General features: G+C 31.9%; 5 protein-coding genes, 1 long non-coding RNA gene, 2 other non-coding genes and 1 pseudogene across 13 annotated transcripts; 4 read left to right on the top strand and 5 right to left on the bottom strand.

The window, feature by feature from the left end:
- Positions 1–12019: 12019 nt before the first annotated feature.
- Positions 12020–12990, bottom strand: LOC129892990 (uncharacterized). Its single transcript, XM_055968487.1, has 2 exons — positions 12536–12990; positions 12020–12454 (listed from the first exon to the last, which is right to left on the bottom strand). The coding sequence occupies exons 1-2, from the start codon at positions 12767–12769 to the stop codon at positions 12020–12022; spliced, it is 669 nt and encodes a 222-aa protein (XP_055824462.1). The 5' UTR covers positions 12770–12990.
- A 12456-nt stretch (positions 12991–25446) lies between these two features.
- Positions 25447–27304, top strand: LOC129891527 (CBL-interacting serine/threonine-protein kinase 6-like). Its single transcript, XM_055966913.1, has one exon. It carries the CDS (start codon positions 25801–25803, stop codon positions 27070–27072), a length of 1272 nt encoding a protein of 423 aa, XP_055822888.1. The 5' UTR covers positions 25447–25800; the 3' UTR covers positions 27073–27304.
- Positions 27305–38895: 11591 nt separating this feature from the next.
- LOC129891526 (uncharacterized) lies at positions 38896–42657 on the top strand. Of its 2 annotated transcripts, none has more exons than XM_055966911.1 (5): positions 38896–39018; positions 39270–39382; positions 39620–39696; positions 39792–39882; positions 42378–42657. In XM_055966911.1, exons 2-5 carry the CDS (start codon positions 39363–39365, stop codon positions 42406–42408), a joined length of 219 nt encoding a protein of 72 aa, XP_055822886.1. In that variant the 5' UTR covers positions 38896–39018; positions 39270–39362; the 3' UTR covers positions 42409–42657. The 2 variants fall into 2 exon arrangements, with proteins under 2 accessions (XP_055822886.1, XP_055822887.1); XM_055966912.1 differs by having other exon boundaries at positions 38906–39014.
- Positions 42658–45170: 2513 nt separating this feature from the next.
- Positions 45171–45260, bottom strand: LOC129893637 (U6 spliceosomal RNA; annotated as a pseudogene).
- Positions 45261–46719: 1459 nt separating this feature from the next.
- Positions 46720–46791, top strand: TRNAG-UCC (transfer RNA glycine (anticodon UCC)). The gene has a single exon. It is a non-coding gene; the product is annotated as a tRNA-Gly (tRNA).
- Positions 46792–47987: 1196 nt separating this feature from the next.
- On the bottom strand, positions 47988–49487 carry LOC129891885 (norbelladine synthase-like). Its single transcript, XM_055967361.1, has 2 exons — positions 49316–49487; positions 47988–48265 (listed from the first exon to the last, which is right to left on the bottom strand). Exons 1-2 carry the CDS (start codon positions 49485–49487, stop codon positions 47988–47990), a joined length of 450 nt encoding a protein of 149 aa, XP_055823336.1.
- Positions 49488–51381: 1894 nt separating this feature from the next.
- Positions 51382–51484, bottom strand: LOC129893633 (U6 spliceosomal RNA). Its single transcript, XR_008767526.1, has one exon. It is a non-coding gene; the product is annotated as a U6 spliceosomal RNA (small nuclear RNA).
- Positions 51485–52014: 530 nt separating this feature from the next.
- Positions 52015–56000, bottom strand: LOC129891525 (uncharacterized). 5 transcript variants are annotated; one of them, XR_008767211.1, is made up of 5 exons: positions 55967–55996; positions 54833–54937; positions 54249–54738; positions 53383–53479; positions 52015–52335 (listed from the first exon to the last, which is right to left on the bottom strand). It is a non-coding gene; the product is annotated as an uncharacterized LOC129891525 (long non-coding RNA). The 5 variants fall into 5 exon arrangements; XR_008767210.1 differs by having other exon boundaries at positions 54249–54749; positions 55967–55993; XR_008767212.1 differs by having other exon boundaries at positions 54249–54330; positions 54804–56000.
- A 13365-nt stretch (positions 56001–69365) lies between these two features.
- Positions 69366–71711, top strand: LOC129893083 (uncharacterized). Its single transcript, XM_055968576.1, has 3 exons — positions 69366–69566; positions 70904–71041; positions 71391–71711. Exons 1-3 carry the CDS (start codon positions 69483–69485, stop codon positions 71517–71519), a joined length of 351 nt encoding a protein of 116 aa, XP_055824551.1. The 5' UTR covers positions 69366–69482; the 3' UTR covers positions 71520–71711.
- The last annotated feature ends 378 nt before the right edge of the window (positions 71712–72089 follow it).

Genomic DNA, 72089 nt, shown 5'->3' with positions numbered 1-72089 from the left:
ATGAAATGAAGAACATAAGAGAGATATGAGTAAGCAATATGCATAAGTGAATGCATGCATTAGACAACATCATATGAAACTTTAAAATATTTATTTTGTGGGGAAATGACCATAACCGACATTTAAGACCATGCGAGCTATTACATGGAATCCAACATAAGACCTACATTGGCACGGGGAGACTACTTGCCAGGTAGAACTCCATTCAATTTACATTTAATTATTTAACATTTGGTGGCTACAAAGGCCTAGCCGACAAGGGCTCCTATGGTGGCACATAGTTAATGCAACATGAGACTTTACTTAAGGACCCCTTAGGTCGAGTCCCCATCTACATGCTACATTCATTGCTAGGTCAAATCCCACGGAATAATGTTTAAATATCATAATAACATAAGCATCGTATAACTTTAGACATCAAATCATCATCGGTGGAATAGCTCATTACAACCTTTGGTTTATAATATCATCATGACTACCATGCCCTATTTACCGTTATACTAATGAACCTTGATTTATAAGAAAATTAGGTCTACAATCAGTGATGGCATTCCGGGTACTATGCTAATCGGACCTTCCATTTTGGAAAAATGTTCAATAGCATTGACGGACTATAGGGAGGTCTAACATGTCATATCATAACCTTAAACGTTTCATTTGATTCAATGTGAGAATTATCCTTTCACATTGAAACCTTACTTTGGCTAAGAAGCCCTTTCATCAATCAAACATTTAATCATTTCACAAGACTCCCTTAAACATAGGCATTTGCTTCATACACTTTAATTTGGAGTCAAACTTTCAATTCAAATTCATTTCAACATAAGAAGACTAGGTGGGTTCATTTCATATAACTTTCAAATACATTTAAGGAATACTTGTATGCATGAGAGTGATAAGAATGCATCAAATCAAACATCTTAAAAATAACCCACCATATGCACTTTAAAACTACTTCCAAGCCTTCATATAAATACCTTGATAAACCATCCATTTCATGTAAATAAGAATCAACATAAGTCAATATAGGTAATAAACTTCAAATATTCAAGAATTTATACATTTGGAATCGTAGTATGAAAATTCCTAAAATTTCTCCTCACTTGAAATTAAGAGTCAATACACATATATATATACCAATAGGAGTAAATTAACTTAAATATACCATAATCTATGCATTTGGAACCATTATGTAAAATAACATAAAATTTCATCATTTAAAATTGATATACAAAGTTGAGAAAACATTTGGGCCCCATGGGTGGAAGGACCCATGGATGAAAACCCACATACCTTAGGGAGGAACTTGAATAAGAATTGGAGAAGTCTTGGTATTAGGTCTTCAATGGAAAGGTTGAATCCTTGAGTTTGATAGAAAAGTTGGAGAGGATGATTTGAGAGAGAAGAGGATGAAGTTTAGGGCTCTTTGGAGAGGTGATCTAAAAAAAACCGAACCAAACCGACTTTATATATACATATTTTAAAAATTAAATTTGTATATATATGTGTGTGTATTTTAATTTTTTTATGAAAAAAACACAATTCATATTGAATTTTTATATTCTTGATCTTGGTCATGCTTTTGAATTATACTAGATTGGGTAAAATATTTTGATGGACTTCTAATGAAATGAGTCCATCTTGCATGGTTGGACCCAAAGTAAAAGTAAACAAAATGTGGACTTCATATCATCATTGCTAAGAATAATTATGCTCCTGAGTTTAGTTTTAGGAGTGACTATTCTTGGCAATACTATTTCAAATAAGTTTAAATTCAAATAGTGACTAGTGTCTACAAGGTAATTTAAAAACCGACAAAAACCGAAAAAACCGATAAAAACCGACAAAAACCGAATAGTAAAAACCGATATAGTTTGGTTTGGTTTGGTTTGACAATTTGAATAACCGACTCAATTGGTTTGGTTATTTTTTAAATAAAAACCGATCCAAACCGAACCGTGAGCACCCCTAGTTGTAGGGATCCCTTATGACCCTAAATCACATATAATACCCTTGAATTACTTAGGAATTGATACTAACTCATGAATGTACTTTAAAGTTGTCGAGTACGATCCTATACGTACATGAAAAAATGCTACGGGTGTTGGTGTAGAAATTTTTGGTGTGTTACAGTTAGCCAATTAATATTTTGTTGAACTAACTTTCGTTCAATTTTTATACGAAACCATAATGGGACCCTTCAAAAGTACCTAAGTGATCAGTATGTGCGGCGTCGATACAATTCACGGTGCATTCATAGCATTTATGGTTCCATATTCGGGATTAGGCAATTTTTTATTTTTTCGTGTGTTTATTAGCCCATGAATATTTTGGTGAATTGGCTTTCGATCGATTTTTCTTTAAAAAAATAATAGGACCCTCCATAGATACTCGAGGGATCAGTATGTGCTGTGACAGTGTAATCAATGATGCATTCATAAGATTTAGGATTCGCACAAGCAAAATTAAGTGATTTTTTTTATTTTTTTCGTGTGTAATTAGCCCATGAATGTTCTGCTGAACTAGATTCCGATCGATTTTTGTCTAAAACCATTAGGGGACCTTTCGTAGTTATCCGGGGGATCAGTACATATGGTGTCGACATGATCTATGGCGTCTTCATAATATTTAGGGGCCGTACAATTAAAATTAGACAATTTTTTTATTTTTCATGTGTGTTAGTCCATAAATATTTTGGTGAATTGGCGTTTGGTCAATTTTGCTTTGAATCTGATAAGAAAACTTCCGTAGGTACTCGAGGGATCAGTACGTGTGGTGTTGGCACAATCCACATCGCATTCATAGCATTTAGGCCACACAATGGAATTATACAATTTTGTCATCTTTGTGTATATGTTAGTCCATGAATATTTTGATAAATTGGATTTCTGTCGGCTTTTCTTTGAAACCATTATGAGACCCTCTGTAGCTACTCGAGGAATCATTATATGCGGCGTTGGTATGATCTACGATGCATTCATAGCATTTAGGGGCCCGTATAAGCGAAATTAGGAAATTTTCTTATTTTTTCGTTTGTTAGCCATGAATATTTTGTGAACTGGCTTTCGATCGATTTTTATCCATACCCATTATGGGACCCTCCGTATGAGCCCAAGGGATTCGTATGTGCAGCCTCGACACGATTTACAGTGCATTCACAATATTTATGGACCATATAAGTGGAATTAGGTAATTTTGTCATTTTTCAAAATATGTTAGCCAATGAATATTTTGGTGAACTGGATTTTGATTGATTTTTCTTCAAAACCATTATAAAACCCCCTATAGGTACCCAGAATATCAGTACATGTAGTGTAGATATGATCCACAATGCATTCATTACATTTAAAGGTCGCACAAGCGGAATTAGGCGATTTTTGATCTTTTTTTAATGTGTGGCTTTCGATCAATTTCTTTTTGAAACTATTATGTGATCCTCTGAATGTACCGGAGAGATTAGTACGTGTAGCATCGACATATTATATGGTGCATTTATAGCATTTATGGACCGCATAATCAAAATTAGGTAATTTTGTCAATTTTTTGGGTGTGTTAATTCATGAATAATTTGGTGAACAGGTACCCGAGGGATCACGAAGTGGAGTGTCGGCATGATACATGGTGCATTCATAGCATTTGGTTAATTGGTTTTTCATCAATATTCCTTCGAAACCATTATGGGACCCTTCTTAGTTACCTAAGGTATCAATAGTGTGGCATCGGCATTATCCACAATGCAATCATAGCATTTATTGGTCGTACAAGCAGTATTAAGCGATTTTTTCATTTTTTTCGTGTGTGTTAGCCCATAAATATTTTGGTGAATTGGCTCCCGATTATTTTTCATTCAATACCATTATGAGACCCTCCATAGGTAACCGGGGGATCAGTATATGCGGCGACGACATTATCTACGGCTCATTCATAACATTCCGAGAATTAGGCGATTTTCTAATTTTTTTTGTGTGTTAGCCCATGAATATTTTGGTGAACCATCTATGGGTCAATTTTTGTTTGAAACCATTATGGGACCCTCCAAAAGTACCCAGGGGATCAGTACGTGCAGCCTCGACATGATCTACAGTACATTCATAGCATTTAGGGGCCACACAAGTTTTAAGGTAATATAGATGTAGATACAAACTTATTATATACGACTATAGACATACTATGCATAAAGACAGTGTTTGTAATGAAGAAAAAAATCATGTCAAGAGAACTTATATGTAATCTAGTAAAACAATGTGCGGCAACAACACTATTTATAGCACCTTCATAACATTTCGAGGCAGCACAAGCAGAATCAGGCGATTTTTTTTATTTTTGTGTGTGTGTTAGCCAATGAATATTTTGTGAACTGACTTTCGATTGATTTTTGTCCAAAACCTCTATGGGACCCTCCGTAAGTATCCGGGAGATCAGTACTTGCGGCCTTAGCACGATCTACGGCGCATTAGCGGCATTTAGGAGCCGCACAAGTAGAAGTAGGTAATTTTGTTATTTTTCGATATATGTTAGCCTATTAATATTTTAGAGAACTGACTTTCGGTCGATTTTTCTTCAAAACCGTTATGAAACCCTATATAGGTATTCGAGAGATTAGTACATGTAGCGTAGGTATGATCTACGATGTATTCATAGCATTTAAGGATCGCACAAGCGGAATTAGGCAATTTTTAAATTTTTTTTAGCGTGTGTTAGCCCATGAATATTTTGATGAATTAGATTCCGATCTATTTTTTGATTGAAACCGTTATGGACCCTCCAAAAGTACCAGGGAGATCAGTATGTATGTCCTTGACATGATCCACGACGTATTTATAGCATTTTGGGGCCGCACAAAATTTTAAGGTAAAATAGATGTAGATCCATGGTCACTCTTTATGTATAATATGTGCATTGTCTTATATAATAAATTCGTATCTACATCTATTTTACCTTAAAAGCTTGTGCGGCCCCTATATGCTATGAATGCATCGTGGATCGTGTCAAGGCTACACGAACTGATCTTTGGGTACCTACGGAGGATTCCATAATGGTTTCGGACAAAAAACAATTGGGAGTCAGTTCACCAAAATTTTCATGGGCTAACACACACGAAAAAAAATGAGAAAATCATCTAATTCTGCTTGTGCAACCCCTAAATGCTATGAATACATCGTGGATCATGTTGACGCCGCATGTACTAATCCCCCGGGTACCTACGGAGAGTCCCATAACAGTTTTAAAGAAATATCAACTGAAAGCCCATTTACCAAAATATTCATGGGCTAACACCCACAAAAAAATGACAAAATCGCTTAATTTCGCTTGTGCAATCCCTAAATGCTATGAATGCAGTGTGGATCATACCGATACCACACGTACTGATTTCTTGTGTACCTACGGAGGGTTCCATAATGGTTTTGAATAAAAATCGATCAAAAGTCAGTTTACCAAATATTTATGTGCTAACACACACGAAAAATGACAAAATTACTTAATTATGCTTTTACGACCCCCTAAATGCTATAAATGCATCGTGGATCATGCTAATGCGGCAAGTATTGATCCCCTCATTACCTACAGAAGGTCCGATATCGGTTTCAAAGAAAAATTGATCGGAAGTTAGTTCACCAAAATATTAATGAGCTAACACACACGAAAAAATGATAAAATGACCTAATTCCGATTGTGGGGGCCCTAAATGCTATGAATGCATCATGAATCGTACCCACGCCGCATGTATTGATCCTACGGGTACCTATGGAGGGACCCATAATGGTTTTAGATAAAAATTGACCGGAAGCTAGTTCACCAAAATATTTGGCTTTCAGTCACTTCTTTGTGAAACTTTTACATGACCTTTCGTAATGATCTCGGGGAGTGGTACATATAGCCTCACCATGATCCGCACCACTCTTTTAGCATCTAGGGGACATTCAATAGAAATTAGTCGATTTTTTCAATTTTTCGTGTGTGTTAGTCAATGAATTGTTTTGGTGATCTTTCATTACAATCACCTTTTTTGCGAAACTTTTACAAGACCCTTCGTAATGACCTGAGAGAGCAATATGTATAGGCTCACTATGATCCGCGCCACTTTTTTAGCATTTAAGGGACACTCAACAGGAAATAGGTGATTTTCTCAGTTTTTAATGTATTTTAGTCAATGAAATTTTTTTGTGATTTGGCTTTCAGTGTTTTTTTTTTTATAGGAATAGACCTTACACGAGGCTCCCACCTCTCGTGCGCGGCCAAGGGTTTAGCCGCTCACCCCCAAGCTGTATTATACATAAAAACAGAAAAATACACGGAGGGGGACATAGACCTAACCTCCAATCCTATGGTGGTTCATAAGCCGACCATCCTACTAAGGGCAGCCAACTCATCCCCGATACAAGCACATGAAAAGAAAACCTAGAAACTATGCACCTAAAGGAAATGACTCCTCTCGATACAAAGAAACTAGGAAAACATAAATAAGGGAGACTCTCCCTTTACATAAAATAAAGGAAAAATCTAAATAAAAATGGGGATGAATCCTCATAAATGCTATATATACAACAAAATAAGCATAGACGATGAACATCAAATAACATGGCTAAGATATAACATGGAAAATCACAAACACTGCAATTGGGTGCTCAATCCAAGGATGCAACACTAAATAGTAGATCATGGAGGCTTTTTAATCCGTTTGGTCTTCCTCCGTCTGAAGCTGGGCAGACCGACTCTATCTAGCATGTAGTAACCTCGAGTACCACGAGGTAGCTGCTGGAGGGTGGTGTAGTGGCCTAGAGTGGTAAGAGTGTGACTGTGCTTGGAGAGAGCATCCGCAGTGAAGTTTGCCTCCCTGTATACATGCCTGCAAGAAAAGCAAACAAATAATTTGGAAATACCAACAAGGTCCTGAGTTACCTGGTGAAGGCTCCACGGAGGTTTAGTCTGATGATTGATCCATTTAGTGAGCAACTCCGAGTCAACTTCTAAGATAACGTGCTGAAAACCCTGTTGAATGCACCATTTAAGCCCATAAACTGCCGCCTCTAGTTCAGCTTGATTGTTGGTTCCCTCCCCTAATGGTATGGCGTAGGCGAAGATGAATTTACCCATGTGATCTCTTAAGATGCCACCCCCCCAATTGCCCCCGGATTACCCAATGCGCTGCCGTCAGTGTTCAGCTTGACGAAATCGAGTTGTGGCTTAATCCACGAGACTTGGGTGATCTTCATCTCATGAGTACACTTATCTATGTAGGAGATGGTGTGGATCCAGTTCGAGGGCCAATGGATATAGGGGTACGCGACTCTAAGAAGATTTGAGATGTCCTTGAAAACTGCAAATTTCACTCTCGCCAAGCTAGAACTCTTCCCCCCGTATTTGCTCGCGCACCTATTCTTCCACAAATTCCAACATATAAATATTGGGGTGGAATGGAGGATAAGTTTGTGAGCTTCTGTGCGGTACTTGTGAAGCCACCAGCTCATAACAAGAGGTTTGAGGGGTGTGGCTTCATGCCTTATGCCTAGGGAATTTGAGAAGTAGTGCCAAATATTCCTAGTGAAATGGCCAGTGCTGAAAATGTGCTCTATGGTGTCCGGACCTGGACTGTGGCAGCAATAGCATGGTGTGGAAACATAGCCAAATGCAGTGATCTTTTCCTCTGTTGGCAGCTTGCCTCTAAAAGCCCTCCACAACAAAAAAGAGCATTTAAAGGGGATGTTTTTGTGCCAAGTGTAATGGTCGAAAAGTGTCTTGGTCCGGTGTTCCCTCACAAGCTGCCATGCCGAGGAACATGTGAAGTTCCCATTGGTATTCAGCTTCCAAATGGCCTGATCCGGTGTGTTTCCTTGCAGCTGAAGTGTGGAAGAAGTAATGAGAGGAACGAGCTGCGCTGGTGCCAACTGATTTAGCATATCGATGTTCCATTGGCCATCTATACGAAAATCAGCCACCCTTGCATTGTTTGCTCTTCCTAACTCCTGCCTATAGTTGGCTAAGGGTCCGATACCTAGCCAATCGTCCCACCAAAAACAGCACGAACCCGAGTGAAGCCTCCATAGAATGTGAGGTTCGGCAATGTGTTTGTTGTGCATCATGTGTTTCCACACAAGCGACTGGCCAGTATGGAATTTTTTGATGATGGGATTCGCTCTTTGACAGTATTTGGCTCTAAGAAAATCACCCCACAATGTTGGTTTAGCTCTAAAGATCCACCATTGCTTTAACTGGAGAGATTTGCACACATCTGTAGTTCTCCTCAACCCAATACCTCCTTCATCATAAGGGTAACAAAGTTTCTTCCATGAAGCCCAATGGTATTTTTTCTTGTTATCCTTCCACCCCCAGAAAAAATCAGCGGTGACTCTCTCAATCTGTTTGAGAGTAGTACGGGGGGGAGTAATGGCCGAAAGAAGGTGAATTGGGAGCGACTGAAGTACGTATTTCATGAGTGTAGCTCTACCGCCGTAGCTGAGGATTTTGGAGTGCCACCCTCTAATTCTGTTGACAACCTTAGAGACCATGTCCGTGTAGTACATGACTCTCTGCCTGCCAATGTACAGAGGGCATCCTAAGTAGGTGATGGGACTATGCTTCTGAGTGAAACCCGTAACCTGTTTCACCGTTTCCACATTGTCTTGGAGTGCATTGGGATGCATCATGAAGTGGCTCTTATTCTTGTTTATAAGCTGCCCTGATGTCTTTTCATACAGAGTCAAGGTCTTCATAATAATCTGGAGAATTTCCTTCCTTCCGGAGGAAAAGATGATAACATCATCCGCAAAACTCAAATGATTAATCTGTGGGCCTTTTTTCTCCATATGAAAACCACGGTAGAAGTGGTAATTATGAAGACTATTCAATATTCTGGACAGCACCTCCGCTCCCAAAATGAATAAGGCGGGAGAAAGAGGATCACCTTGTTTGAGCCCTCTGGTGGAGTGGAAAAAACTATGTCTAGACCCATTAACGATAACGGAGTACCAATTGTTAGACATAATTCGCCAAATCATATCAATAAAGGTCTCACCGAAGCCCATCCTTCTCAGTACTAGACAAGTATAGGACCAGGAGACTCTATCATATGCTTTGGCCATGTCTAACTTGATAACCACGTTTTCGCCAATAACAGGCTTTCGGATATCGTGGATAATCTCCTGTGCTAGCATGATATTTTCGGAGATGCTTCTTCCTTTTACAAACCCGGACTGATTGAGAGAAATAAGACCGGGGAGAATTGGAGCAAGCCTGAGGCAAATGAGTTTTGATATGATCTTATTGGTGAAGTTACTGAGACTAATGGGTCTATAGTCAGAGAGTGTGTTGGGGTGATCTACCTTTGGGAGCAAGACCAAACAAGCATGAGAAAAGAACTTAGGCATAGCATACCCTCCGAAGAAAGAAGTAACCACTGCTAGTAGGTCCTCCGAAATAATCTCCCAGCAAGCTTGGAAGAATTTTCCATTCATACCGTCCGGACCAGCTGCAGAGTTAGGATTCATAGAGAAGACTACCTGTTTCAACTCTTCAATGGTAGGCGTGGCTTGAAGGCTTTCATTCTGAGCATCTGTGATCATTCTAGGAACGTAATTCAAGATGTTCTCCGGAATCCGAGATTCATCACTTGTGAATATTTTCTGAAAATGATCGCATGCTGCTCTAGCAATGTGTTCGTCGCCTTGAATCCAATCCCCTTCTTCGTTGGTAACCTTGTGAATGAACAATCTCCTTCTCCTACCACGGATTAAAGCATGGAAATACTTGGTGTTAGCATCTCCATCCTTGAACCAATGTAGTTGAGTTTTTTGTTTGAGAATGTTCTCTTCAATTTTAAGAAATCTGATGTATTCGGTGTTGAGAGCATGCAATTGCATCCTATTCTCTTCATTATTGGACACTAACATATTTTCTTCGGCACTTTTCACCAATTCTTCATATTCCTTAACCTTGGCAAAAATGTCGCCAAATTCCACTCGCGACCATTTGCTAAGGGTAGAGGAAAGCCTTTTTATTTTTTGGTGGAAGGACCACATTGGATTCCTAGTCAGGGGTCTGTCCCAATAGGACTCTACAGTTTCGAGAAAAGTAGGGTTATCCACCCAACAATTCAAGAATTTAAAATATTTAATAGCGGAATCCTGCCTAGCATTCATCTCTATTAGTAAAAGGTTATGGTCAGAACCAGTAGAGGGAAGATGGGTGACTGAAGTGTGAGGCATAGCGGCTAACCAATTATCGGATACCATAGCTCTATCGAGTCGCTTCCATATTCTTTTATGCATATCTCGTTGATTACACCAAGTGTAGTCTGAGCCATGATACCCCAAATCCGTTAGGCCATATGCTTCAATAACGCTTATAAACTCAAAGCTTTTTTGCATGTTGTAAGGGATTCCACCTAGTTTCTCAGTAATGGAGGTGATGACATTGAAGTCCCCAACTGTGCACCAAGGAAGGTTAGTGGAAGCGTGGTGCAGGAGCCTATCCCAAAGCGGTCTTCTAAGAGTATCTTTGCATTTTCCATAAACAAAAGTCGTGAGAAATGCATTTTGATGCTCTACGTGTTTTATCTCGCAAGTGATCTATTGGTCGTCAACATCAATAACTTTACAATCAACATCTTGAGTCCAAAAGATCCAAATCTTGCCATTAGGATTGCAAACGGACTTATCCATACCAAGGTTGATTCTAAAGGTTTGGAGATGAGCATTGTTGGAAAAAGGTTCTAGGATGGAAATGATGGACGTTTGATGGATATGTTTGAGTGACTTTAGTCTGTCTATAACTCCTTTGGTATTGATACCTCTAGCATTCCAAACAATTGTGTTAATCATTGATGGGATCTAAGGTTGTGGAGCCTAGTGTTTGGTCTGCTAATAGGAGCATGAATAGTTGTAAATTTTGGATTGTGATGAATGCCTCTAGGTGATAGGCCTTGCTTATTAGCTAGCTGGTTCATCTCATCATTCGTGACCTTAGTAGTGGTCTTGGATGGTGCAGCTATACTATTGGACTGTTCATCAGTCTCTTCTTCATTCTCAAGTTCAACCTCACCTTGAAAGTCTTGGTCATATTCATCCTCCGAATGAATAACCCCATATTCATCCTCCGAATGAATAACCCCATATTCATCATCACTATCAGGAGTTGAAGTTTGAGCATCATTGTTAGTGCAAAGGATGTTGGTGGCATTTTCAGGTTGCGTAAAAGGAGGCTGAATATTCAAAGGGGTAAGATTAAGAGGGTCTTCACAACTAAAATCAGGGCTCCTTATTGGTGTGCTTTGATCTAAGAGTACATACTGTGAGCAAGATTTTGAAAACACCTCACCATTGTTATCTTTTCCACCTGTATCAGCAGTGGTTGGAGGGGTAGGGGATGCAGCTTCTTGCTTCTTTTCTTGTTTCTTCTTTCTAGTTCTCTTTTTCCGTAGTGTTTTAGAGGTAGCTTGCTGGTTATAGGGACTAGGACTAGCTGAGAATTCTATACCACTAATGGTTGCATTGTCTTTTTGTTTGGAGTTAGAATGTTGCACTTGGTGGGAACTAAGACTAGAGGTTTGATCACTTGAAGTAATGCTGAAACTGCAACCATAATGTTGGTCATTTTCAACATTTTCAGTGTGATCTACACCTTGACTGTGGTGCTGAATTGATTTTAGTTTAGGGGCCACAACTTGCACACTCTTTTCCTTCAGAGTAGAAGCTGAAATAGGGCCGAAACCATGCAAATTTTGCTCCAAACCTGCAGCTGCAGGTCTTGATCCCTGCATCTGGGTATCCTTATTGTGCACCCTATTTTCCTGGGAGTTTTGAGGCTGATAGGGGGCTGCAGTATTGGTCATTTTCTTGGTGGGAATAGGAGCATCTGCAGGTCTTTGTTTCTGCATCTGAGTGGCCCTATTGTGCACCCTATTTTCTTCCATAGTAGCAGCTGAAGTAGCATCCAGGACATGTATAGCTTCCCTCAAGCCAACAGTTGCAGAACCTCCCAAGACTTGCAGGTTCTGAGCAACCTGTTGAGTCATTTTTTGGCTCTAGTTTGCCCCTACATCTACACTCCTGAACTGCTGCTGCTCAGTTCTCAAAGAAGGACTTGAAAGCCTTCCAGAATCAACTGCGGTCTCACATCCAATGGTCACAGCAGGGGGCAGTTTGGAGGCCATTTTTTGAGCATCAACAGAATCTCTTTTATTAACATGCTGGGAAGAAGAATGCTGAATATGTGAAGTGGTAGCAGGAGCTCTAAAGTCATTCCTAGGGTCAACCATAAGGTTCTCATGCAAAACATGAGACACAACCCCCCCTCTGGATACCCCTTCCTGCAGGTTAGTTGGCTTCTCCTGAATCCCACCATCCTCACCTCCGTTAACTACTTCAGCAGCAGCAGTTAAAACATTCAATACATTAAAACTACTGGGGGAGCCATGGGGGATTGGGAGCATTGAGTCAATACCTGGTTGATGCTCGTGCTGTCCATTTTGAATTGCATCAGTCATAGCAACAATATTACAATCAATACCTGTATTCATGGCTTGAGTGGGTCTATATACCTGTTGAGTGTTGCCTTGTATCGTTTGGGTGTTTTGCACAGTTTGAGTCTTACCTTTGAAGTTTCTTCGTTTTTGGGTTTCCCATTGGTTGTTTGAGATTTGATTCCTGTTTTGGTTGGTTGAGTCCTCCTGTGCTTTGCGACTTCCTTCCTGATTTGTGGTGGTGGTTTCTTCTAGTGGTACCTGTTGCCTGAAACTTATAGCATTAGTTAAGACAATAGGAGTAGAGATCATACCTGTGTTTTTTGGCGACGCATCTTTCTTTGGCTCTTCTTCCTTGTCTTTGGCCTTGTTGCGTTCTGTATCTCTTCTGCTGACGGGGCAAGCAAGAGGAGTATGACCTTGGTGTTTGCAGTAAGTACAGTAAAGGGGGACATCTTCATATTCGATGTCCTGCCATCTTCCTTCTCCATTTGGATCATCATTTTCATCGAATCCAATCCATACACTTTGGATTCTAGGCTTGATGATGTCCATTTGGACTTTTGCTTTTGCCACGCTCCCCCTCGTCTTTTGCATGAAGGCCATGTCCAAGTGCAGCACTTGTCCCACGTCCGCAAGCAGGAGCGTAACAAATTCTTTATGGAAACAATGCCATGGGAGCTCCGGGAGTATGACCCACACAGGGAGAATGGGGGTTTCATAGTTTGGATCGAAAGTAGGGGTCCAAACTTGAAATCTCATAAAGACACCATCAATATACATTCGCTTGCTATCTAGTACAGTAGTTCTATCGTGTTCATTATCAAGGTCAATATATATATGTCTAGAATTAAAATGGGTAATCTTGACCTTGCCTCGAAGTTCAGTTTGACTAATGAACTTCTTTCGAATTACCTCCATCTTGGGCATTGGACTGTAGAACTTGCCTATGAGAGTATACTTACATGATTCGGCCATCTTAACCATGTAGTCTTCTCTCTTAAACATGATAGCCGGACAACCTTGTTTTGTCACCCTTTTTGGAGGTGTTAGGTCAATTCTGGTTGTATGCTCGGCTTGTTTAGCTCTTAGTCTTGTGGCCATGGATTGCTTTGCTATAGGGGGTGGAGGATGATTTGTGGTGGTGGGTTGGTTGTTAGGGGACTTAGTCTTAGGAGGTAGCGCACTGGGGGTAAAGGACACTATCGGATTTTTAGAGTTTTTTGGGTCAAATTTTTGGAAATTGGATGAGATGGGGGGAAAGTCTGAAACGGGAGGGTGGTTGGTATGTTTAGGATTAGTGGAGGTGCTAGGATTCCCCAAGGTGGTGATACGATCAACCAAAACAGCTTCGGGCACGATAAGACTATTTTCGCCCCTAGTGACACAAGTTGGAATTTTAGAATTTGAGTTGGAGGTGCCTAAAAATTGTGTTGTTTGGTTTATTTCGTTCCTAAGAGTATGAGGGTTACTTTTACTTTGAGACTTATTTTGGGCGTTCACCGGAAAGATGGTTCCGATGGTTTTTTCTTTAGGTTCAAGACTAGAATTGACGTTTGAATTGTTGGAGGGATCTTTTTTTGTGAAACATTTACATGACCCTCAGTAATGACCTTGGGGAGCAGTAAATATAGCCTCACCATGATCCCCGATACGTTTTAAATATTATGGGGCCACTTAACAAGAATTAAGTAATTTTTTTTAGTTTTTCGTGTGTGTTAGTCAATTAAATTTTTTAGTGATATAGTTTTCGATATCACTTCTTTTGTGAAACTTTTACATCAAATTTTTTATTAATTAATACACATAAAAAACTAAAAAAATCGCTTAATTTATATTGAGTAACCCCTAAATGCCTCTCCCTGATCAATGATTTATTTCATATTTGTGCAAAAAATTGTGCCATAATAAATTGAATTATTGATATGGTCATACAACATCCAATTCCTATCATTTTATGGAATTTGAAATATGATTTGATTGATTAATATACTTTTCACACCAAAGTTACTTTTCATTTCTAAATTTGGCAATATTGCAAAATAGTGTTTTGTTATATTTTGAGAGGAATTAATCCAAAATCTTGAATAAATGTGAGGAGATTAAATTTTTTAAGAAAATACATTTTTTTATTTGGCTCGGAACACAATTTTTTAAATAGCTCTCTGTTTTGTTTACATTTTCAGTATAATTTTGAACACAAAGACAACAAGAAGGTGCTAGAAAATCTAAAAATATAATGTTTGCGAGTGTGTAGTAAGAAGGATTTTCCAATTTTCTCATGATTGACTTAAATATTTTGGAAAATATTTTTCAAATCAACTTATTTTCCTTAAATTTAAAGAAAATGACTTTCTTTCAAAACCAAGGAAAACATTTTCCAAAATTTTCCTCTAACTTTAAATTAAATGTTTTCTTCTTACCCCCACCCTAAACACGACCACCCTCCCCCCAAAAAAACTTAAAATTTTCTTTTTTAAGAAAAAAATAAAAGTTTATTGTTAAAAAATATTTCATATTTTGAAAATTTTATTTTTTTATGTCATTCCTACCCCGACCACCCTACCCTCCAAAAAAATTAAAAACTTTATTTTTTTGAAAAATATTTCAAAATTTCATTCTTTTTACCCCACCCTACCCCTCCCCCCTACCAGCCCCCACCTCCACCCTCATCGGCCCCCCTCTACCTCCCCCTCCCCCGTCCCACAAAAAAAATTTAAAAATTTATTTTTGAAAAATATTTTAAATTTTGAAAGTTTCATTTTTTTTATTCCACCCCCTATCAGCCCCACCCCCACCCCACCCCACCAGTCCCTCCCCCTCCATGGCCCACACACATACAAAAAATTTAAAATTTATTTTTAAAAATATTTCAAATTTTGAAGGTTTCATACCAAACACACCCTATGTTTCTCTTTTGATTTTCAATAATATATATAATAACGAAGAAAATTTCACGCATGTACTCTTTATAGTATTATGTATTTTTATATTACTACTATAGTTTAGCTTGTTGTAATAAATTGTTTGATTTATTTTCAAGGTAATTAATTCCATTAATTATAAATAAAAATAATTCACAACCCATCACGTCATCATGATATTTAATCGTCACATAAAATTACTCAAGTCATGTAGGAAGTTTTTGTGTGCAAACACGTCTAGCTTATATGAGAAGGTTTTAGAAAAATATAAAAACAATCTCGAAAAACTTTAAAACTCTATGAATTTGTTAGGAAGATCTTCGAAACTTTCTAGCCTAATAAGTTTTTTAAGTATGACAGATTCTAACTAGAATTTTCAGCTTCTATTTAAAAGTTTAAAATCAATAGCATTTACCTTTTAAAGAGTTAGGTCAAACAAACTATAAAAGTCATGTCAGAAAGTAAATACCAAATTCTAACTTGAAGCACATTATTGACTTTTGATTCTATCATATTAAAATAGTACGTAATTATTTCAGTATTTAATGTTTTGATTACAATTTTAATGCAATAATTGGTCAATTCTTGATTTTTTAAAAAAGTTAGTCATTCATTTGTTTCTTTTCGATTGGTTTTTAAAATAATTTTTTTTAAAAAGGTAGGAGCAATTAAACTTTATCTTGGATTTTTTATTTTTTCCCTTCTCAAATTATTAAGGGAATCTTTTTCAAAAAAACATGATATGCTTTTTAAATACAAAATTAATAAAACTGCCATGTGACATTGTGACAAAACAACATTTTGTTTCCCTTTTTCTTCCAAATTAAATTAAATTCCTCCCTGCCCATTCTATGCCATATATTTATAATTTTATTATAACAACAACATATTCAGTATGATTTCATATGATCGAACGTAGAAAGAATAAAATGTATGTAAACCTTTTTTTTTATTTGTATGGATATAAAAATTATTTTAAATAGACGTTCAGATTATAAATAGGAAAAATAAATAAATAAATTTTGATGACATTATTGACTTCTCTGTCTCTTGGTGAATCAAGAAATCAGAAACATCCTGACCAACTTTTTCTGCTTTGATATGATTTTTTAAATAAATATGAGAAAACATTCTTCTTTTTATCATTGGATCTTGGAGATGACATCAAGATAAAAAAACCAAGAAAAAAGTGCATCAAATATTTAAAATAATCATCCAATAATTCATAATATCAACAACAATAATAAATGTATGCCATACCTTGAGGATCCCACACTTAGCTTTTTTTGTTAAAATTATTTCACCACACTTATAAAATAAGATTCAATTATAGTGCTAATGCATATAATACACTAAGCTGTACATAAACGTGCAATTCTATCTTGAATCTTTTATTTTTCTACTCTTCATTATTTTTGTAACGTTATTTTTTTAATTACTACTTACTTTGGTTAATGTAAGATAAAAAGCAAGTCATAAATCCTAGAACGCGTTTAAAAAATTGTGGAAGTCGTGCAAGACTAGGTCTAATATTGACAGAATTGGGGTGTTAAATATGGTAGCAAAACCGCTTTGTGTACGACTATGAGTGGTATGTGTGACAAACCTAATCGAGGATATGTTGAGTCTCTTAAAGAAAGTGCACATAATATTTTAGGCTTCGAGAAAACATGGAGAGATACTAAGCTATAATGATTCAGGTTTTAGTCTATAGTAAAAATGCATGAGCAGTCCAAATTCTTAATCAATTTTGAAGGTAAAAATAAATTGACCAAATTAAATAACATAATTATTATAATTAGGGATTTTCTCTTTTTTCTTGGTTGTTGGAATATATATTTGTAATACAGAATATCAAGATTATGTATAATTACAGCCTAATTTCATGTGGACACAGCAAAACACAAGATATTACAAAAGAATACAAACAAATGAACAGATTTCATCAAATTCTCAAATTCCTACATATAAACCAAGAAAAAATATTGTAATTAACTTGTTTAAAATAATTAGGGACCATTAATTTCCAAATTAATGCCTCAATTAGAACGACAACAGCAGAGAGAAATATGATCATGATTATAATAATTTAACTTTTAACATGAAATTATTGGTACAAATTAATATGACATTATAAACGTAACAGACTGAATTACATAATTATACAAGTACATTAAAAAAAAATTGACCTATTTACATAGTGTATTTATCGATAACTTCCCTTGATAAAATATTATTGAAATTTTAGTGGATATTCACATATATGTTATGCTTTGCATTTGAAAAATGAATTCGAATGAATCAGTTACCAAAGTTCTAGATCCACCTCCACCTGTTAATTGAACCGCGAGTATATCAAAACAAAGGATATATCCACACAACATAATTCAATACTTGCATCATTTTATGTATTTACAAGTAATTACTTTCTTGAAATGTGCGTGAAATCTGTAATCCTGATAATGAGAAACGTTACCTTCTACGATTAATTAAAGTGAACTGATGATATAAAAATTCTTATATTTACGAGTTACGATGTATATAGTTAAAACCATTGTTTTCCCTATATGCATGGCTAGTAGTGGGGAAGAATTTGCATGAGGGAGGTTTAATCATAAAATCAAGTTGTAGAAGATTCATTTAATTGTGCATATTATTCTGTCATCTTGGAAACCCCATGTGGAGATGCACTAACTTCTTTTCAAATAATTGAACGTTGGAGGTATATTTGGGTACATATATCTCAATTCTAATAGCAATTATTCTTCCAATTTAATCCTTTATTACAATATGTGCTTAATATTGTTTGACAAGAAATAATTTAATTTTATGTGATTAATGATTAGCATACATACATCAAAATTGAAGTTTTTACTAAGATTTATTACTAGAGGAATAAAAATTATGGATTTTGGATGTTCTATTATCATCATGTGACAACCATGACCAAAGACTGACTGATGAGGGGCTGGTCAGAAAAAAGACTGAAAAGCTTCTAAGTGAGGTATACATATGATATTTTAGAAAAATTCCACGTTGAAATTTGGAGCAAATATTAGCTTCCCAAAAATATTTTCGACAAGCTTTTTGTTGGAAATTCTTTTAACGACGAGCATATTTTCAACAGGATGTTCATCGAAAATTCATATTTTGTTTAATCATGTGATAAGATATAACACAAGTTCATATGGTATATATGCGCACTTTTGGATTCAGAGATGGAATAGGTGAGGGGACAAATCTAATCTATAAAGTCTCTATTGAATCAAAGCGGACAATACGTGTCATGATCGTAACGGCCCCACCCACACAACCCCAATTGACTAACATTTTTTAATTCAATGTAAGTTTTGGAAAAAGGGTTGAATCTTATGCAAACATCATCTATCTCCTATGTCTAGCTAATTATTCAAATTTTGATACGCCTTCATTTTTGTTTTTATTTTTGGTTTTCTTGGTCCAGATACATTGATGATAGAATAACTCTATATAAGATAATTTTGTAAATATTTGAAGGGTTGAAAGACTTTATAATAAAAACATGCAAAACATGAGATTAAAACATAGTCCATTCAAGTGTGCATTTAAGGAGTGACGTCTTAAAGTTTGATTTATATAATTAATTACTTCTCTCACACAGGCGCTATTAAAAATAAAATAAAAAATAGGAACGGTCAAATTATCGTCAAATGATAAAAATTCATCATGAGTCCTATTTATCGAAGAATTAATATTGAATTAAGTTTCATATCAAGAAATTTTTCATTGCCGAACAAATTCATTAGAAACACTCGATTTGAAAAGAAAAATGTCATCTCAAATCCATGATACATATTGTCTGTTTTAGCCAACATAACTCACAATTTTATATATATTTTGGCTACGCTATCTATCATCGAGCCCAAAAGCATTTGTACCGTGTAAATTTATGCCCTATTATTTGAGGTATTTAATAATCCCTATAAATGTTTTTTTATTTTATTTTCTTTTTTCTCATAAATATTTACAAGCGTTGAATACCACTTTGAATTGTTTGATGTCAATGGGACACCAAAGAGACCAAATGTCACTAACACAACTAACTTTATTCCCAGAATAGTTATTAATTATCAACAAATAGATTAAGACCCATTAACAATTTATTCCTTTTTCTTTTGTCTTTTCTTTAATAATTTAAATTAGACTAAACCTGAATGATCAGAAGAAGCCTGTCTACATAGGACACTTAATTAATTATGTAAATGAATTTGGTCATATATAATTTATGTCCATCATGAATTTATGATACATTTTGATACCACCTAATAAAATTGATTTCAGCATCAGAAAAATAATCAATCAATCTTAAAACAAATTAAAAAAGATTATCAGTTCTCAATATAATTGTCTTTTTTTAATCATTAATAAAGATTTATTCTCATGATAGTTTTTTTATTTTATTTTCTCGGCCGATATTATGTATCCCTTATCCGTATTAGAGCCTGATTAAATTCTAATGTGCATATTGCATGGCAGCATTTTCATCATAATTTTAGTCATTTCTAGAGGCTCGAAATTAATTATGGAGGAATTTTGATCATCTCACCATAATCATATAGAGACTAAATAACTAGCACCCTTTATGGATGTATAATTTTGTTTAAGACTATTATCATAATTGTAGTGTAAATGATTTTGAAATTACTAATTTCGTAATAACAAATTCAATCAAATATGAGATAAATTAATCATGTATTTCATACAAGAAACATAAATTCAAGTTTTTGGTGTGGTATTTTGTTAATTTTTTTGACAAAGCAAATGCTTTGATAAATATCCTAGGAAACAATTAATTAATCCTGTAATTTCTTGCTGATATGATTGATTCACATGAGGAAAGAGAAATAATTAAATTTTCATGTATTCTTAGTGAAAAATCTTAGTATTTAAATAGGGTTGACACTTGACTCAACTAGTGATAAACTTAATTTTAATATTTTAATTAGTGGATGCCCTAATAATGTCATTTAATTAGAGTCACTTAGAAGAGAGATTAAAAAAAGTCAAATATAATGACATTTTTTTTCTTTTTGATTAATTTTCACATATATTAATGTAAACACAATTTTTGTCTCTTCTGAATTACTCTAAGTGAAGTTAGGTTAATATATGCCAAATTATTGCTTATTTATTTAACTAATTAGATGTTTATAAAAATTGACTAATAGACCATTACAAAAGTTCTTAAGTAAAAAAAAAAAGAGTTGGATTTTGATAGTTGAAATTGATTATTTTTTTGGTCAACTCTAACAACTTTGAGCATTCACAATTTTATTTTTAAGTGTTACATATGGTTTGGTCGGTTTAGATGATCAAACCAATTTTAACCTTTTTATGTGATTATTCAAGAATTAAATGATAGTAATTTTATTGATTAACTAATTAATTATTAGGTCTAAATGTGATCTTGTATTGATTTGGTCAAAAAAATGAAAGGAGGTAAATAGGCCAAACCAAAACTTTCCACTACTCCGTAAGGGCTTACATTATAAATAGGGGAAATTTCGCAAATAGTTATTACAAAAAATTTAATGAGGCTTCTTAACTATAGTTTGCATATTTATGCATTGTAGTTATAGTTTAAGTTGTTTTGTTTGTATAATTCATAAGTTTGTATAATTCACAAAATTTGTATAATTCGCAGATACGTTTGTATAATTGAGTTATTTTTGTATAAACTCGAAATATCGAATTTATACAAATACAAATATCTGAACTTTAAACATATTATATAAATTACACTATACAAAAATTGCAGTATACAACGTTATACAAATTTGAATTATACAAACGTGCGAATTATATAAACTCGAACCGTAATTAACGCTAATTGTTAGTAGCAAATTGTAAATTGACTAAACTATAACTATATTAATTAATTAACTAATATATGTTTGCTTATTCGCGTAATTTTCTCCCATAATTATGTCACAATCCCAAATAAGAGTCTAAGAGACGATATGAATTCGTAGAGTTTGCCTTAGGTATTTACTTTTACACGTGTTATTTAAAATTTAGCCAATTTTTAAAAAATATTTGAAATTTACCTAGAAGAAAACAAACTTCAAATGTTCTTCTGGGTGGCTCAGTTGGTTTGGAGGGTGATCTTCCACACAGATGATTTGGAATTGATCATCCCTCAATGCCTTCTGAATTAACCATGTCGCATAAGGCTTGCTTAATGCGGTTTATATCTCATGTGTGATTGGAGGCTATTACACAATGAAGGATTTACCTAGTGCGTACAAAGTACTCACCACACAGTGCTCACCCAAAAAACAGAAATTATAACGATTGCGAATTATCCTAAAATTCCTCGAAAAATAAAATCAAATGAAAACCCACTTCTTTTCCTTCTTCTTTCTTCTCCTCCTTCGCTTTTACTGTAATTTATTTTATAATATATATCATCGTTTTATGCATATTATATCAATTTGAGAATTATTAATTCCATTAATTTAAATTTGTGTGGCATATATCATCTCTTTTGTCGTTCAATTAGTAGCCAAGTTGGACAAGAAAGAAAAAAAGGAGACCAAAATTGTCTATTTTTAGCCGCCAAATATGAAGCATGATGTTTCATGAATGACCTAATATTTAATTTCTACTACTTTCTGGGCTTCTTCTCTAATTTAATTCATGTCCAAAATCATAGTATTTGATATGAATCTACAGAAAACTACAACTTCTAGGCAATTTCTGCCATTTTCATCACATGGAATATTAATATGTTTATTATTTTCATTAAAAATGATTATTTTCCAACAATATTAAGTGTTAGAAAAACTTTCTTGGGAAACTAATTTTTTTTCTTTCTAAATTGACTGATATATTTAATACAATTATCATCAGTATAATTAAATAGGACATGACGAATGTTCAGCTTATAGAGAACATAATTCTAGATTAGGGATGTGCATTGGTCGGTTCAATTCAATTTTATGTATATTTAGTTTGATTTATTGGTTTTTTTATTTTTAAATAAGCTAAATCAATAACAAAATCGATAAAAATGAACTTATCAGTTTTTAGCCCTTAACGATTTGATTTTCGATTTAACCAATAAAAAAATACCCTTAAAATAAATAAGGTAGATGATTAGTAGATAGTCAAACGTTTTTTTTAGTTAAAGCTCTAAAAATGAAATATTTTAGTACACAGAATTTTTAATTTTTAATTGACCTTATGCATAAATCTGAATTTATCGAAATTCCAAATGATTACGGAACCCCAAGGGAAAAATCAATTTTTTTTTTAAAAAAACGTGTCTTCTAAAAATGCCAGTAGATTTTTATATATTTTTTGGATGAGAAAAATGCCAGTAGTTTTTCTATTTTAAATCTAATTATTAGAGGTGCAGTGGATCTCTCATATGCTTTGGATATTCTCTATGATTTGCTTTACTTTTTTTTTTAAGAAACTATATGGTAACTTCAGATTAAAATATAAAGTTTCTGATATTAATAATAAGGAAGTTTAATTAAATGAATAATTGCACTTTTAGTTCCTCAATTATTAATAATTTTGGTTTTTGATTCTTATAATGTTTAACTAAGCATATTTAATTTTTTTTAATTAGCTAAATAATGTATTTTTCGTCCCTTTGGGACAGATATTTTTGAACTGAGGGTTTTTCGAAAACGGTCTCTCTATCTCCAAGGTAGTAATAAGGTCTGCGTACATTCTGTCCTTTTCAAACCCCATTTGTGGAATTCCACGTATGTTGTTGTTGTTGTGTATGAAATATGTGATATTAAGACTATTCTTAGAATTGTATTACCCTCCTATATATCAATTAATCTGAGGCTAAATATACTTAATCAAAAATCATAAAGACCAATACCAAATTTTTCAATATTTGAGGGACTGAAAGTTCTACTATCCTTTAATGAGAAATAGTTATTTTACTAAATTAGATATTTTCCGAATTAAATAAATTACCACAAGTATGACTAGGATTTGGACCACCATTAAGGTAAACAATTAAATTGTTTGGTTCATAATTGGATTACCTTTGATTTTTTTCCTTTCTATATATAATAAGAAATTAAATAGTGAATAATTATTCTCTATAAATGTAGGACCATATTAATTAGTACTTAGTTTGTTATTTTAGAAAATCAATCAAAAGAGAAATAAATAGTTTACTTGTCTAATTGTTTCACCGTTTAATAATATGTTAAGTTTATATTGTTACGTGAAAGTTATAACTAAAGTGTTATCAAAAGAAATTTTATTTTATTTTTTAAAACAGATTAAAAAAATAAATAGAACAAATAAATTGAAACAGTTACTCCCTCTGTTCTAATTGATGTGACACATTTTTATTTTTAGTCAATTTAAAAAAAATAACAAATTTTCTTATTTGATAAATATTTTTAATGACACTATCAAAATTTTACTTGAATTCTACTTATTTGACAAAAACTTTACAAGAGACCTACTCATTTATTTAAAAAATTATTTATTTTAAACTTAATTTCGAAACATTCCAAATTCTCTTCATATTAATTTCTTAAAATTCATGCTCGATCAAACTACCTCGAAAACTCAATTATGGGACCCACGAGGCAGAGATAAATTTAAGAGTCCACGTCCGCTTACCCTCTCGTTGTTAATTATTGCAATCCGCCACCAATAGTATAAAGGTACTTAATTTTGGCTATAAGTTTTGAAAAAAATATATTTTTTGAAAAATCGAATTACTCTTTTTTACAAGATAATATATCATTAATTAAAAAGTTATAATTATTTTCTAATTATATTTGAGAGGGTGACTAAATTTTGATTGTTGGCTTAAAAATTTACTGCAACACCTGACTTTTACGCATTTAAATAAACACGAATTTTATGAAAGAAGAAAGGGTTTTAGCACATGTTAAAATATTTTTAAAACCTATAACTTTAAATATGTCATATTTTTTTATAAACTACACACACATATCATTAAGTATGAAATGAAAATTATAAAATTTCTGAATATCAAAGTGTATCAATCTCTTTGCTTAGAAAGGTATGACTTCAATGCTACTATATAAATTTAAATAATAATAATATATTCAGTATAATTTCATAAATAAAATTTGAAAACAGTAGGATAATAAACGCATACCTTACTTCTATATTTATAGAATAGAAAGACGATTTCTAATAAACCCTCGACTAAAATAAAAGGAAAACAAAACATATGTAATTTGTAAGAAAAACATGACAATACAGTAGCATGAAAGTAATTGATTTGTCTTTCAATATTTTTGCAATTTGTTTCAACTTTTTTTTTGACAACATTTTTTTTGTTTTCAATTTCAATATTGTAATTTGACATATTTTTTATATAACTCTAATATAAAATATATAGTTTTAAAAAACTACAAAAAGAAAAAGCTCATGCACATCAAAATTAATTCACAAGTGGGATTCAGGAAGAAATGAGGCGTACACAATTTTATTTCTATCTTATAAAGTTAGAGATACTTTTAATACACATCCAATTCTAGAAAAGTATCTATTAAACATACCAAATAAATTAAATACACGATGTGGAGTATTGTATGAATTAGGTACTTGTTATTTGAATTGAATTCGTATAACTTTTTTTAGTATTTCATTTACAAATTTTCTAAAGATGAAATTAGGCCACTACTATATTTTGGGTGAAATATAATTTTAAAACTCTACCCTTGAATCTAAGCCTCAATAATTCACTCTCTATATTTAGGTAATTAACCAAAAACTATTCCAAATGCAGCGTACTCCGCTCCGTAAAGGGTAAAACAGTCATAAAAATTACCGATTTTTGAAGTGACCAAATTCTTCACGTCAAACCTACTGAAATCCTCGCTGTTCATACACGTGTCACTCTATAATTGCCTAAAATATCCTTAAAGATTCCCTTTAATCCATTACGATCTCGCCACGTATTAAAACAGCAAAACCATGGCCGTTTGATCATAACAACTCTATGTGCAAAATAAAATGACTATTTTACCCTTGAACCAACTATAAAATCATACTTATAGCCTTCATTCAGAAAGATTAGAAAAAAGAAAAACCATTAATTCTGTGTTTTTCTTCTTCTTCTTCAGTAACCAAAAAAAAAAAAACCCAATTTTTTTTTCTTTCCAATTGTTTGGAGAGGAAATTAAGCTAGGGAATGCAGAGAGATGAGAGGCTCTCGGTTTTCTAATCCACTTTTTTGTGCCGGAAAAATCCAAAAATCAATCGCCGGCGGCAGGAATTGTCACCGGAAACACGTCGAAGACGGGTGAACTAATCACCCATTTTCGCCATTTCCGTGCACTAAATCCTTTCTTATTAACAGATTCAAACACCCTTTTCGATCTTTAATCTCTTTTTTTCAATCAATTTTTTTTCTTTCTAATGGGTCCTGAAGAGAAATGTGGAGCTTTGAATGGAAAATATGAATTGGGTCGACTTTTAGGCCATGGAACTTTCGCGAAAGTTTATCACGCACGAAACGTGCAAAATGGTAAAAGTGTTGCTATGAAAGTCGTGGGAAAAGAGAAAATCATTAAAGTTGGTATGATGGATCAAATCAAACGAGAAATCTCCGTTATGAAGATGGTGAAAAATCCGAATATAGTCGAGCTCCACGAAGTCATGGCGAGTAAAACAAAGATTTACTTCGCCATGGAATTCGTTAAAGGAGGTGAGCTTTTCGCGAAAATCGCGAAAGGCAAGTTGAGAGAGGATGTTGCTAGAGGTTACTTCCAGCAACTCATCTCAGCTATCGATTTCTGTCATAGTAGAGGTGTATTTCATCGCGATTTGAAACCCGAAAACTTGTTGTTAGATGAGGAAGGAAATCTCAAAGTGACTGATTTCGGGTTAAGTGCATTTACAGAACATTTAAGACAGGATGGTTTGCTACACACTACTTGTGGTACACCAGCCTATGTTGCCCCTGAAGTTATTGGTAAAAAAGGCTACGATGGTTCGAAAGCTGATATTTGGTCATGTGGAGTGATCCTATATGTTTTATTAGCCGGTTTTTTACCGTTTCAAGACGAAAACATTATGGCTATGTATAAAAAGATATACAGAGGTGATTTTACATGTCCACCTTGGTTTTCTTCTGAAGCTAGGAGGTTGATCACGAAGATGTTGGATCCGAATCCCAATTCAAGAATCACTACTTCAAAGATCATGAATTCGTCGTGGTTCAAGAAATCAATTCCAAGAACATTAAGAAACAAGGATGAAGAAGAATTTGCATTTGCCTCAGATAAGGGTACTAGTAAGGAAGTTGAGACAATGAACGCGTTTCATATAATTTCGTTATCTGAGGGGTTTGATTTGTCACCTTTGTTCGAAGAGAATAAAAAGAAGGAGAAAGAACATATGAGATTCGTGACAACTAGGCCAGCAAGTAGTTTGATATCTAAGCTAGAGGAGGTAGCAAAGACATCGAATTTCAGCGTAAAAAAGAGTGATTCTTGTGTAAGGTTACAAGGACAAGTGATTGGGAGGAAAGGGAAATTGGGAATTGCTGCTGATATATTTGCTGTGACAAATTCATTTCTAGTTATGGAAGTGAATAAAGCTAGTGGTGATACATTGGAATATAATCAATTCTGCAGCAAAAAGCTTAGACCTGCACTTAAGGATATTGTTTGGACATCAGCTACATAGAATTCTGCACCTTCTTGAAAGATAAAATAAAGGTGTAGAAATGGGAATTTTTATTTAGTTGTGTTCGTTTTCATGTTGTTAATTAGATTTTTATTATTAACTTAGAGGTTGAATTTTCATCTCAAGAAATTTCTTGAATTGTTGAATATGTCTTTTGTGTTGTTTTGCAAATTTGCATCTACTTTTGGTTGTTGTTATAAATGTGTGTGATGCTTTAATAATGATTCATTTTTGTTATGAATTAACTAACTTGACAATTTTATAAAGGAAGAAGAACAAGAGAATATGTATATAGAAAGTATTAATAGAGAGAGTAGTAATATAGAGAGAGTAATAGTAATTCTTTCTTTTATGTGTTTTTGTGTATTTTACATTGAAGTTTAAGGCTATATTTATAGCCATATTTACAAGTGGAGGAAAATATTAATGGGCATTTTACCCACTTAAAAAGTAAATGGACTATCCACCATTTTAAGTGGACAACCATTTTACTTGGTTGATATTACTTGGTTGATAATACTCCCCCTTGGATGTCCACGAGAAATGTGCCTCGTTAAAACCTTATTAGGAAAAACCCAGTGGGAAAAAACCTAATGAAGGAAAAAGAGTACACATATCTGATAATACGCCTTGAGTGCTGCCTCATTAAAAACCTTATCAGGAAAACCCAGTGGGACAAAACCTTGACTAAGGGAAAAAGAGTACAGTGCGTATTTTGCTCCCCCTGATGAAAATATCACTTAATATCTCGAAGACGACGCATTCCAATTTTGTATCTCATTTTCTCAAAGGTTGAAGTTGGCAATGCTTTGGTGAACATATCCGCCAAATTGTCACTTGAACGAATTTGTTGGACATCTATTTCACCCTTCTTTTGAAGATCATGAGTGAAAAAGAATTTTGGTGAAATATGTTTTGTTCTGTCTCCTTTGATGTATCCTCCCTTCAGTTGAGCTATACATGCAGCATTGTCTTCATACAATATTGTTGGAGAGTCTTTTGTCAAAGAAAGACCACATGTTTCTTGAATGTGTTCAGTTATTGATCTTAACCAAACACATTCTCGACTTGCTTCATGAATGGCTATTATCTCTGCATGATTTGAGGAAGTGGCAACCATAGTTTACTTTGTTGAACGCCATGATATAGTTGTACCACCACATGTAAATAAATAGCCTGTTTGCGATCGACCTTTATGGGGATCAGATAAATATCCCGCATCTGCATAACCAATCAATTGTGACGTGGAATCATTTGAGTAAAACAATCCCATATCAATGGTACCTCGAAGGTATCTGAATATATGCTTAATTCCATTCCAGTGTCTGCGTGTTGGTGAAGAACTAAATCTTGCTAACAAGTTTACTGAGAAAGCTATATCTGGTCTAGAATTGTTGGCAAGATACATTAATGCACCAATTGCACTAAGGTATGGTATTTCAGCACCAATAAGCTCTTCATCATTTTCATAAGGCCGAAACGGATCTGTATTAATATCAAGAGATCTCACAACCATTGGAGTACTCAATGGGTGTGCTTTATCCATATAAAATCTCTTTAAAATATTTTCAGTATATGTTGACTGATGGACAAATATCCCATTTGTAAAATGTTCAATTTGTAGACCAAGACAAAATTTTGTCTTTCCAAGATCTTTCATTTCAAACTCCTTTTTCAGGCATTTTACTGCCTTTGAAAGTTCTTCTGGAGTTCCAATAATATTTAAATCATCAACATATACTGCTATTATGACAAATTCAGATCCAGACCTTCTCATAAAGACACAAGGGCAAATTGGATCATTTTTATATCCTTCTTTTAGCAAATATTCGCTAAGACGATTGTACCACATTCGCCCTGATTGTTTTAACCCGTACAAGGATTTTTGAAGTTTTATTGAGCAATTTTCTCGAGAATCCTTGTATGCTTCAGGCACTTTGAACCCTTCGGGAATTTTTAATAAAAATGTCGTGGTCTAATGAGCCATATAAATAGGCAGTGACCACGTCCATTAACTGCATTTCAAGCTTTTCATGAACTGCCAAATTCATTAGATACCTGAAAGTAATTGCATCCACCACAGGGGAATATGTTTCCATATAGTCAATGCCAGGTCTTTGCGAAAAACCTTGGGCTACAAGTCGTGCTTTATATCTTACGACTTCACCCTTTTCATTTCGTTTACGCACAAAAACCCATTTGTGCCCTACTGGCTTGACACCTTCAGGTGTTCGAACTATTGATCCGAAAACTTCACGTTTTTCAAGTGAAGTTAACTCTGCTTGAATTGCATCCTTCCATCTTGGCCAATCATTTCTCTGTCTGCATTCATCGACAGATTTTGGTTCAAGATCCTTATCTTGTTGCATTATTTCAATGGCAACATTATAAGCAAAAATATTATCGACCACAATATTATTTCGGTTCCACCGTTTTCCTGTCGACACATAACTTATTGAGATTTCTTCATTCTCATTATTTTCAGGTACTTGGACCTCCTCGGTGGTATCACCATTTGTTGTGTCTCTGGGCTCTTCTTGAGCACTCGCCTCCAAATTATGATCATCTTGATCATTCATTCCTTTCCTTTTTCGAGGATTTTTATCTTTGGAACCTAATGGTCTTCCACGTTTTAAGCGTGGTCTAGATTCATTTGCCTGAATAAGTTATCCTACCGGGACATCAACTCGAACTTGAGCATTAACAGCTGGGATATGCGATTTAGTAACCCGTGGAAGGTTAGTAAATGCATCCGGCAGTTGATTTGCAATATTCTGCAAATAAATCATCTTTTGAACTTCTTGCTCACATTGATTTGTTCGAGGATCTAAATGAGATAGTGACAATGAATTCCAATCTATCTCATTTTTCATCTGCTTATGTTCTCCCCCTAATGTTGGGTATACTGATTCATCAAAATGACAATCAGCAAATCTTGCCGTAAATAAATCTCCAGTCATAGGTTCCAGATATTTTATAATAGAAGGAGATTCATACCCAACATATATTCCCAACCTTCTTTGGGGACCCATCTTTGTGCGATGTGGTGGAGCAATTGGGACATATACCGCACACCCAAATATTCTAAGATGGGATATATTTGGCTCCCTTCCAAACGCCAACTGTAATGGGGAAAATTCATGATAATTTGTTGGCCTTACGCGCACAAGTGCTGCTGCATGCAAAATAGCATGCCCCCATACTGAAATAGGAAGTTTTGTCCTCATTAGCAATGGTCTAGCTATCCATTGGAGGCGTTTAATCAATGATTCCGCTAGACCATTTTGTGTATGTACATGAGCGATCGGATGCTCAACTTTTATTCCAATCGACATACAATAATCATTAAATGATTGAGATGTGAACTCACCAGCATTATCAAGACGAATTGTCTTTATTGCATAATCTGGAAATTGTGCTCTTAACCTTATAATTTGAGCTAACAATCTCGCAAAAGCCATGTTGCGAGTTGATAATAAGCACACATGTGACCATCTTGTAGATGCATCTATCAAGACCATATAATATTTAAATGGTCCACATGAAGGGTGAATTGGCCCACATATATCACCCTGTATACGTTCCAGAAACGCAGGGGATTCAATCCCAACCTTAGTTGCTGATGGTTTGATAATCAGTTTTCCTTGGGAACAAGCAACACAAGAGAATTCCTTAGATTGAAGAATTTTCTGATTCTTCAAAGTGTGCCCATGTGAATTCTCAATAATTCTGCGCATCATATTATAACCGGGATGGCCCAACCGGTCATGCCAAATGATAAAATCATCAGAATCAGTAAACCTTTTGTTTACAATGGCATGTGATTCAACAGTACCAATATTTGTATGGTACAACCCAGAAGAAAGTGCAAGTAATTTTTCGTGCACAATTTTCTTCTCCATATTTATTGTAGTAATATAAAGGTATTCAACCTTTCCTTCATTTGCAGTCTCAATATGATAGCCATTTTGGCGAATAACCTTGAAACTTAACAAGTTTCTTTGAGACTTACTACAATATAATGCATTATCAATTACCAATATCGTTCCTCCAGGTAGTAATAAGGTTGCTTTTCCAGAGCCTTCAATTAATTTTGTACTACCAGATATTGTATTGACATAGTCCTTTTTCATAATCAAATGACAAAAATATTTCTTTTTTTTTAATATCGTATGAGTTGTGGCACTATCCAAAATGCACATATCTCCATTATTCATCTTGAATCCAATTGAAGACTGATAAATATATTTATCTTCATAAAATAAAAATGCATTGTAAGAAATAAAATAAGTAACAATTTTGCTAGAAAAACATAAGTCCCTTTTTTTTTTTAAAAGTTAAATTATGGTAATTTAGAATTTAAAAAATTATATGATTCAATTATGATGAATGTTACAATAATTTAGTTTATGGAATTATATACTTATTAACCTTAAATAAATATTATACACAAGAATTAAAAACAAATATAAAATATTATAAAACATTAATATAATATTATTCATCATGTATAGATAATTTGTTTATTGACAAAAATAATACAATCATTATATATTATTAATGTCTAAAACATTAACAAGAATAAATAGTTATTATAATGACATTAAATAAGGCGAATATTATTTTTAGTAACAATATGATATTAAGATTAAATAATAGCACACTAATAGTAATTAATTACAACATTGTAAAATAGCACAATGTAATAAATAATATACAATTATCATAAAAATGTAACCTTGATTATTATTTTTTTTTCTTCAAATACATAAACGTAAAAACACAATAATTCGAAGTACATGATAACATATTGAAAAACATGAAATTAAACATCAATTAAGATCCTTAAAAAAATCTTCAACCTCCAAATGAGTAATATCATTGAGGTCATTAAAATCATCATCCCTTAAGGCCATATTTGCTTCAATATTATCATTATTCAAAGGCCTTGCCTCAACATTATTTTCGAACGCCAAGTGTGACTCTATCCGAGCATTAGAAGAAGAGGCACCACCTCTATTTGCCTTTCTTTTAAAAGAATTTTGATAAAGTCTTACAAAATGCTCAGGCGTCCGACATTCATTTTTCCAGTGGCCTTTCATGCCACAACGATGACAGTTACTTTTTGAAGGGCCATTTTGAGAACTGATATTGTTCTCCCTTTTATGTTGACCACCACCACGACGATTATTATATCGTCCTCTGCCATTGCCACGCCCACGCACATTATTGTGACCTTGATATTTATTATGTCTTCTTTCAGACTGGCCATGTACTTTTACCATATTTGCCTCCGGTAACGGAGCAGTTCCAGTGGGACGGGCTTCATGATTTTTCATTAAAATGGCATTATGTTGTTCAGCCACCAGAAGGCATGATATCAATTCAGAGTATTTTTTAAAACCCTTTTCACGGTATTGCTGCTGTAATATTACATTAGAGGCATGAAAAGTAGTTAGTGTCTTTTCTAACATGTCCTCATCATTTATATTTTCCCCACATAATTTTAATTGGGAAGTTATTCTAAATACAGCAGAATTATACTCAATTACGGTTTTAAATTCTTGAAACCGTAAGTGCATCCACTCATAACGAGCCCTTGGCAATACCGTTGCCCTGAGGTGGTCATACCTCCCTTTTAAGTCTTTCCACAATTCAAGTGGATCTTTCACTGTCAAGTATTCCATTTTTAGGCTTTCATCTAGATGATGACGAAGGAAAATCATAGCCTTTGCTTTATCCTGACTTGATGCTGTATTTCCTTCAATTATAGCATCACCAAGACCCTTAGCGGTAAGGTGAATTTCAGCATCAAGTACCCATGACAAATAATTTTTACCAGAAATATCAAGTGCCATAAATTCCAATTTTGACAAGTTTGACATGATGAAAATTAATTTGAAAGTAACAAAGATAACTTAAAAATTAAATTTCTTTAGTAGATATACCTGATATAGAAGTTAATTTTCTGAAAAATTAGAGCTTCGTGCTGATAACGTGTTATGAATTAACTAACTTGACAATTTTATAAAGGAAGAAGAACAAGAGAATATGTATATAGAAAGTATTAATAGAGAGAGTAGTAATATAGAGAGAGTAATAGTAATTCTTTCTTTTATGTGTTTTTGTGTATTTTACATTGAAGTTTAAGGCTATATTTATAGCCATATTTACAAGTGGAGGAAAATATTAATGGGCATTTTACCCACTTAAAAAGTAAATGGACTATCCACCATTTTAAGTGGACAACCATTTTACTTGGTTGATATTAATTGGTTGATAATAATTTTATGTTTTTTTTGGGATTGTAATGTAACTTTTTGCATGATTTTTTAACTGTTAAGAATCTTTTTTTTCAATATCTTGATTCAACTTGCAAGTAGGGACATAGTGTGTCATGCTTTAATAATGATTCCTTTTATGTTTTTTGTGGATTGTAATGCAACTTTTTGCATGATTTTTCAATATCTTGATTCAACTTGCTAGTAGGGACATAGCTAGAAGGCGATGCAGATGCAATAATATATTTACTATAATTTCATAAATGAGTTTAGACTTGCATGATGAGGAAATGGTGTTGTGTATGCACTCTTACTCTTATCTTGAAAAGGCATCTTATCTTGAAAAGACAGATAAATTGTTTTTGATACACTCAACTCAATGTAGAGAGGTTATTTTTAATAGATCCTCCGCTCAAGATTCAAAAGATCTAAAAGTGACATAGTTCATCCAAAAATATGTAGAAAAATTAAACTTCTTGGAAGTCAATATTAATACTGATATCGTTATTCTAAAATCTAAAACCTATAAATTCAAATTTGGTTTAAAATTTAGAACCTCTAAATTCAAATTTGCTTTTGCAAAAAATAGTGTTTGTTAGTCCAATAAAAACACTTCTCTGGTAGGCAAATGGTCCATATAATTCACTATCATATTGTCTTCGTTGTGATGTTGATAGGTGCAATGAATTTGTTTAGCTTTGGCATTGTCCACAAATATGATAGTTAAAGAAATTAGAAATAATATAATATTTTAGGATAAGGAATTTAAAAGTGAAGTATAAAATTATTATGAGGCTGGTAGTAGGGGGGGTCTTTTCTTCACATCTCAAAAAAGTGGATTTATCAAATTAGAATAGACTATCACCTTCTTTTTATCTGATTTTGAAGTTTTGATAAAATTTGAATCGAACTATTCTTCTTCTTCGAGGCGTTAGTTAACATTTCTTCGATGGTAAATAATAGTATAGGATCCTTGTGTTTTGATTGAAAACTTCAAAAAAAAATTAATTATATATAGTTACTTTTATACATGTATATATTATAAAAAATATATTATTCTTAAATGTTGTATATATATTAGCAATGCAAGTTAATGTTTTTGTACCATCAATATTATACATACAACTTACGTAAAACTTTATATTGAAATTATTTTTTTTCTAATATGGTAAAATAAAAATTTAAATGTGAAGGATCAGCTATGTTGCTCAAATTTTTAAGAATATTTTTAAAAATATAATACTTTAACAATATTTTTAAAGAATTCGAGTAAGATTTGAAACTGAAATTGACCATCAACTTCAGTCAATGAAGACAAATGTGAGATGTAGAGTTAGATCTACAGGGAGATTAAAACTGCATAAAAATAATCAAGTTTAATATTAATAAACATCATGTGCATGAAAGTATTTTCTTCTTTATTATAGCATTTTTTGATATTAAATTCTTCATAACTGAGGTATGGTTTAATATTGAAACCCAAACAATGTACTACTTATGTGATGATTATATCACCACTACAAAGTTTTAATATAAGAGATTAAAAGTTGCGTAAGTAGTACATAATTTTATAAAATAAAATTTAAAAAATCTTATACTAAAACCAAATGGCAAAGTTCATTTAATTTGGTTCAAGTCATTTAGGATTATAATCATGGGACTATAATAAGGATATAGGTAATCTCACCTTTTATATGAGAATGGGATGATTTTTTGAAATAAATTCTCTCCAAATTTTAACTAATAATACTTAAATATTGAACAAATTTAATCTCAAATTTTATATCGCAATAACCTTCCTAATCCCACTAACCAAACGACCCCTTAACCAAAAGATATGACCCAATTTATTTTATAAAAAGAGAAAAAAATAAAATATCCTTAAGATTACCATGTTCTTATCAACATGTGATTATTTTTTGTTTCTCACTCGATGTTTGGTATCTCTTTTGAAGCTCGATTAATCTAAATTTGCGTCAGCAAATTCCACTCTGAGGAGTAAAGCACTCTTTACCAAAGACGACAATTACAATATCAAAACTTGAATTTAAGACTTTTAATTAAAAATAAAAAAGTACTTATCACTCTGCCATAATACACTGCTTGAATTTCCAAAACTTTCACATAGCCCTTATTTTACTTGTCAACTCCAAATACCTGTCTAAATGGGCTCAGTATTCTCTTTTGTCCTTCTACTATGAAGTACCAATTTGTTTTCTTACTACGTTAGCTTGTTTCTTTCGAGTTTGGAGTGACTTGTGTGTTGTCAAGGAAAAAGATAAAAACTTTCCTAGTTAAAAGCATTTTGCTTTCCCTGTAAATAAAATAAACAGATATTAAAAAGAAAAGAATATGGTAAACTATGAAAAATCACTTTCTAAATTATTGTCCTCCAAGAAGATGAAATGAAAATATCTCCATGTTATTTTATGAAGCATTTTGAGTTTTTAATTCACCATGTACGGATTTGAATTGTGAAAACAAATTTTTTTGTAGAATTATAGGATAATATTATTTATAATAAATTCTTGTGGTCCGATCCTTCTCCCCACATGTCAAGATCTTAGTGTACTGAAGTATCATTTTTTTTTAATTTTTTTTTAGTCTAAGCAATTTTGAAATCATTTATGCTATAATTTTGATGTTGTTTTTATACCATACTTAACATGGGTTAACAATAGAGGAAATAAAATAATATGATCAAGATGACTTTCTCTAAAGCTAGATATTGAACTATTGTGATTAATAATATGATCAAGATGACTTTCTCTAAAGCTAGATATTCAACTATTGTGATTGTGGGAAAAAAAGAGGAGGGATAACCTCTTCCTTTACCATCTGGTGGTTGAAAATAAAAGTTCTTTTAGGTAAACGACTGTTAGACTCATTCAAAGCATATTTACCAAAGTAGTAGGAATCAACCACATGTATTAAATTAAACTCATATTTCTGATTTTTAGTCCCATGAACCAAGACATTTACCAATAGATAATATCGTTATTGTCTTATTCCTATATTATATCCTATATAAACATTATAATTTGTTATAACTTGTACACAAATCGATGATCCAGACAGTTAAAGCTTCAATATACGACTTTATGATAGAGCTTAAGACTGACAATTAAGCTTTTGAAGAAGAAATACACATGATAATTTAAATAAATTTTACATCGAAATAACAGATGGAAGTGAAAAATTTTATAATGCATAATAAATTTTGAATTTGATAATGGTGTAACTCAAAAACAAATATATAAGATTTTGTTGAGAAAAACGAATAATACATATTGGATTGTGAGCATGTGACACGATATTATTGAATACCATTTGCACAAAATTTTGTACTATAAGTTAAAAGGATCAGCATGTGACTCATCTATCTGCAACAAGTTGTGAGGCCTAAAAGTTAAGAAGAACAGAGTTGAATGACATCAAAGTAAATATTGGGGTCCATGATCCTGGCCAGAAACTAATTTGATATTGAGATTTAGATATTATGATATTTGGTATGCATTTTAAATTTATTTGATATTTAATACTTATATTAAAAAGACATAATAGATAAATTTGTCTGATATTTATGTTTTTTAATTTTGAATGTATATAAATAGATATTTAAATTTGTTAAAAATTGAATAAATAGACTTACGTGTCCTGTAAAATAATATAATTAGATATACTCGAATTGATTTATATTATGTTATTTAGGACACATATTTGATGATTCAAATGTGAACTTTATTTTCAATCACCAAGCAAACACTTTCGAATCTCTCCTCTCCCTAGAATCTTCTTTCGTGATTCCCTTGAATCACCAAGCAAACACTCCCTACAATGATGTTGACTAGGGCTTGACACTCATTAGCTCAATAGATCAATTTTTCTATCAAAAATAAAAAATAAAACCTTATTTATTTATTTTTGTTAGATGAAATTTAAAAGGATGAAATAAAGTAAAGAGTGGTCTAGACTATGAAAGAAAGTATAAATAAAAATAATTTATTTTTTTATGAAAAAATTATAATTCAATAATTTAGCATAGAAAAACAACCTTATTGGACATGCATTCATACCATATATATTAATTATATTTATATTTTTAAATAATTACATATCTTATCACTAATTAAAAGTTTTCTATGATATATTAAGGAAAATATACCTAAATACATGTATTTTTGCTACAAGATACATTAAAAAGGGGAGAGAGACTAGCGGAATAGGCATGTATATCCCAAATACATGTGAATGCATCTGATATGATTCACATGTATCTAGGCTACCAAATACATAGGAGAGTCGCGAGCGATATACAAGAAAGGCCAGCGAGATAGTCATGTATCTCAAATACATGCGAATCACACTAGATACATGTATTTGTATGCATCTAGTGTGATTCACATATATCTGGATACCAAATACATAGAAGAGTCGCAAGCGAGATGGGAGAAAGGCGTGCGAGATTTGTCTATGTATCTTAGATAAATGCGAATCCACTTGAATATAGTGTATCTAAAATAAATTATGAGATAAGTGTCAAAAACACACCTAAACTATCACTCTTTTTAGAGTTTTATACCTAAACTATTGGGAGTGTGAATTTCATACCTAAACTATCACTTCTTAATTTGAGAAACACACCTCTCTCTTTTATTTCACTTTCACCATGGTGCGTGTGCTACATTTTCTCTTTGATTTTAAAAAAATTATCACATCACACTCCACATAGACAAAATATTTCAACTAGACAAAAATTAAATAAATTTTTAGAATTAGTTAAAATTAAATATTTAAATATTACTATCTCATCCTCAAAAAAAAATATAAAATAAAACATAAAATATTTTATTACCCCACTCCACCACTTTTTCTCACCATACTCCCCCCTCCCCCTCCCAATTTTTTGTTTTATTTTTATTTTCTAAATTTCTTTTATAATTTTTTTAAAAAAATTTCTTACTTCATCTTCCCCCTCTTCAAATAATAATTTATATATTATTTTTATATATATTTTTAAAAAATAATTCTACCCCGCCATACTTAATCCTCTGCTTCCGATTTTTTTTCTCGTTTTGTGTTAGATACATACACATGAGTGAGAAAAATAATTTTTTTAAAAAAATAATTTCATTTTTTTAAAAGATAATTTCTTTTTGGGGGGATAGAAATACTTTAGTTTAAATTTTTAACCAATATTAATAGTTTATTTAATTTTTATCAATATAGAATATTTTAGCCATATGATAAAAAAATTCAAAAAATAGAGAGAGTAGAGAGAGTGTATTACACACTCTACTGATGTGTGTTTCTCAAATTGAGAAGTGATAGTTTAGGTATGAAACTCAAAAAAAAAAGGATAGTTTAGGTGTATTTTTGACACTTATCTCATAAATTATACATAATTTTAATTCTATATATCCCGAAAATATGTATTGACGTATCAAAATCTGATAAAATTTATAATATTATAAATTAAAATATATCTAAATAATTAGATCGTAAATTAGTGATATTTGTATTTATTGAGTCTGGATTCAGCCCATGGTATTCTTAACTAGTTTGATCATATAGATCGACACTTTTCCCCCAAAATAGAAGCAATAGAAATTAGGAGAACTCTTTGAACAAAAACTCTCGTCTTTCTTCTCATACGGCTGGGTAGGTATGCCTTCCTTTCATCAATATTTTTTTCTCATTTTTATGCTTTTTTCTGCAGATTACTTCATATATATGTATGCTGCTCTTCGATCTATCCTTTAAACAGTCTTTTTTAAAATCTAATTTGAGCTCTTTATATGAAATAGGTTTTGAAAATGATTTGATAATTGTAATTCTCTAAAAGATTTCAAGTGATATCATAATTCAAATTGTTGGTTGACAGACTCGTTAGTTGTTTTTTATGTGACTAAACAGAATACAAATTGCTCGCGAAGGACACTGTGGGGCTGGTGACTGCCCATATTAGCATTTCCATTTGTTTAGCTATCTCTTGAATTTCTGTTCTTCATGGATTCAACGTCTGATTCGTAAGTTACTTTGAAAGCTCCATGTCCATTTTATTCGGTATATGAGCTCGTTTTATATGTAATTGGATCAATAGGATATGACAATGTCTTTCTTATAAAATATTGCTCGGACTGTCCAAAAATGCTACTGCAGCTGTTGAGAATTTTGAAGAGTCCGAGCAACATAGTTCTTATTTAAACTTTGTATCTCTTGTGGTTTCTTTTGTGTGTTGAATTTGAGTATTTTTTTTGTTGAAGGCAAGTTATAAGGAGGAGAAACGGACCGGCATTTGAGTATTTGGTTCCACTTATTTATGCACCAGCCCTTCCCCTCAGTAAGTTTTTTGATTTGCTTATGTAATTCATTATACATCATTCTCTGTTATTTATATTTTATAGCTCATTGCATTTGATGTTTTTGGGTTTTCAGTTAGGATAGCGCTGAGGCACAAGCCAGTTCTTAGGGATCGATTGTTCTATGGTGTCTTGGCTGGTGCATTTGCTCATGGAACTTATTTAGTGTATCCTTTATCTCATCCATTTTTAACTATTGCTTATTCTTCTCCCCTCGCCCCCAAATTTTGCGAACTATGTTTTAATACGAGCCTATGGTACATCGAATGAGTTCAAAGGTCCTTGCTCTCATCCCTGTCTTTTCTGTCATTGTTCTGTCTAACTATCCTCTTCCCGAAGCATATTGTCAATGCCCTAACTATTTTTTTTCTTTACCTTTGAAACTGCCACATAGATATCAATTTTAGTTTCAATAGTCTCGATAGGATCCATTTAAGGCCACTCTATCCACTTACTATAAGGTCTACGAAAATTAAAGAAACCTTTTGATGTAAAACTCTATCAAGTACCAAGTTAGCTAAAGGTCTCATATAATAATCCCTAATTCAGGAAAATTTACTTCTGAATAACATTTCCCTGAAGAGAATTTAAGATTATAGCTTCAAGTGCAATGTAAAAACGTTTCATAGGTTGGTGGTATATGATATTTACATGTTAATGCAAGCAAATTTTAGTAGAGAAAGTAATATTGGGAAGTCTATAATGGCAAAAGAACTTCGCTTCCTCCTTTGAAGAAAATACTTCTTGTGAGAAAATCTCTCGATTAGGCTATGCCAACCAAACACCATAAAATGATTAGATGAAGAAACAACTCTATAATACCATATAGAACCTTTGACATATCTATATCCGAGATCGAAGCATCTAATAACCCCTTGTACGATTATTCTAATTCCTTCGTATTTCTGTTATGTTAGTTATTATTATAATAAGAGGAGGTGAAGGAGGATAAATAACTAAGAGCAGTGCTTATCACTATGTCCTGTCATAAAATTGATTTTCAGCTTCGGTTTTAAGATAGAGAGTGGCTGGTTTAAGTTATTGAAAAAGAACATTTGTTAACAATGAAAAAATATTCTTGGTTCTTAGTATCTAAGATTTTTATTTCTAATTTCATATTGTCCATCAATTGCAAGTATGCCTAGCGCAATGAGTTCATTGCTGTAGTTGCATCGATCTGAATGCTGACACCTAAAAATTTCCTTTTGGAAAGTCTGGAAACTGATACCTAAGGATAACAAAGGTGTATCAGAGGAAGTAGAATTTTTGGTTCTTGCTTTTATTGATAGATATCTTAAAAATGTTTGGTACATTATCTTCTTATATTAGACCTTTAGCTATTCAAATCCTATAATTCTTGTTATAAGGTTTTCCCTGTACGTACCATTTACAAAGTCTCTCATGCTAAATCTAATCAAATGCTTTCATAGCTTTCATAATCCTCTTGAATTCCTTTCGGTAAAGCTGAAGGGTACTCATGTTCAGGACATCTCTTAAACTTTAAAAAGTGAGCACCAGGAACTCCTAGCAATTTACCTGTTTAGACTCGGAGCTGTTTACTGTACATAGCTGCTGCACTTTTGCATACCAGAACGTGCAAGTTATTGCTACACACAGAACTAAGCTGTAGAGACTCCAGTATAAAGATAGTGTGGTGATCTTTTTGTTTCTCAAAGGTTCAAGAGATATAATTTATCCTGCAGATTGAGCTTTAATGCATAAGTTTGCTGTGAGACTCGTGAAACAACAACTGTTTGAGATTTATTCGGTTGTTATTAGGTATTCTTTTATCAACTCTTACCCTAGATAATGAGAACTTCATTTTTTATGCTAGAATGCAGAGTTTTTTGAGAAAGTAGAACTTTCATTTGATTATCATGTTTGTATGCTTCCTGACTGCAGCAAACTATTATCAGATGATGATTCTTTGTTTATCTAGAATCGTAGTCTCAAATGGATAGAACGGAAAAAGTACTATAAATAGAATGTAGAATTGTAACATTAAAGTAGATGCATATAAAAATGTTAGAGTGCAGGATCAAAAACACACCTAAAGTACCCGATATTTTGAGTTTCATACCTGAACTATCAGGTGTGTGAGTTTACTACCCAAACTATCACCAAATGTTTATCGAAACACACTAAACTCTCAGTTGTTCACATTTCTTAGTCACCCTTGTACCCAGGGGCAAAGCTAGAAAGAGGGAAGGGTATTCAATTGAATCTCCCCTAGTAGGAATTTTTTCTTATTGTGCACATAGGTTACCGATTTACTTGTGTCTACTAAATCAAGTTTTGTTAACATGAAAATTGGTTTGGAAGTACATTATTGAGCTTATATATGGGGATATTATGAAATATACTTGTGTATTAGAACTGTATCTTGTGTTCTTTTTCTTTCTCCTTCGGCGTGTGCTTGTGTTTTATATGGTCTGTTATTAGGCAATGCAATAATATAATGAATCTACCATATGTCATATATCTATTTTATTTATTCTTTTTTTGAGCTCATGGTCTATCGGAAATAACCGGGTAGGGATAAGGTCTGCATACACTCTACCCTCCCCAAACTTCACTCTGGGAGATTACATTGGGTATGTTGTTGTTTTATTTTCTTTGTTCTGGGTCCGCCATTGTTCGTTTTCCTTAACTGACTGTTCAGTACAGATCTATATGATTCTGAGAGCAAGTGATGGATATTCTGACTTGGAGATATCTCTTCTACAGCAATTTTCCCTCTGCTTAAACAAGATGCAACTTGATATTTTGATGACATTTGTACTACTCTATATGCATGCGACCGTGCTTCTATCCTTTGGTGAGGGGTAGACTAAATACCCATTTAAACATTTTTGCTCTTTGGAATCATTAATTTGTTTGAGAATTTTTGCTGAAACATATGTAGCAATCGTAATCAAAGAATCCCATAGTTCAAGGTTTCATCGACAAGTTTCCTTAAATTCGAATGTTGTACCACATATGCAATGCATTTCTCTATTTTGTTAGTTTGGGTGCACATGACACCTTAGTCGTAACACACTTTTAGGCTGACAAGTTTCTGAAGAAGAGGTGCACATGATACCTTAGACGAATTTCACATTGAAAGGAGAGTGAAGAGCTTTACAAGTCGTATAATTTGATGATGGTGAAATCCCAAGACAAATATGTAATGTCTGTTGGGCAAAAACCAACAATATATACCATAGGTTTGGTCTGTGAGCCATGTGACACAATATTATTGAATACCATTTGCACAAAATTTCTACTACAAGTTAAAAAGATCAGTATGTCACTCATCTATCTACAAGTTTGTGAGGCCTAAATGTTAAGAAGAACAGACTTGAGCTAATCATTCAACATTATTATTTAATATAGGACATCCCTATCTAGAGCTAGTTATAGGGCAACCAGCTAAATTCTACCTAGTGATGTCAAAAGTGAGTAGTGTCATTTTCACATCACACTATTCCAATGATAGATTAACAGGTGGCATTTGAATTGATCACTAGCCCTTGTTGAAAACACAAGGACAGGAATTGAACTCTATAAGGTCGGTAGTTCAATAGTAGAATCACTAATATTTACTTTAAATTTGAGGACAAGAATTTAACTTTATGAGGTTTGATTGTTGATATTATTTAATATCGATGAAGATTTTGTAATAAATTTATTGTTCTATCTATACCATATAATATATGGGTTTATAATGTTGAGATAATTTTATTTCGAACCAAACGATTCGATCCCTAAAAATAATTAATATTGCATATTATTTTATAACATTCTGTTTAACGAGATTAAAAAAATCATCATTAATACTTCATTTCAGGTACGAGATAATCTTTTGTTCTATAGTCCTAAAACTGCTTATAACAAATTGATAAAGATGTCTCAAATGTACTGTTATTATTGCATCTTTTATACAATCATCGTTATATTAGTTGCAAGAGATTAGAAAACACAACTTACTATCTAGTTTTTTGATAAATTATTTATACATATCAAATCAACGATAATATGGATATATGATCTTTATTTCTTTTTAGCTACTAGCTACCTAAATTTGATGTCATCTTTTTGAGCTTCACCTATTGTTATTGCAGCTCAAATTTAGCTAGCTCGTTTGCATACAATAGACTCTTATGATTCAATTATTCATCAACCACGCATAGCAAAATGTTAATACACTGGACTGCCCTTAAAAATTCGTTTTTATGTCATATGAATTAAAACGGATGAAGTAATAATTATGATAATCACTCTCTACCAATCCCAACTCTAAAAAAACAACTTTACGGATCAATTATTAAAAAAATAATTTGATGTACAAAATATCCTGCATTAATGGAGTCCGAAGAAGAATTCGCATCCCTTAACATATTTATGGGTCGATTATGTGACATTATAATATAATATAAATTGGATTCATGTATTAGCTAGACTCTTAAAAATGACAAGCTAATTAAGGAGACAAATAATCTCCATTATTATACTTATTCAAACAACAATGATACCTTGTGGTTTGGAAACAAAACATGACGTTTACATTTAATCATTTTTCTTAAGACTTTAAAAAAAAATCGAAATATTCACACATTTATTAAATTAAACCAAACTTATTTTGTAGTCAATAAGTGAGATATTTAGATCAGATGTGACCATTTTTATAGATAAATGTATTATGAGTTTAAGTTTATAATTAACACTCAATTATTTAAATCAATGCTATTTTGAATATTATGTTGAAGATTTATTAAATGGACGGTGCAGGTTTAGTTCAAAGCTAATCAGAATTTTAATAATTAAGAAAGAAAATGATTGAATTATAGAATTAAGGTTGACTTAAACTTCTGTCAATTGTATCATTTATTATGGAACTATACCAAGTTGGAGTGTTCTATTTAATTATAGACAATCTCTTCATTTTTTGGTGGATAAAATTACTCGATATTTATATTAATGAAAAGTGACAAATACTCTAAAAAATTAGTCGAATTGTACTCAAACTTATATTTATACTCTTTTGGTTTTGTTCATTGACAAACTGACATATATTATTACTAAAAAATGAATAACATAAATAGAACATGGACAATTGCTCACATGAAATTGAAAATAATTTTGAGCATATTGAAATTTATAACAATCCATTGTCACAAAAAGAGGCCAAACTTTGACATTTGACCTAATCTTTCAAGCCAAGATGAGTGTGGTTTGCTCTAGCAGTTGTGCACCTTCACTATTGATTTAGGGTTTGAGTTACGTTGAAGTATAAGTGAAAATACTATTGATCGAGTGGGGCAGGAAAAAAGAAAATCTTCCGAGCCAAAGATTGCACACCCGAAGAATTAGCTCAATACAATCTTTAAAAATATAAGAAAAATGGGCTGATCCGAAGAATTAACTCAATACAATCTTAAAAAATATTTTTAAATGGGCTGATTGGGTTTGAGAAAAAAATTTGGCCCATTTCTCGATTTGTGTGTGTCATCCATGCTAATCTTCTCTGTATCATTCCAATTTTATCGGATGTCCCCAAAGGGACTAACATGTATGCTAATGTTCAGCAATATTAAGAGAACGAAGCTTCTCTATGTAGCCGATGTGGGATAACGAGAGAAAAAAGACACAATGCAACGTTTTATTAGTCACCAAAAATAACACAATACATCACTTGAATGAACAACTATATAAATAAAATATGATAATTCATGAATCCCACTAAAATTAGATTAATTTAATTATTTGATCAAATATAAATTGAATCAAAGATCAAGAAATCCACCTTCAAAAAATAGTAAATCCCTCGAAAATTTAATTTCCTCAAAACAGTTTGTGTAGAAAATCCTAATAGCAAAGATAGCATTCTTCCCTTGCATTTTACCTTGATTTCCTCAAAACATTCTGTGTTTGAAAATTCAATCGCATTAGTGACAGTTCCAAAATTTGAAATTTATGAATTTTCGAATAAATATTGGGAAAAAAAAACAAGAAAAGTCCATTTACTTTTATAGTATTTCAAAATGTGTTCTGACTCTCTCTATTCATTTTTTTTAATAAAAAAAGTTCTATATTTCAAATCCAATACACCTATATGACACTCCTATCAACATAAACAATAAACAAAATTACTTTATTCATGACCAGAAATAATACAATACACACAATCTAGAAAGAGCAATAACAACAAAGTAAAAAGGAAAACAACATAAATTATGAAAGATCCAATAATAATAATAATAAAAAGATTATTTCTCAAGATAATCAACAGAAGCTTTCATGAGGGCAACTAAGACTTGGAACTTTAGTCTCAAAATCAGTTGTAAGTTTGATGATGCTTGAATGTTCATCATTCTCTAAAATTTCCCACTTGATCAAAAACAATTTGAATCCAAGATCAAGAAATCCACCTTCAACAATCTCTACTTCCTTCACTCTTTTTTCATCACCCACTAACACATATTTCTCTTTGTATGTAGCATTTCCAACTAAACCTAACATATTAGAAGAATTGACCATTTAATTTAGGTAAAAATTTACTTGTGATGGTGTTTAACGGTAGAGGTATATGTGACCTATTTTTATTAAGGTAGGGATATATGTGAGCCACGTTTATAACAAGAGTTATATCAGCTCTAAATTAAATGACAAAGTTGAGGGGTATATCGGGCCATTTTTCCAATATTTAATATTGTGTTTTGCACTAGATACCATATGATGTGTCGATGTGTCACTCAGTGGTCAGTGAACTGAATTGCAAATCATAAGATATTAGATTTAAATATCAGCGAAAGCAAAAACATTAGGTGGTTTCTTCACATCTGTTCAAGTCTTGATGAACTAAGTTATCTAATACTGATGTTGGTAGGAGATAGTTAGTATCCCAGAGGTACGTGCAAGTGGGACTAGACACACATATATAAACATGTGTGTTCTTGATATTGTCATGTCTATGATCAAATGCTTGTTATGACGACAAACTCTTAACAAACAATCACAAGAAGGCGTTTGTAGTCCAACGGTTAGGATAATTGCCTTCCAAGCAATAGACCCGGGTTCGACTCCCGGCAGACGCAATTTGTTTTTTAAAAGTTTTGCACTCCTATTCGAGGTCAAGTTTGATATTTTTTAGTGTCATGTCTGACCTTGATCCAAAAGGAGATTGGCTGTGATGGGAAGCTCGGGCCTCGAGAATCAATATACTTTATGAGAGAGCATTCCTTGGAGAAATTACATGCCCTTCCCTCGAATTATGGGGAGTCAATTCACGACTTAGCTCTGACTTATAAGCTATTTTCAACTTATAAATTGTTTAAAATAAATTCATCTAAAGAAACTCAATTATTTATTGAGGCTTATTTTAAGCACAAAATGACTTTAACTTGATCAGTCAAACACTCAAAAAAAGCTGAAAACAGCTTATAAGCAACTTATAAGCCAATTCAAACGGTCTCTATATCTACATATTGTAAGGGACGGGGATTGAGAAATTTTTTTGGACCACTTCTCGATATGTGTGTGTCATCTTTGCATAGGAGCCTTACTAACTCTCTGTATCATTTTAATTTTATCGATGGGACAAACATGCATGTTAATGTGGATATATTGTATTTGATGTTGAAAGCGCTATATATTATTTTTCTTCACTTTTACTTGTCATATTTGAATTTGGTACATTCATTAAGAAAAAAATAATTGTCATGGTTATTTTACCACACTATCTCTATCTATTAATTGATGGTTAGTATTAAGTCTTGAAAAATGATTTGAAATAAGTAATTAATGCCAAGAATAAAACATGAAAAATCATAAATATTGTTTTTTAAAAGTTAGGCTAACTTAATTAGGTTAAATACATATCCCAAATTGAACAATGAAAAAGCTTATCAAACTATTAATTTTTTAAAAAATATTTATGGTTTTGTTTGGTAAAAAAGCTATAAGAAATATAAATCAAAATTTGGTATTAGCTAGGTGGATTGGAATATGATACAATATTCCCTATAATATTTGCCCTATCATGGCCCAATTTATCTCAACATAACCCACTTATTATTAACTCGGCTCATTTTGATACAGTTAAACTCAAACTGCACCACCTTTTGACACCCTTATCAACATAAACAAATGAACTTATTTTGCTTTATTCATGACCAAAAATAATAACATCCAATAATAAGTCAACACATAACTAGACCAAAGAGCAATAACAACAAAGTAAAAAAGGAAAACAATATAAACTATGAAAAATACAATAATAATAATAAAAAGATTATTTCTTAAGATAATCAGCAGAAGCTTTCATGATGGCAACTAAGGCTTGGAAGTTGCCAATAGTATGATGAATTTTTTCAACATCTTTAGTCTCAAAATTAGTTGTAAGTTTGATGATGCTTGAATTCTCATCATTCTCTATAATTTCAAATTTAATTCCATAGAAATTGAATCCAAGATCAAGAAATCCACCTTCAACAATCTCTATTTCCTTCACTCTTTTTTCATCATCCACTAACACATATTTCTCTTTGTACGGTGCATTTCCAGGTAAACCTAACATATTAGAAGAATTGACAATTTAATTTAGGTAAAAATATTTACTCGTGCCGGTATTTGCACCAAACTAAGATTTCTAGAATACTGGTGCACTACTAAAGAAAGGAGAAAAAAAATAAGTAATTCTATTGATATTAAGAGCATGTAAGTTGCTTATAAATTACTTATAAGCTGTTTTCAACTTTTTTGATTGTTTGACTGACCAACATAAAGTCATTTTGAGCTTAAAATAAGCCCCAATAAATAATTGGATTTCTTTGGATGACTTATTTTAAGCAGCTTATAAGTTGAAAACATCTTATAAGTCAAAAAAAATAAGTTGGACTGCACCTACTTTTTTTTTTAAAACTTATAAAGAGTTTTCAACTTATACGTTACTTAAAATAAGTCAATTCGAACATACTCTGACTCAACTTTCAACCAAATGATCAATTCTATAAAATGTGTACATAAGATATCTAATTTGACGAAAAGACCATGGGTTCATGTGCACCGTAATTTTGACATGACTACCCCCACCCCCACCCCCCAATTCTTTGCATAGACGGTTTCGTCATTTAACCATGGTTAGGTGGTATACTCCCTCCTTTAGTTGGGCATATATTTACAGTTTGGAGAATCAAAGATGTTCTTGACAGCACTATTTAATTAATTTTTTTTCAAATATTTTGAAATACCCACTACTTTGATTTGATAGTAAAGAATCTATGTTTGACTTCACACGGAAAATTAAGTATTTTGACTCGTGTATTCTAATCCCTCGGGAATAAGTATTCTTACTTCAAATTTTCATTATTAAATTTAAATTATATTTTGATACGATAAATATCGAGTGTGGATATGTATTTATTGTAGATGTCGCCTATGAACATGGGAAGGGAAAAAAAATGGTGGACTATAGGATTTGTAATTTTCACCTCCCTAATATACTTAGGATAGTTAAACAATAATTATGTATATGTAATACGTATATCTTGTATTTATTGATTTGATATAAATACTAGATTATGCAAATAAATTTTTAAAGTAAATTAAATAGTAACTTACTAACTTTCAGAAGTGAACCAGCTCCACCATTGCCTTCAATCAACTCAACTTTTTCAACAATGTGTGGGAGTTTTTTAACGAGAAAATTTGCCATTTTAAAAGTACCATAGAGATTCCAAACTTCACTTGCTGGTACATTTATTTGTATATGCTCTGAAAATTTTCCCAACATTTTCTTTTTTTTTTTAAGAATATATTATCTTGTATTATTCTTTAAATGAACTATTTAGTCAGCAAGTATATATGTAGGTTGATAAGATCAATTTCAACCTGAAGTTGTTGAACATATCAATGATGGGCCGGCCTTTATTTATCTTTTTACATAAATTTCATAATGTTAAAGAGTGAGCTAATTACATTATTTTCTACTCTTTTTTAAATTTCAAAAATTCCTTAAAATTTATGAATTTTGGATACATCATCGAATTTCCGGATACATCAACAGACATCCGAATACATAGATGAAAGATATATCAGAAAAGGGATAGGACACCCGGATACATATAGGTGAGGGATGTATCCGAGAAGGGAGGGATGTATTCAAGAGAGGGATAAGAATGTATCAGCGAGAGGGAGTGATGTATCCGGTAGGAGATAGAAATAATAAAAAAGATATGTATTTTGGTAATTTTTTGCATTTTTCAATAGGTTCTTAAGTAGCGAGATCAATGCCCCTTTTTTGTAAAAAAAAATAGCAGTTTTATATTTTAAAAAAATTATAAATAGTATTTTATATCAAAACATAGTATACATATGCTCTTTCAAAATGTCGCATACACATTGTAGTATGCTATATATATATATATACTGAGATCATAACACAATAAAATGCAATTATGAAATATTATCAATTACATTAAATAATATTTTCTTTACTTAATTTTACGAAAATATTATCTTTTTTTTATTTTCTTTAAATGATTATTTAGTTAATAACAAGTATATAAGTTGATAGTTTCAACCACAAATTTGTTGAACATATCAATAACGGACTGCCCTTCATATTTCAATTGGTTAACACGATGTATACCTCGATTATATCTCCATTTGTTGTATCATTTTTGCGCAGGGGCATTGGTATTGGTTAAGAATTTTTTTTGGACTATTCCTTAATTTGTATCGTGTGCCGTCCTTATATAGCGACCATGCTTATGATATAGCTGTCTATCAAAATAATAGTATATCTTATATATTCATTTCCTCTTTCCTAAATTCAGGTAAGCAAGAAAAAATATAATAGAAGTTCCAAAGCTTTAATTTCCAACACAAAATCTTTTTTTGTCTTCAAATTTTAACACTTTATTCAGTTAATAAATTATTTATATATTTGACATGCATGTAAATTGTCATATAATTAGCCACAAAAAAGAAAATGAAACGTTTTTCATTTGACCTTAATCTTCCAAGGCCCAAAGCAGCACACTAAATTAACTATAAGCTCATTATACACTTGAAAAAATAAAATTTAGCAATAGAGTAATCAATGCTAAGAAAAAATAATTTAAGAAATGGAGAAAAACTGATCAAGTAGAGATGGAAGGCTGATACACATATATATCAAATGCTCGTACGGAAAAGTTGACTCCTAGATCTAGAATAAAATTGCTCTGAGAGATTCTTTTTTTCTCGTTCATTCAGGGAACGCAAATATACTTTATCGGATGATATTTAAAGATGTAAACCTATTAGACAGTGATAATCATTCCGATCTTGAGAGAAGTGATGATGATTATCAAGAACCAAAAAGATTGAACTGAGGAAATTAAAGTCCTATGAGTTACTGTGATAATAACACAAGTGCCCTTTTTCAGGATATTAGACTTTTCATGGTAGTTCTAAGAGACGGGATAGGTTGAAAAAACAGTATTTGGGATATTAGACTTTTCATGTTAGTTCTAAGAGACGGGATAGGTTGAAAAAACAGTATTTGGTCGAGAAAAAAATTTGACTTTTCATGGTAGTTCTAAGAGACGGGATAGGTTGAAAAAACAGTATTTGGGATATTAGACTTTTCATGTTAGTTCTAAGAGACGGGATAGGTTGAAAAAACAGTATTTGGTCGAGAAAAAAATTTGGACCATTTCTCGATTTGTGCGTGTCATCCTTGCGCAGGGGCCATGCTAATCTTCTCTGTATCGTTCCAATTTTATCGGATGTCCCCGAAGGGACGAACATGCATGCTAATGTTCAGCCATATTAAGAGAACGAAGCTTCTCTATGTAGCCGATGAGGGAGAATTAGCTTATTCTGTCTTTTTTCCCCTTGCATGGGCCTGGGCATCTGAACAAAGCCCAGCTGTGTATGGACTTAACCTTAATGGGCCGCCCTTCTTATTTCACTTGATTGAACAAACTATTATGATATAGCCGCTCATCAAAATAATATATATATATATATATATATATGTTGTTCAACAAAGCATTTTCGAAATTCTAATTTCTATTGTTCAACGTCGTAGAGGGAGAGTTTGATTTTTTTTTGTTTCGTCTCAAGTATGTGTGCCTCTCGAATTTACCTCATTCTGATTTGCAATGCATTACAACACCAAATTTTAAATCTAAAAAACTACTATTCTTTTTCTTTTTTGTTTGAGCTATGACTCTTTTTAATTTACAAGAAAATGTCACATAAACTAAAATGATAGATTTGTCCGTTCGAAAAATTTATTGGCAACATATTATGCATGCTTGCCCTAAGTGTATCCCAACTGCAACCATATTCTTGAAATTGAGCCCTCTGACTATTTTCGTACAACTTGATGAATTACCTCAACAAATGATGAACTGAATACAACAAATTAAAATCGACTATATAGATCATCCTAGTTCATGTTGCTCTATTTAAGCTCGTAATTAATACTACTGTTTGAATCGGGTTGAACATGATCCCGTGGTGGCACACCCAATGAGGCACTTCAGTTTCCATGCTTTTTTATTTTGATTTACCATCAGTGTCAGGTACGCGCATGAGGCTGGATAAAAATTGGATTCACGCTTTACACAGCTCATTTCCATGCTGATCTGAGGGTCAATAGGAAGATTTGACAAAAAAAGAAATCAGCATCATTGTAGTAATCAGAAACTCCAACAAAAGAATGGAAAATATTAAATTACCAAATGAAATTTGAAAAAAAAAACCCAGCATTTTTCAATCATAAATCAAATATAAATTCAACTTACAACAATGCCATTGCATATGAAAAGTTTGAAATATGGAATTTTGCTTTTGGATCAAACATATAGGTTTGAGGTATTTAGTTAAGTCTACTCATATAGACGGATCTAAGAATTGAATTTTATGCGTTCAAAATATCACTAAACCCACTGATCATATGAGCTACCCGTTCAAAATTTAATAATATGTACCAATCTAGTAGATTTCTTAACACATATACTGGGTTTGATAAAAAAAGCTATCGAGTTTGGTCAAACTCGTAGCTTCTACAAATGGCACTTATAAAAGTGCAACCGTCAAAAAGGTATCATCCAAATAGTATGTAACTTTAATTTCTGATAAATTAATGGGACTTGATCGAAAAGTGTTCTTGCCTTCTATCATTAGCTCTGGTGTTATAGTCACCTTTCAATTACACCGATCATACGTACCAATCTCTAGTGTCATAGTTTCATAATAATTCAACAAATCTTTCACGTGATTTCATTCCAATTGAGCTGACATTTTTTATATTGGATCCTTAACAATTTTCGAGAGGATATTGGTTATTGGGGCGCCGGGATGTCTAGAAAGCCCTTTTTATGACCAAAAAGAAAAAGAATGGAAATACCAGCTATCAGAATCAAACCAATGACCATCGCATTATAAAGACGATGTTCTAACCTCTAAGAGCTACGCTCCCCTCCCCTAAAACACAGTAAAATATAGAAATGTCATGGTCAAAGTTCAGGCTAACAAAAAATTTCAATTTTCTATTTCTCACAAATAAGTAATAGGTGATAAAAGTTCCAACAATTTCAATCGGAGCAATGGAAGTTGGTTCAATCCACGACAACAATAACAAAGCACTCCCACAAATGGGGTCTACGGAGGGTGGAGCGTATAGAACTTACCCTACCTTACGGAGGTAGAGAGACTGTTTCTGAAAGACTGCAGCCCGGTTCAATCCATAATAGGGATGTAGATGTTGCACTCAAATTCAGGTGTCAACTGAAAAAAGAAAATAGAAGTAAAGTGGATGCTATGAAAATAAATCGACAGTTTAATAAACAAAAAAATTCAGCTTATAAATTGTTAAGGCAACAAATGATAAACACCACACAACTATTTTGGTTTCGCGCCCCATTTTAGAACCATACTCCAATTATTCGCGTCTTAGCATCCAACATCGGTTGAGAAGGTAAGTTGTCGTCTTGTTATATGATCTTATAAGATAATTAACTCATGAGCTACCTTTGGAGTTGAATTAGATCCGTGATTCATTTTCTTAACAATACCAAGGATTTCAATAGACGCCCCCAACTAGCTGCTATTCTAGGGGTGACATTTAGCTGACTGATGAAACGTACAATTATTATACCAAAATTGACGAGACACATAAATGTTTACATTGTTCTTGACAACAAATGGTCAGATATTTTTATCATCTGATCATCAGATTCACCGAAGTGAAAGAAACTAAATGAATTATCATGAAATCAGGCATTTCAAGTTAAGAAAATCAAGCAAAATGGTGTAAAATTACATTTCAAGTTCCATAAAAACGTCACATACCCAAAAGATATATTGTCCTATACTTATAATGCGATGATTATATTGCTCTACCAATACCTAAACATTAGATATGTCATTATATCTTCAGACTACAAGCCCGATATTTTTCTCATAGATTCAAATCACTATGTGGGAGAAAAGCAAAAAACGGTTGCACCTCAGGTTTATCATATCAAAAAGTTAATATATATATAACCAGCATAACCTCATGCATTCGGCTCTAGCTGCCTTTCTTCATATCGTTAATATGAAATGCTCGACATCCCCCAACAGTTCATCTTGAAATTCTGCAATACACAAGCAAGAGATGCTCAGTTAACAAAATATTTGGGCAGGGATTACAACAACAACAACAATTATGCATCAATCTCAAACAAGTCTGTCGGAAATCATCTTCAATCTTCGATTCCTAGTTTGCTGATTCGAGAACAAGCTCACTTTCGTTCGCTTCCTGCTGCATCGTCAATAGTCAACAGCTCTCTGGGCCTCAACACATTTCTTGTCTTACCTCCATTGACAAAGAGAATGAGTGAGGTTGCCTTCTTAACTGGACAGCCGTTAGGTTACTACGGATCTTGGACTCTATTTGCCTTGTCACACCACTACATAGTGTGGTTGGCAGAAAAAAGAGCTTATCCAACGAGTACGATCAAGGTCCCAATATCTTCAGTATTCTTCTTCAATATCTTGCTAACCTAAAGTGCAACTAGCAAAGATGGCAACCAAAGTTATGTACAGGATGACACTAGAATTGACTAACATTATTCAGAGATATAACAAATATCCCACTTGTATTGCTTCCAGTACTCGAAACGTTTTTTTGATTCCTTAGTTTTGTAGAGAAAAATCATTGCTAGCTCTCCATCTTCAGTAAAAAGTCATAGTTGTCTAATTCTGCAACAACAACAATTGATGAATTGAACTTTAGTACCGAATAAATTGAGGTCGACTACATAAGTCCTCACTAACCATATTCCCCATACACAATCTATATATACTAGCAACATAAGAATCTCAATCCAAGAAGATTGAATAGACGTAAAAGGACTCCTCAAGTTGGAATATATAGATGTATCATGTCCAAAATATGAATGAGGGATCGCACCGCCTAATGGCGTAACTTTAATCTATATATCATGTCCAAATATAGTGTTCAAACACTATTCCTTTCACCAAGTTGCTATGCTAAATACACTAAGTCCTCAAAAAACTGTTTATTTAACATGTTCCCCAATAGATTGGTAGTGAACAAACAACTTTACTATCACAAGCTATAGTAACACCATTGTTGTTACTGTTCTCTTCTCCGTCAATTATTTGAAGCATGGATTTTTCACTACAGTATTTCCTTTCCATGTACTTGATTTTGATATATATATATATATATTACTTGAGTTGGGATCTAACAGAAGCAATCTCACTACCTTACTTGCTAATAAAGAAAACCATACGACAACATCAACAATGTCTCAATCCCCATATAAATTGGGATCAACTATATGAATCATGCTTTATGTAAGTTAATCTTAGTCCAACATAATATTAAAACAAAAATAAAAAGTACAAGAAGTTGAGATATTTTCTATATTTTTCTACTATAATATAAATCACAGACAAGACTAAAAGACTCCAAGAAAACTAAACATTGAATCTAGTATTAACATTCTAATAACATGACCAAAACTTAATCCCAACTAATTGGGAACTAATTGGTATTTTCTACATTGATCTTTTTCTTCCAATATGTCTGCCTTAATTACACGGAGAAGATCACCAGATTTGTCTGCCTTAATTACACGGAGAAGATCACCAGATTTCACTATTCACAGCCGAATTTATTCCAATTCCAAGAGCTCGAATTACAAGATATTGCAGATCTTTCAAGAGAACAAGAAAAAAATGAAAAATAATAAATCAAATTACCTTGCTAAGCAAATTAAGCTCCCCCCCCCCCCCCCCGCCCTTAAAAAAATGCTTGATGTTTCCACCATCAGGCAATAATTGTCTGTCAAAAAGAGTTAGAATATCTAAGTATAATTTCAAGGAAGGGCTGCACATAACATAGAACAAATATAACTCTTTAAACAATAAATCAAATTCATTTTTGTGAAAATAAAAGCTCATTATTGATGTATATCTCCCTAGAAAAGGAAACAAAAATCTGCCTAATTTAAGAGTTATATTCAAAGTTCTAATTCTTTATACAAAATTTCTTCCAAACCCTCAACAATGAACCAAAAAACATATATATCATCAGCTAAAAAATTCGCCTTGTCAAGAAAACCTACATAAAATATTACAACAACCCAAATAAATTTATCCAAATCCCCTCTTACTCAAAACAAAAAAATAGGGAATCCCCAAGATTCATCAACTCAAATAAATATTCTGAAGGAATTAATACAATTATTCCATATCACAAAAATATACAGAAGCAAGAAATTAAATCAAGATTGTTAATTAAGAGCAATAACAACAACATATTCACTGTTATAATTCCACAAGTAGGGTCTACGACTTAGGGAAAGTAGGTTATACTCGTACCTTACATAGAGAGATTGTTTTCGACAAAAACTCTGCTCAAAAATTGTAATGAGAAAAATCAAGAAATAGATCAATGAAGTTATAATACATGATAAAAAGGGGGGGAAAAACAAGTTTGTTTTCTGTTGGATCTAGAAAAGTGATTAATTTCTAGATTTTTGCAAAAAAAAAAAAAAAAAACTGTTAAGAGACAGAACAGTAAGAGGAGTACCTCCCAAATCTACAATTGTCCTCTTCACCTCAGAAATGTAATTAAAAGTACATGAAAAGACACGCTTAGTACAATGTTTAATTAGGTAATTATTAAAAGGAACAGAGATTTAAATAAACTTCACCTTCTTTTTGTCTAATCTCAAAACATACCAACAACAATCTAATGTAACAAGAAAAATTAAGAAAAAAAATACAAAATTGGAAGGAATAACAACAATGAAATAATACGAAATAGAGATACTATTAGAAATAAAGTTTTTTTTCATGGCGAATTAGCCAGAAATTTATACTATAAAACACCATTCTACTTATTTCAGCTTACTAAGAAAATGTTGAAAAATATCTTCTCACAAAAATAATGAAAAACTTCGTATGAAAATATTACTTTTATTTTCATACTGATTCAACTAAATTATTTGTGTGAATAGCCGATGAATACTTTTTGTGGGATTTTGTAATAGCGAGGGCAGTACACAACATACAAATGAAAGGACAGTAACAACAACAAACTAATGCGATAACTGAAGCATAGAGAAAAATAATATAACAAACGAAACATGAAAACAATAAATAATAATTCAAATCGAAGAACAAAAAACTATGAGAATAATGTTAATACTATTAAAATGCATAATGAAACAAAAACATGTCTATACTGTTTTTGAGTGACAATTTTATTGAGGTGCAAGATAGTAGCAAAACCTTAATTTTCACAAATAGAAATTTAAAATATGAAAAAATAAACACATAAAAAATTTCAAAGAAATTTAGCATTTATTATATATTATATAAAATAAATAAAAAATCAGTTCAATTGAAACCTCAACCCTACTCCACCCCTGATGCAAGGTGTCTGCAAGGTTTCACATAGAGATAAAGAATGGGAGATTTTCAAGAAGTTTTATTTGTAAGTGTGTTGAAATGTCATGTCCATCGGTCTATCCAAGTATTAGTAACTTTTTTTCTTTAGACAGATGTTAGATTAACACAAGAAAAGAATGAAATGAACATTAAAGTATAAAAGATCTTACATTTATGCTGCTTCAACAAGTGTTAAGGTAAACTGTTGGTAACCAAGACAGAATTTTTACTAAATGAAATCTATCTAAATTAATCCAAATTCTTTTCATCTCTATAACTCTGACTTCTGTTGTAAGTGGTGGAAGCGAAAAAATGGAGGGGAATTAAGCATAAAGAGAGATGACAGAAAGAGAAGTGAGCACACGCAAATGACAATTGTATAAATATTTATACAATTTGCCTGCGTGTGCTCACTCTCTTCTGTCAGTCTTGATTCTCTCTGTCCCTTCCTTCCCCTCCTCTCTTTGCTTCCACGAAAAAAATCCTTCACTTTATAGTCAGATCTGAAATCAAAGACAATCCCAATTATAAGAAAAGGGGGAAAAAACACAAACCCTAAAACCATCTTCCAAAGAAATTAAATCAACAAATTCAATAGTAAGTTCAACGAATTCTGTCGAATTCATTGACCTTACTAAATACATTAAATATACGTTTCAAAACGTACTCTCTTGACTCATAACTCACAAAAAAAAAAACATTTCTTATGAATATCTCTCAATTGTGATGAACAAAACCACATCCTATGTAGTAGTAGTAGCAATATATATATATATATATATAAAAAAAAAATCCCTCAATATGTTTTTTTTTTACCCCATGCAGTAGGGAGGACATGTACATAAACCCCATTAAAGAAACTTATGGGGTTAACTATGTCATGTGGGCAGTAGTACAATAAATGACTTGTTTTTTCCCACCACTAGTTGACTAATTGTGTTTGGTTATTTCTCACCGACAAAACATATACGTCATCGATCCCATTTTAATTGTAATGTTATGCTTTTTAAAAGTCAATTGAACTAATTTTTAAAGTTAAATCATATTACTTTAACTTAATATTATAAAGTAAAAAATTAGATATTCAAAAGCTATATGAAAAGTTCTATAAGTTACAATTTTTTTATATCAATATGATAAAAAGAATATATCTTAAAATGTTAATCAAAATTCATGAAGTTTGACTCCCAAAAAATAAATAATGACAACTAAAATGGGTCGGAGGGAGTACTATAATACAAATATATAGACTATTTTCTTCGTTTCAATTTATTTGATCTAACACAATTTTTTTAAAAAAAATTAATAATTAAATCTTATAATTTTAAATTTTAAATAGATAAAATTAAAAAATACAAATCAAAACTGATGATTGAAGATAAACAAATTCAGAACTTAAATATGATGCAATATTTTTATAATGATTTAAAATTAATATATAATTAATAATTAAATCTATAATTATATAACTTTCATTCTACAGACGCTAAAAGCGTGATGGACATTTTTTGTGTAGTGGTTTTGTGGGGTAAATTGGATGGCTATCATTTTCCATACTTGGGGCTAAGTGGACAAATAGTAACATACCTTTGTGGTTCACACAAATAGTTATATCTGATTTAGGATTTCAAGAAGATAACGTAATATATTAAATAATTAAATTTATTTATATCATAATTAACTTTAGTTATATCATAATTAACTTCAGACCTACGAAAATCGCTTTCTTGAACTTGTCAAATTTAATCTTTACTCATTTGAAGTTGAAAATCACAAATATGAATTTTTCAAATTTGTGTCAAAACTTCACTTAAATTATATGTCTATTCAAACTTTGCTGCACAAATTAAAATGGGGAGATAATTGTATATTGTTATAAATAAAATGACAAACCAAATTAAAAAAGGGGAAAAGAAAGCAAGTAAGTAATCTTATTGTTTTTTTCTTTTTAATGTGTTCATTCATGCTTACAAGAATGCCTATTTATAGGCCTAAAAGAAGAAATAAAATATGATGGAAACACATAATAGAGGAAACAAATTATAGTGGATGATAAGATATAGTGAAAAATAAATTGTGGTGGAGGATAAAATATAGTGGAACCAAATTGTGGTGGAAGATAAGATATAGTGGAAATAAATTATGGTGGAGAATAACATGGACATATATTCTTTTGTAACACTCTCCCTTAGATGTTCACGTAAAATAAAGGTTCTAATGATAGAACAAGTATATATCTTTATTCCTAATACACATTATTTGTTGTCTCATTAAAAAACTTACTAGAAAAAATTCATTGGGATAAAAACTTTGGTTAAGAAAAAAAGAGTGCAGCGCGTATTTACTCCCTCTGATGAGAACATCACTTAACATCATGAAAACGACACATTTCAATTTTGTATCTCATTTTCTCAAAGATTGAAGTCGGCAATGCCTTGGTAAACATATCTGCTAAATTGTCACTTGAACGAACTTATTGGACATCTATTTCACCCTTCTTTTGAAGATCATGAGTAAAAAAGAATTTTGGTGAAATATGTTTTGTTTTGTCTCCTTTGATGTATCCTCCCTTCATTAGCAATGGTCTAGCTATCAATTGAAGGCGTTTAATCAATGATTCTGCTAGACCATTTTGAGTATGAACATGAGCGACCGGATGCTCAACTTTTATTCCAACCGACACACAATAATCATTAAAGGATTGAGATGTAAATTCACCAGCATTATCTAGACGAATTATCTTTATTGCATAATCTGGAAATTGTGCTCTTAACCTTATAATTTGAGCCAACAATCTCGCAAAAGTCATGTTGCGAGTTGATAATAAGCACACATGTGACCATCTTATAGATGCATCTATAAAGACCATATACTATTTAAATGGTCCGTATGAAGGGTGAATTGGCCCACATATATCACTCTATATACGTTCCAGAAATGCAGGGGATTCAATCCCATCCTTGGGAACAAGCAACACGAGAATTTTTTAGATTGAAGAATTTTTTGATTCTTCAAAGTGTCTCCATGTGAATTCTCAATAATTCTGCGCATCATATTATAATCGGGATGTCCCAACCGGTCATGCCAAATCATTAGAATCAGTAAACCTTTTGTTTACTATGACATTTGATTCAACAGTACCAATATTTGTATGGTACAATCCAGAAGAAAATGCATGTAATTTTTTCATGCACAATTTCTTCTCCACATTTATTGTAGTAGTATAAAGGTATTAACTTTTTCTTCATTCGCAGTCTCAATATGATAGCCATTTTGGAGAATAACCTTGAACCTTAACAAGTTTCTTTGAAACTTACTACAATACAATGCATTATAAATTACTAATATCGTTCTTCCAGATATTAATAAGGCCGCTCTTTCAGAGCTCTCAATCAATTTTGTACTACCGGATATTGTATTGACATAGGCTTTTTTCATAATCAAATGACAGAAATATTTCTTTTCTTTTAATATCGTATGAGTTATGACACTATCCAAAAGGGACATATCTCCATTACTCATCTTGAATCCAAATGAAGACTGAAAAATTTATTTATCATCATAAAATAAAAACACATTATAAAAGATAAAATAAGTAACAATATTACTAGAAAACATAAGTCCTTGTTTTTTTTAAAGTAGATAAAAGTAAAAACATGATAATCAAAAGTGCATAAAAACGACAACATATTTGCCTTTCTTTTGAAGGAATTTTGATAAAACCTCACAAAATGCTCAGGCGTCCGACATTCATTTTTTCAGTGGTTTTTTATGCCACAATGATGACAGTTACTTCTTGAAGGATCGCTTTGAAAACTCATATTGTTCTCCCTTTTATGTTGACCACCACCACGACGATTAATATATCGTCTTATACCATTGTCACGTCCACACACATTATTGTGGCCTCGATTTTTATTTTGTCTTTTTCAAACTAGCCATGTGTTTCTACCACATTTGCTCCAGTAATGGAGCAGTTCTAGTAGGATGGGCTTCATGATTTTTTATTAAAAAAGCATTATGTTGCTTAGCCATCAAAAGGCATAAGATCAATTCAGAGTATTTCTGAAAACCTTTTTCACGGTATTACTGCTGTAATATCACATTAGCGGCATGGAAAATAGTTAGTATCTTTTCCAACATATTCTCATCATTTATAGTTTCCCACATAATTTTAATTAAGAAGTTATTCTAAATGCAACAAAATTATACTCAATTACAGTTTTAAAATCTTGAAACCGTAAGTGCATCCATTGATAATGAGCCCTTGGCAATACCATTGCCCTAAGGTGATCATATCTTCCTTTTAAACCTTTCCATAATTCAAGTATATCTTTCACAGTCAAGTATTCAATTTTCAGGCTTTTATCCAGATGTTGACGAAGGAAAATCATTGTCTTCGCTTTATCCTGACTTGATTCTTCATTTCCTTCAATTATAGCATCACCAAGACTCTTAGCGGCAAGGTGAATTTCAGCATCAAGTACCATGACAAATAATTTTTGCCAGAAATATCAAGTGCCACGAACTTCAATTTTGATAAATTTGACATGATGAAAATTATCATAAAAAATATTTAAATTAGATCAAACTAATAAAATTTTAACCATTGAAAATTGAGAACAACTTATACGATATTTTGATAAAAAAATTTATTTTCATTAATTAAGAAATTCTACTACCACCTTATATTATTTAGTGAACTTAAAAACTGAAAATATTCAAATGTGTACTTGTGTTTAGGATCTGAAAATAGAAATAATTATATCCTCGAAACATACCTTATAGGAGACTTCAGGCAGATAACGTGTTATAAATAAAATTAAAAAACCAAATTAAGAAGAGGAAAGAGAGAGCAAGTAAGCAATCTTATTGTTTTCTTCTCTTTAATGTGTTCATCCATGCTTACAAGAATGCTTATTTATAGGCATAAAAGAAGAAACAAAATATAGTGGAAACACATAATAGATGAAATAAATTATGGTGTAGTATAAGATATAGTGAAAATAAATTATGGTGGAGGATAAGATATAGTGGAAATAAATTATGGTGGAGGATAAGATATAGTGAAAATAAATTCATGCAGCATAGTTGAAATTTCAAGAGCCAATCAAAAAAAAAATTGACTAAATTTTCTATGTCTTTTAAATATTTTAAATTGTTAATTATTGTGATTTATAGTACTTTTTACATAGTTTTCAAATATATAAATTTTAAACATAATACATAAATATGTCCTTTAATTTGACCTTATTTTACATTTATGCCCTCCAACTTTAGGTGTGCACAAATAGACACTTAAACTTGTATAAAATTGAACAAGTAGACACACATGTCCTATGTAGCACAATACACGTAGGACGCCACACATGACACAAAATTGCCATGTAGGATGCCATGTAGAACGAATGTGTCTATTTGTTCTAGTTTTGAATAGTTAAAGTATCTACTTATGCATTAGTAAAGTTAGAGATTATAGTTGCCAGCTGAAACCAAATTAAGAGTCATATTTATGTATTATGCCTAAATTTTATGTCAAAAACCTTAAAGCTTCTTATATCCAAATATATTCACAATCAAAATTTAAAAATTTAAATCTCAAACCTCCTTTAATTGTGTCACATGAATTAGAATAGAAAAATTATAAATTAATATGGATATTATCTAATAATATTAAATAAAACATTACATCATTTATTATTAATTTTTCAACCTGACCAGCCAAATATTATTTTATTTTTTAATTAAATATTCAATATCTATATTAAAACTTGATCAATTTGAATATCCATTCTGCAGAAGCGCTTCCCACCCGAAATTATTCAAATATGACCAACCAAACATACATTAATTTTAAACTACATTTTATTCCAACTACAAAATTTCATACGTATTTATTTTATTATTGTTTATAAATTTCTCGATCCAAACAAGGCTGATCTTTATATAAATTGACTTGGTATTCGTTAGCGTGATTTGACTGTTGTGGATGACTCCTGACCGTTCGATGAGAGATGGGACCACCCGCATGGATTTGTCATCGAGAATTGGACAACCTACACTACTACCTTGTCGTCCAGCTCAGCTAATTTAAATTCTCAAACTAACTATCGAAAATCTTGATTTCTTATTCTTAATTTTTAGGTTGATAAATTTACTTTATTTCTATCGTTAGTTTTATTTCATATCCGCTTCAATATTTATATGTAAAGGCAAAATCAGAATTTAATTTCATGAGTCTACCTTTGTGTATGTGATTTTAGAATTTTTGAAATTAAACTTGTAATTGTAAAATGTGTGCGAGCACTTTAATTTTTAATTATTTGTTTAAAAATAATACACTATTAGAAATGGAAAAAAAATTTACTCCCTCCATTTCATAGTAGTTGCTCATATTATTATAAATATTTACTAAAATTGCTTATAAATTTACAAAATTAAGATAGCATTAATTAAATTTTTTCATTTATTCTTACAATTAATTATTTTTTTTTTGAAAGTGTCAATAAACTTGTAAAGTTTCTTAAGAAGTACTCCCTTCGTTTAGTTTTACATGTCGTGTTTGGACTTGATACGTCCATTAAGAGAAAAATTATTAACATGATTGTTTTACCATACTACCTCTATTAATTAATGTTTAGTAATAGATTTTGGAAAATAATTTAAGAAATAAATAATTAATGTTAAGAATAAAACACGAAAAGAATAATTGTCTTTTCTTGATATGTTAAGTAACAAATAAAAACTAAAATCTATTTTTTTTTAAATAATTGACAAGTAAAAATGAACACAAGAAGTAAATTAATTAAAATTATTTTTTTATTTATAATTTCTTAAATAATGCGTAAAAGGAAAATTGGATAAGTAATATTAGAGGGAGTACTAAAGAAGTGGGCATGCGTTTACCTTTTCTGAATTAAAAATTGTTAAAAGTGAAAATTAACAACTTAATCCAAGAAAAGAGTGATTAGTAATTAATTAACCATAGCTAGGCTCCTTGAAACCAGGCTGGTGCAGCAATCAAGAGATTAGTGATTAGCTCCAACTTCGAGGACATTTTAAAAATTAGTTTTTGCACATTGTTCTATAGGTAAAATGAGAGATTTGTTTGATTGGTTTTTTTCTTTTAAATACAAATTGTGTAGTCACTATTCTTCGAGTACGTATTGGATAAATCTGTTTATGTACTTGGATAAATCTGTTTATGTACCATAGCTAATAAATTATATATAAAATGTAAATTATATTAGATAAATTTAGTATGATGAGCTTGACTGAGAAAACGTTGACAGTAGATTATTTCAATAAAGAATATCATATATTTAGGATCTGACCTAAAAGTAATCGAGGAGTTCATCCAAATTTCTTAATGAAAATTCTGAATCAGCCGCGACATATATTTCACTAACTCAATCAAGTTTTGCTTACTTGTTTATGTGATATTAAGTTGGAATGGGTCCTTATGACATAAATATAATTATGGCCGAAAGTGACGTCAACTTTTGCACAATGTTTGATTAAAATTATAAAAATATATTTATAGAGGGTGCTAATTAATTTCTTTGACCCATTAATTAATTCTCTACCTAAATTTTAATTAATTGCTTATAAAAATATTGCTATGTTGTTGTAAAGATATGTCTTCCCATGGAGAAAAACGACTAGGGTTTTGAATTTAAAAAATATGATACACATCAGGAAAAATAGGGAGTTAATATGTTTTGTGAGAAGGATTTTAATCATTTTATTCATTTTGAGAGGATTTTCAATGATCGATAATTTAAATTATGATTACAACAAATTTATTTTCGTTTGATTTTTTTTGTAAATCTCTTTATTTATGTGAATGTGTGTGTATTAACTGGTTATTTACCTGATAAATTTTTGAGTCGAATCAAACATAATATAGATTATTGTATTAGATATTATTAAAAACTTTATAAAAAAATTTTTAATGAAAAGTTTTCCTTACCTAAAAAAACTCATCGTTGTCAATTGTCATGAGATTATGGTCAAATAATGGGCAAACAAACAAGAATTGTCTTCAAAATTGATATCATCATTCATCAATATATTGTGGAATGAGCTTTTAGAATGTGTCAAATGACAAATCATTTCATCATTGAAAGGTCATTAGTATCACAAAGAAAAAAAATTGGATATGAAAGTCTTTGAAATAAAAGGTCAAAGGAAACATAATTATGAAATAAAATAAAATAACATAAAAGGATGATGTGGAGCCACCTTTTGATTTAACTTGATGACTATAGGGGAGATGTTAAAAATGATTGTGAGCATCTATGATTGAGCCTGTTCGCCAATTTTATTTTTTTTTATGAATAGCGGAATCAGAATTTTTATGAAAAAATTAAATTATAAAAAGTAATATATAAAAAATAAATAAATAATTCAACTTAATAAATACACCTTAAAAAGGTATTTCTACCTTAGAGATATTTATATAATGGCTATATCTATCACTTTGAAGTACAATTTTTATCTAGCCAATGGATACAATTTCTTATAAATTATTTAAAAACGAGATAGAGTACTGTAATTCAACACTTTACCGCTCCAATACATTAAATGAAATCAGTAGCACCCATTCACAAATTAAAGAGTATTGTTGTCAAGTCCAATCTAACAAAGTAAATATGGTGGAGATGGTTTATAGTAGTGGCGATAGCTAGTGGTAGTGCCTCATAATGAAGATGGTAATAGTTATGATAATAAAAGTGATTGATATTATAGTGATCGGCATGATGATGATGGTTGATGTTTGTGATGATGAAGTTGATTGATGTTAGTAGTTGACAGTGATGGTTGAAGATTTGATCGATGATGTCGATGATCGTTTGGGCAGAGCTAGTTGCAATAGTGATGGCGATCGGACATAAATATAATAACGAAAGTGACAAGTGTGGAAACGATTGGTAGTAACAGTGGTGGTTGGGGATAATGATGGTGATTGTGATGACAGATATGATTTGTGGTGATGGCTGAAAATGGTTGTGGATATAATACTGGTAAAAGTTATATACACAAAACTATTTTTTAACTTAATAATATTAACACTTTGTTCAATATCTTAATTATTATAACTCTATTAAGATCAAATAAATGCTTAACTTCTTAATATAAGCAAATACATTTAACCTAAGATCTAAATCATTTTTTTTCATATAAATAAGTACATAGTTGTACAATGTACACTAGCACTTCATGACGATCCATTTATTTATTCCTTTTCCAAAAATGGACAAAAGCATACATTCCTTTCATGGGCAACTCAAATTCAACGCACCAATATAAGGTTCACTCCATGTAGTATTGTTGGTGGAAATTGTACGAGCACATTTATAGGGCACATTTTGTTGAATTTGGATTTGACAACACTTTGTGGGTGTTACCATCGATTCATTTAATTTTTGGTTCAATATCATCTATTTTAATTTATGTTTTTTAGTAAAATTGAGCACAAAATTCAAGTAAGTAAGAGAAATTTGATCACTATTATAAAATATTATATAGAGATTGTATGTTATAAGAAAATGTTTCATTTTTTAATCAAATAATAATTCTTTAATATTTAATTACTTTTTATTTGAATTAAATATTGTTATATTAGAAAATAAATAAATTATGTATATTTTGATGTTGATAAATAAACGGTCTTAATCATTCAGATATGCAAATTTAGATGTCTTAATTTGGATTTGTGTTGTTTGTTTTAATCTTAATGCAAACAAATAGGGTCTTAGTAACAAAGTGGGTAACTTATAGATACCCCACTAGTTTAGGAGCTAATTACTTAGATATACACTAGTTTACAATATTACGAATCTTTTCATATTTTAGACTTCTGATACATGTATCCGGCGCATCCAGATACATCCAGATAAATGTATCATGGGGGTCAAAATTAGTTGTAATTTGTTTTAGATACACTGTATTCAAGTGGATTCGCATGTATTTGGAATAAATAGACAAATTTGATTCGTCTCTCCTATCTCGCTCGCCGCTCTCCTACATTGCTCGCCACTCTAGTATCTCAGATATTTGTATATAGTGTCAGATAAATGTATCTAGTGTGATTTTCATGTATCTAGGATACATAGACAAATCTTGTTCACCTCCCTTCCATTCTCGCTCGCTTCTCTATCTATTTCAGCATATCTGGTTGCAAAAAATCTGACTTGAAGTCTAGTATAAAATTATTAATTAGTGAGACAATATGTAATTATTTAAAACTTTAGGGAGAATTAGTAAATATGATAGGAATGTATGTGTAATTATGTAGGCTTTTTGATTAAAAAAGTTGGGACAAAGAGTTGTTAGGATATACTATTAACCACGTGTTTTGATATAATATTATTTATTGAACAATTATTTATTTATTTATTTATTCAATTCAATAAAGTGTTACATCAAATAGATCATTTTGTCATATATGTGTCCTCAACTTATATAATAGATAATTTGGTGTATAGATTTTAAGCTTATACATAAAAAATTTAATCATCGATTCTTATAAGTTAAAAGTTATAGTTCACAATAGTACAAGAAAATTCGAACAAACCACCAGAAAGATTGTACCACGAGATTAAATGTAATTTATCTTGTTTATGAGAATGCTATAGTTCTATACTTCTCGTGTTAGTGCATTTTATATGTATTGAACAGAATCGAGTGAGTAGAGATAGATGTTTTAGACTAACTGATAAAAATATATTTTCTAAACTATTAAATGTACTTATATTTTTAATCTCGATATAATGATTATGAGTTGTATATATTAATTGTTGTTTTGATTTATTAAAATGTGAGATTGTGAGATGAATCAATATGTCTGGTAGATTGGATGATAATAATTTATATTGGTGAAATAATTAGTTAGTTGATGAAATTCATGTCTCAATATAAAGATTGATGACACACCTTTTTATGAGAAGCTTATAAATTTTCACGTGCAAACTATTACGTAGATTTATGAATCTGACTCATTAAATAAGTTAAGTATTGCTCTAAAGAAAATTAATCATTGAATTAAATTTGTCACTAATTTAACTTATTGATTAGTATATTTAATCTTAACATGGAAATTACCTAAGTGTTTAATGCGAAATTTTAAAATATAAATGGAGGAGTGCAATTACGAATTTTCATTGGAATGATTTATAATTTATTATGATAAGACTAATTAAAATTAATTTTTGAAATTATTTCCATAATAGAAAGCCTCATTAATTAATTTTGTGTTCCTTATAGTGCCTATATTTAACTAAAATTCAGAATCCTATTTTGTAAGGAAAAAGGAAAAAAAAACAACGTGTGCTTTCTTCTTGAAGGAAAAGGACCGTGAGTTTTCTTCTGCCTACTGAAATGAAAAGAATCTGTATAAATAGGAATGAATTAGTTTTTAATAGGATACTTGCCCACCCAAGTATTGGGAGAGTTGTGAATTCGGGATCATTATAGAGTTGGAGATCGTTTCAAGAGATATTCCTTGAGTTAATTTTCATCATATTTTGCATGTGATATGTATTTGTGATTGTTGTCTATAATTCATGTAATCGATATTCTGAAATGCTTCCGTTGTTTAATATTTTCCAACCAGAGCTTCAACCGATATGGCCCAACTACATAGGCCCATTAAGCTTTTAGTGATCTAGCCCAGTTATTTAGCCTGTATAGCTTCTAATCCAACATCCCAGCTTGTTCTTCAAGTTGTAAAAAAAAAAACTTGTTCTTCAAGAAAAAGCTCTGTACTCAACGCTAAATAGAAATTTGTTCTCCAGTTATTCGAAATTGCAGTTGAACAATGGCGTTGGAAGCATATACATCACAAATTAATGACGAAATCCACATCGATGTTCTCACGAAAGCTCGAATCTCTTGCTACAAGGTACACTTTGTTTTCTCTCATAGTTTTTAAAAATATGTAAAGTAAATTCACATTTTAAAATCCTTTTGTCTCTGTATGTGTAATTACGAGCTGAAATCACTGGAAAATATGATGAATTTTGATATATAAAGCTAATAGAAAGGAGTAATTTGTGGTTTGAAGATGAGAGATGCATTCTATCTACGCCTGATTGTGTGTGTGTGTTATTGCGAGCTGAAACCATTGGAACTTATGATTAATTTTGATATATAAAGCTAATAGAAAGGAGTGTATTTATGGTTTGAAGACGAGAGATGCATTCTATCTATACCTGAATGTGTGTGTGTGTTATTACGAGCGAAATCACTGGAAATTATGATTAATTCTGATATGAGAAGCTAATAGAAACGAGTGAATTTGTGGTTTGAAGATGAGAGATGCATTCTATCTATGCCTAAATGTGTTATTACGAGCTGAAACCACTGGAATTTATGATCAATTTTGATAAATAAAGCTAATTGGAAGGAGTGGATTTGTGGTTTGAAGACGAGAGCTGCATTCTATCTATGCCTGATTTTATTTTGATGTTCAGATGAATTATAATCTATTCTGATATAAAGCTAATAGAAGGGAGTGAATTTGTGGTTTGAAGACGAGAGCTAATTCTATTTATGCATCCGTGTGTGTGTGAGAGAGAGAGAGATATTAATGAGCTGAAACCACTGGATTCGGTTGGATCTACTGTAGTAAATTTTTTGTTTTATTTGACGCCTTTATGAATTGTGATCAATCTTTGATTAAGCTAATAGAAGGGAGTGAATTTGTGGTTTGAAGGCGAGAGAATATAGATTCATTCTATCTATGCATGGATGTATGTGTGAGATTAAGAGCTGAAACCACTGGGTTCTGTTGGACCTGCTGTAGTAATTTTCTTTGTGGTTTTATTTTGGTGTTCATATAAATTATGATCAATTTTGATATAAATCTTATAGAAGGGAGTGAATTTGTGGTTTGAAGACAAGAGATGAATTCTATCTATGCCTCTGTGTGTGTGTGTTATTAACGAGCTGAAACCACTGGATTCTGTTGGACCTAGTGTAGTAATTCTTTTGTTTTATTTTGATGTGTATATGAATTATGATCAATCTTTTATTAAGCTAATAGAAGGGAGTGAATGTGTGATTTGAAGGCGAGAGATGCATTCTATCTATGCCTGAATGTGTGTGTTATTACAAGCTGAAACAACTGGGTTCTGTTGGACCTGTTGTAATAATTTTTTTGTTTTATTTTGAAGTTTATATGAATTATGATCAATCTTTGATTAAGCTAATAGAAGGGTGTGAATTTATGGTTTGAAGGCGAGAGATGCGTTCTACTCATGCCTGGAGAATAAATCAAACAAGAAGCCTACTGAAATCGCCACTGTTGGGCTGTTATACCCAATTGATTGCAAGCAAAGTAGGCAGGAATATGTGAATCAATGCAGACCCACTTGGGTGAGCTTTTTAAAAATCTCATCAAGGTTTAAGAATATTTAGTTTTGCTTTGTGATGAAACGAAATAGATAGATATAAACGACTCAGTTAGTCTAATCCAACTAGTTTGGGATTGAGGTGTAATGGATAGGTTGATTTAATTGGTGTGTTTTTGTTTATGTTGATAAAGTTGATAGAAGTATTTCTTCAGAAAATTGCATTAAAATAAAGGGAAGACTAGAATGAAGAACTCAGTTTCCTTCATTTTTCAATAGCTTTTCAGAGTACCAAACCGATAAACATATTAACTTTCTGGGACTTACCCTGGTATTTTAGGTTTATTAATTAGTATATGTTTTTTTGATGATAGGTGAAGCATTTTGACAGGCAGTACTGTTCTAAGAAGAAAGTTCAGAGGCATTTGGATGATAACGAGTCAAGGAGAGGTCCGTTGTCACTTCCACAGCCTTATACCTTCAAACCCCCTTGTTCTTGTTGATAGCCAATTTGTGGCTACTTTGGATATTGACAAGTGGTTTATCAATGCTCATCTTTGGTAAATTTTGCGGTTGTACAGTGATGGGAATCTTTCAATTACATCATTAGTAGTAGTGAAGAGTAAAATTGTTAGGTGCGGAGCAATGAATTGTGTACCTGTGGTCAATAGCAATAACATGCTTACATTTTCAAATCCATCATCTTATTGCTGTGGCTTTTTACCTATTAAGTTTTCATGTGAATGATTGGTAGTAAGTCATTCCATTAGATAGTGTTTGGAATTCGTGATCTTAACGTGCTGAACTTTTCTATTTTTTATGATTTAAACTCTAATTCACACCTCGGATAGGGTCTGTTGAGTTTGTCTAACTATACTGATCCTTTTGCCATGTGTTAGACTGTGATTAGTTTTGGGAATCTAAATAGAGTGGATTGATTATCTCAAGGATGTATTTTGAAGTTGTAAGTTGGATGCCTTGTGTTTGACAAGAGACTTGAAATGGCAAAATTATCATTCTCATTTGTCAAATCTTATTTTCATAAAGTCCTATTTCAAATGTGTTTAGATTGC

This window comes from Solanum dulcamara, chromosome 6, assembly GCF_947179165.1.
Source record: "Solanum dulcamara chromosome 6, daSolDulc1.2, whole genome shotgun sequence".
In the NCBI taxonomy this organism is placed as follows: domain Eukaryota; kingdom Viridiplantae; phylum Streptophyta; class Magnoliopsida; order Solanales; family Solanaceae; genus Solanum; species Solanum dulcamara.
Note: the sequence above shows the minus strand (reverse complement) of the source record. Positions and strands in the feature narration are given on the sequence as shown.

Coding starts and splice junctions, on each gene's coding strand:
- LOC129891527 (XM_055966913.1), top strand. CDS start 25,801: ATGGGTCCTGAAGAGAAATGTGGAGCTTTGAATGGAAAATATGAATTG.
- LOC129891885 (XM_055967361.1), bottom strand. CDS start 49,487: ATGTTGGGAAAATTTTCAGAGCATATACAAATAAATGTACCAGCAAGT. Junction 48,266..49,315: donor TGGTTCACTTCTGAAAGTTA/GTAAGTTACTAT, acceptor CTAATATGTTAG/GTTTACCTGGAAATGCACCG.
- LOC129893083 (XM_055968576.1), top strand. CDS start 69,483: ATGGCGTTGGAAGCATATACATCACAAATTAATGACGAAATCCACATC. Junction 69,567..70,903: donor CTCGAATCTCTTGCTACAAG/GTACACTTTGTT, acceptor TATGGTTTGAAG/GCGAGAGATGCGTTCTACTC. Junction 71,042..71,390: donor ATCAATGCAGACCCACTTGG/GTGAGCTTTTTA, acceptor TTTTGATGATAG/GTGAAGCATTTTGACAGGCA.
- LOC129891526 (XM_055966911.1), top strand. CDS start 39,363: ATGGATTCAACGTCTGATTC. Junction 39,697..39,791: donor TGCACCAGCCCTTCCCCTCA/GTAAGTTTTTTG, acceptor TTGGGTTTTCAG/TTAGGATAGCGCTGAGGCAC. Junction 39,883..42,377: donor GCTCATGGAACTTATTTAGT/GTATCCTTTATC, acceptor CTGACTGTTCAG/TACAGATCTATATGATTCTG.
- LOC129892990 (XM_055968487.1), bottom strand. CDS start 12,769: ATGATCTCTACTCCTATTGTCTTAACTAATGCTATAAGTTTCAGGCAA. Junction 12,455..12,535: donor TACAAGGCAACACTCAACAG/GTATATAGACCC, acceptor CAAAATGGACAG/CACGAGCATCAACCAGGTAT.